Source organism: Chenopodium album, chromosome 6 (assembly GCF_948465745.1).
Source record: "Chenopodium album chromosome 6, dcCheAlbu1.1, whole genome shotgun sequence".
Lineage (NCBI taxonomy): Eukaryota > Viridiplantae > Streptophyta > Magnoliopsida > Caryophyllales > Amaranthaceae > Chenopodium > Chenopodium album.
The window spans coordinates 21815612-21887700 of record NC_137839.1 but is presented as its reverse complement, the minus strand read 5'-3'; the positions used below and the strand labels follow the sequence as shown (position 1 = coordinate 21887700).

At 34.0% G+C, this 72089-nt stretch overlaps 3 protein-coding genes and 2 long non-coding RNA genes across 6 annotated transcripts in view; 1 reads left to right on the top strand and 4 right to left on the bottom strand.

Annotated features, from left to right (window-relative positions):
* The window catches only part of LOC145635950 (putative folate-biopterin transporter 3), a 7403-nt gene extending 75 nt beyond the window's left edge, over positions 1 to 7328 (bottom strand). Inside the window, exons 1-5 of one of the 2 annotated variants that reach the window (XM_081687349.1) lie at positions 5865 to 7328; positions 3982 to 4241; positions 2618 to 2713; positions 2343 to 2513; positions 1 to 735 (exon numbers count right to left, since the gene is read on the bottom strand). The exon at positions 1 to 735 is cut by the window's left edge and continues 75 nt beyond it. In XM_081687349.1, coding sequence (XP_081543475.1) covers positions 259 to 735; positions 2343 to 2513; positions 2618 to 2713; positions 3982 to 4241; positions 5865 to 6240 — 1380 coding nt within the window. In that variant the 5' untranslated portion in view covers positions 6241 to 7328 and the 3' untranslated portion in view covers positions 1 to 258. Of the gene's footprint in view, positions 850 to 2342; positions 2514 to 2617; positions 2714 to 3981; positions 4242 to 5864 lie in introns of both variants that reach the window. The other variant, XM_081687348.1, reaches the window with a different exon arrangement.
* A 2544-nt stretch (positions 7329 to 9872) lies between these two features.
* On the top strand, positions 9873 to 13925 carry LOC145636783 (protein FAR1-RELATED SEQUENCE 6-like). The gene is made up of 5 exons (XM_081688332.1): positions 9873 to 9898; positions 10913 to 12295; positions 12386 to 13535; positions 13636 to 13713; positions 13806 to 13925. The coding sequence occupies exons 1-5, from the start codon at positions 9873 to 9875 to the stop codon at positions 13923 to 13925; spliced, it is 2757 nt and encodes a 918-aa protein (XP_081544458.1).
* Positions 13926 to 41656: 27731 nt separating this feature from the next.
* LOC145634735 (uncharacterized) lies at positions 41657 to 43147 on the bottom strand. The gene is made up of 4 exons (XM_081686125.1): positions 42464 to 43147; positions 42237 to 42374; positions 42031 to 42111; positions 41657 to 41934 (listed from the first exon to the last, which is right to left on the bottom strand). The coding sequence occupies exons 1-4, from the start codon at positions 43067 to 43069 to the stop codon at positions 41812 to 41814; spliced, it is 948 nt and encodes a 315-aa protein (XP_081542251.1). The 5' UTR covers positions 43070 to 43147; the 3' UTR covers positions 41657 to 41811.
* A 458-nt stretch (positions 43148 to 43605) lies between these two features.
* LOC145634734 (uncharacterized) lies at positions 43606 to 45606 on the bottom strand. The gene is made up of 3 exons (XR_014113518.1): positions 44485 to 45606; positions 43752 to 43812; positions 43606 to 43661 (listed from the first exon to the last, which is right to left on the bottom strand). It is a non-coding gene; the product is annotated as an uncharacterized LOC145634734 (long non-coding RNA).
* Positions 45607 to 51533: 5927 nt separating this feature from the next.
* On the bottom strand, positions 51534 to 53834 carry LOC145634733 (uncharacterized). Its single transcript, XR_014113517.1, has 3 exons — positions 53657 to 53834; positions 51909 to 52401; positions 51534 to 51794 (listed from the first exon to the last, which is right to left on the bottom strand). It is a non-coding gene; the product is annotated as an uncharacterized LOC145634733 (long non-coding RNA).
* Positions 53835 to 72089: the final 18255 nt, after the last annotated feature.

Genomic DNA, 72089 nt, shown 5'->3' with positions numbered 1-72089 from the left:
CAGGTCAGCAGAGAAGTTTCTAACCATTAATTGGTTCTTGAGTTATTCAGCCATCATGAAAACTGATAATGTCGACTTCATTTCACCATACTTGATCATCAAGATATGCTTACTCCACACGGTAGAAATTTAGGCTCCATCGCGATCATACTGGCCTGCTGCCAGTTCAGTTTACAGTAGTAAACAGCCAAAAAACACAGTGATCTACATTGATCATTACCTCTGGCATCTGAACAACAGTGAGATATAACATTTTGATCAGCTGGTATCAAGAAGAGAGGCCATTTCAAGATTATCAGTTGTCAGCGTCTCAGTATCCCTTTTAGTCTTTGATATTTCTGAAGGGAGCACTGGCAAGTTCGGATCAGTTCTCGGCACCAGAAACAACAAAAAAATTGGTGTCAACCTTAAAAGATTACGAAGTAGAACTGCAAGCCAGAGGTTCTCAAATTCTGACCGTGTTACATGTAAATAATGTAAAACAAAACCTCCTGCCCATGTCGAGGTTAGCATTCCCACTTGGTCGATGGACATCAATAGTGCAAAGAACGTTCCTTCTATCCCAGAAGGGCAAAGCTTGGAACTAAGTACAAGCAAAGGCATCCACTTAAGACGTCCTATCATATGCGAAACCCCTTCATCAATTACAATGAAGAGGTAATCTGGAATGTAAAGATTCAGATTTAGACGAAGCACCAATATTAGATCCAGCATTCCTGAAGCACAATGCAGCAACTGCGTCCAGAAAAGTAAGTCATGGTAAGGGCGATTTTTCAACATATTTTGATAGAGAAGAACCCCACAAAGAGAGCCTAGTGCCCCTATGGAATATATGGATCCCACAATCTCCTGCATAAAGTAAACATGATGTTAGATATTTGAAAAGTGAGAGCAATATTCCACAGTCCACAATAGCATAATATATAATTCTAGCACTATAATATATAATTCTAGCACTCTGTCATTACATTACAGTATACTATAGGAATTGATTAAGACAAGTAACGAAACCAAATAAATATTCTTCTCAAGACTTAAGCTATATTGACAACTATACACTATGCTATTGTACCCTCATGAGTCATGACCAAGCATATCTAGTGTTCTCAATGCCCAAATCTCTTGTCATAAAATGGGATTAGCAATAGAAAATTGCAACGTTGATAAAAACAATTAGATTAATTATACCAAGTGATACTAACATATTCTTGGCAGAGAATTATAAAATTCAGGGACAATTATTGGATTTGTGTTAAGAAGGCCAGCTAAAAGGAAGAGGATGATATTATCTAGATTATAAAGATCTTTGCTTTCTTCTCTAGCCTACTGTAATCTTTAGACACACCTCTGTTTCAAGAGTTTGCTCAGGTACAGCAAAATCTGTTATTCCGTCAAAGATTTAAAAATCTTATCTTTGGAAAAATAGTATTCTTCATTGGATGGATCGGTTTGCATATAATAATTATTGAATTGTCAGCAAACTTTTATCACAAGGACTCACAACTGAATAGAAAATTACTATCTTCATTGTGTCACATTTCCTATTAATCAACAGCCTAAGTTCTGTATCACCAGTAAGCATGTTAAAGGGGAACTTAAATTGCAAGCAAATCAATCATTCGTCATAATACCCATTGAAAAAGCTTACAAGTTTCAGTATTGCTAAAGCTTACTCGTAAAAGACAGCCATGACAGGCTCCAATAATTTTCAGAAAATAATAAATATATATCTCACACTTTTAATATTAAACTGATTTTTGACAAATTAACCCATTAGTTTTCAATACTTGAGATTCTATAACAGTTCAAAATGTTTCATGATTATAATCTAAGAGAGCTTTAGAATCCATAGCAACAAAATTCCAAAAGTAAAGCTGACATTTCCGTTCAAGCCTCAGAGAGAAAATATAGGCCTAATGGAAAAGTCTTAAGCAGTGTTTAAGGGGATACTTGGGCTATAAGGATATTGTAAGCAGCTACCATTCAATGAAAATAATCATCACTTGTGCCACGAATTATGCCACGGAATTCCAATTTCTTGAAACTGCCATGAGAAAAAGAGTTTCCACCACAAAACCAAACAGACCACAAAAATTTATGCAACAATTAAAATTTTTTTGGGGCAAACGATGCTGCGATGAATTATGTCTTGGGTAAACATTATTTTGACAAGCAAACAACTGTGGCACAGGTGTCACTTTGTAGTTGCTTATAATTATTTTATGCATTTAAAGGGAATATTAACTACTTATAGGTAAAATATAAGAACGCCACACTTCAACAACATAGACAAGCAGATATTGCTAAAATATAGCACACATATACACTGAGAAAGGCATTACCTTTGAGAATAAAGGACCTCCCTTCCCATCTGTATACCAATAAAACAGTCCTTCATGGATGTTTATGTTAAGAGCAAGTGACGAAAACATATAAAGACATGGCTTCCAGACATGCTGGGACTTTAATGTGGTCCACATAGCTCTTACAGCATCACCAAACTTCTCATTAACCTGTTTAAATCAGTAGTCATGTATCAATTTGATCAATACAACAAAACTCTTAGAAAGGAAGAGGTTATCTTCCAAGCTCAAGGAGAATGACCGTAGAGAATTACCCTACTGTAGGAGTGATTTCGCACAGGAGCGTCCTTAATTGTCAATCCAACCAAAACAACCAGTGCAGGTGGAAGTGTCAGCAGGCCAAACACACCCTATGAGTAAAAGAAAAATAGAAAATACCTGCTATTACAACCAAATTATGGAGAGCAATAATCTAATATTAGAAGTATGAAACTGTTAGGGATGAGAGAGATGGTATTGATTCATAGAATAAAAAGAGGAAAATGAATAAATAAGGTAATAAAAAGAAACATAGTAGTGCATACAGCAAACATGATATCAGGATATATAAAAACAAAAAAGTAAACAAACAAACACAAAGGAGCCAGCAAATGATATTTGTTTGGTGAAGGAAATTAGAATTAATTAACTTTCCTTTTTGACTTGAACAAGAATAGTATGAGAAAAATAGTAAACATTTGATGACTTCATAGCTCACACAATCAATGACCACTGACTTTCTTACACTTGAAAAGATTCACCTACCACACTCTTCTACTCCAGATCAATCCTGAGATTAAATTTTTCATAGAACTGCTAAATTCTCTAGGCCAATGACAGTTTCCAGCCATAAGTCCCAAACTACACGGTTATTTTCAGTGCATGTATAAGAATAAATTAAAAAGGCAATGTTATTAAATAGTTCACAGCTTTTTTTAATAAGAATGAAACAGAAACCTTTAACTTCTCTCATACATCTCAAATTAAGAAACTGCATTATGATCCATCAGACTTAACTTCCATTTAACTTATTTAACGCATTTTAAAAGAATTAAAAGAAGTTTAGTTACTGAAAAATGATTTGGACAATCTAAACTTCTTTGCAGTCCATGCAAATGACTGAACTTTTACAATAATTGTAAAATTGGCTTTGGCTGCCCATAAATGAGGGTAAAAAAGTGAAGGGTTTCAAGCCACTTACAAGCTCAGGTGAGGTTTGAATCCCAAAAAGTTACTATTGCCCTAATCTCTTTTCCTATGTGAGACAATTCACAAATGCATACACAAATAAATATACATAAAACATGGGGTTCAAATACCCCCCCCCCCCTCCCAAACAAAAATGTGTGAGAACAAATGTTTTATCATCTCAGGGATACATACACAAGAGATACGAAAAAACCTTAAACAGACCACCCTTGGCTTTGGCACCTATAACATTCTTATAATTAGAAATGGGGTCTGGTCTCTTACTAATATGGTGCATAGTTCCATCCAAAACCGAGAAACCTCCTAAGCTAACAAAGTAGTCAAACACTCTACAGACATGTGTATACTGTACACATATAATATGAGGTTTCAATAATGATCTTTCACCTATCTTAAGACACATCAGTAACAAATATAAGAAGAAACAAACCTTGGACCCAACTAGATGAACAAGAAATCCACTTATTATGAACCCTGCTAGAGCTCCGATTGAAGAGCTTAATCCAGACAAACTTTGCATGTCACTAGCAAGTGTAGGATGAGTGCTACTATTCTCAGTGATACAAGCATCTATTGTCACATCTGCTACAGCTACCCCAGCACTTCCAGCCATGAGAGACAGAACAGCAGGCACCAAATGCAGACCATCGACAATAGACAGGACAAGCATTGACGTAACTCCAAGAAACCCTGGAAGGTCAAAGATTAAATCAAGTATTAATTGATTTCACAGATGTTTGGCTACCAGGGGAATATGATAGCATGATTTGTCTGCTACCAGTGCAATATGATAACAAACTTAGTTGTCCTTTTGGTTGGAACTTGGAAGCATAAAATTGTAATTACTAAATAATTTGTATTGAGATTTGCTATTACATTTTAAACGCAATTTTAGATTTGCTACCTTGGTTATTCTTAATATGATCTTATAAAATTAGTTGATGCTTTCTACCAGCTGCAAATGATTTTGTTAGCTAGTTTCTTCATTGTGAAAAGATATATGTGTTATATTGTGATAGATTTTAGGAAGTTGAGATATCATGGAATATTAGGGTTAGATATTTTTATTGTCTATACATAATGTAATGTGGCCAATGATGAATTGGAAAATACAATGAGAAAACACAGAGAAATATTTTCCCCAATATTTAACAGGTACTTACCTCTGAGACCCCCAAGAATGCATATACTCCTTTACTTCTTTATGTATATTTTCACGGTTAAAGACAAAGAATATATTAGCTTTTTTAGCACTTCACCCACCCACCCCAAACCCCTCTCTTTCACCATCTCTCGATTACACTTTACACTATTCATCTGTTTTCGTCAGAATTGACCACTGTGGATAATTGCACATCCAAGAAATCATTAAACTTGTTCTCTTGAGATCTTCACTACAGGAAATTGAACTTCCTATCAAAATAATGTTATTACTAGGTTTATGTGGGGTTAAGAAAGATACTCCTACATTTTGTAGTAAGTTGTTAATAGAGCTTACAATATTCTACTTCGTATTTCACAAGAGTTTGAACTTTGTACTTGCATTGTTTACCAAAAAGACCATGCAAAATTTATCCATTTTTATGTTTATGGAGCATCTAATGGATCATCGACAATAATCCTTGATTGCTGACAGCTCATACAACTCAAAAATCCCATTTCAGTAATAAAATCATACATAATAGCGCTTACAATATTCCTACTTCATATGTCACAAGAATTTGTACTTTGTACTTGCAATGTTTTACCAAAAAGACCATGCAAAATTTTATCCATTTCTATGTTGATGGAGCAGCTAATGGATCATCGACAATAATCCTTGCTTGCTGACAACTCATACAACTCAAAAATCCCATTTCAGTAACCAAAATCATACATAAATTTTCTCAACAAATAACTTTAAACAAATTTATCATCTTGTTCATCAATAAAGTTGATTTGCTTCATTTAATTACTATACTGAGTTAACATATTCCAATTCAGCAATTGAATAAGCTAGTCTAATAATCTCCTCTTAATTTTTCACAACAGCAGTTGTCATAACTAGACATTCAACACAGTCAAACATGATTGAGTTGAGATTACATTACTATGAACTTACAAGAATTGCACACCCACTGACCCACCAAATAAACAAAAATGATACTCCATGTATGCAACTTTACGACAATTAACAAAACACCAATAACACTTATCAAGTATCAACACATGATTTTGTCATACATTCCTAAATTATAACACGAAGCAACATTTTGCGAAAATTAAAACCGAAAATGAAAAAATAAATAAATAAAATTAAAGAGGGGATCATACCAGCAAATATAAAGTATGGCCTTCTTCTATACCCAGAAAGAGGAACAACATCGGTAAGAAGACCCCACAAAGGCTTAACAACCCAAGGAAATCTAATAACCCCCATTGAAATCTGAGCTTCAGAGGGTTGGATCTTTTGTTCATCTTTCATATAATACTGCATAGTAACACGGCTTAAACCCATACTTAACCCTTGACTAATTCCATAAACTGCAATCACACCCATCACAAAACTCCAGTGTAATTCATCACATAACATGATCACCCAATTTATAGCTGACATGATTATGCCCCAAATTCCTCTTTTTTTGCTCTTATTTTTCTGGGTTTGTTCGTTTTCAAGTGGGTAACTCACCCCTTCTTCTCCTTCTTCCATAGGATTGAATTGAATTGATTGATCTTCGATTTTTTAGGGTGAAATTTGGGGAAGAAAGGTGATACTCAGTTGAGGAATTAGAGTTTTGTGCTTTGGGTATGTAGTAATTTTGTCATTAGATGTTAAATTGAAGTGTAATGTTGATTGTCGCAGGCAAAAGGGAAGATGAATAATCTGAGTATGTAACGGGTTTGGTATAAAACACTACCTAAAGTACCTAATCCCACTACTCTCCAAATTATTTCTTCCTTTATTTAGTTGACAGTCTTGACTCTTGAAACAATCACGTATATGAAATTTTAGAAAATAACACCACAAAAATCTCACAATTCTAATTATAACACCACAAATTTTAAAACTTTTATTATAACATAAAAAAAATAAAAAAACATACAAAAACATACAAAAAATTGGTTTCACCGTCACATAACTTTGTCATCCAAAAAAAACGTTAAGTGGGTCCCATATGATACACGTGTCAATCACATATTGGATAAAAAGGGTGAACCGGGTAGAATACCAAAAAAAACATATTGGATAAATAAAATTTTGAAAAAAAAAAAAAGAAAAATTAAAAAATAAATCCTAAGATGCTCAACCAGCCACCACCGCCGGTGGTTTTCCACTGCCGCCACCGACACCTTGCGTTGAACCACCGTCGTCACCCATACCCAGCCCCAGCACCTCCGAAACCGTCACCAAACCATCATAACCCCAACCTAAACCAGCCGAAACCCCAGCCGTCGCCTAACCACCGTAACATCGCCGACCACAATATTTGTCGAACTCCTCTGCCCTACCCTTAACTCTGTCGCTGAACTACTGAAACCCCAACAAACCCACACCCGTACCCAAACCCACAAACCGTCCTACTCACCCTCAACTAGACCCAACCCCGAAAACCAAAATTGGGGCTGGTTTGTGGGTGACGGCTGGTTTAGGTTGAGGTTAGAGTACGAGATTGGGTGGGTTGGTTTCGTCGGCCAACGGTGGTTTGCTGGGGTTGGGTAACGGAAGCTGGCACTGGTGGTGGGAACCGACGTCGATGGTGGCTAGGTTTAGATTTTTTTTTTTTTTTTTTTTTTTAACAATTTCTCTTTTTTTTTTTTTTTTAATTTTTCATATTTTTTATCCAATAAATAATTGATACTTGTACAAAGTGGGCCCACTAACGGTTTTTTTGCATGGCAAAGTTAAGTGGTGATGAAATCAAATTTTTTGGTTTTTGGTGGGAACGATTTCCCTTAATATTGTTAAAATAGAAATTAATTCCCATTATGCTTCGTTTTAAAAACAAATTCCCAAAGTAGTGTCCACGTAGGATTGGTTTTCGGTTCAACTTAAAACCGCTAACGGTATTAGCGGTTTTGCAATTTTGTAAAATAAAGTCAAAGAGACCTGTTTTTATTAAAAGGGGGACTCTTTGAAGTTATAAGTGTAATTGTCAGCGCTCTCTTTTATTGTTGTGGGTTAATAATTAACACGGACATAAAAAGACATGTCGTATTGAAAGGCGGTCTCTTTGAAATAATTTTCCTGTAGACTATGCCTTGTGAATTAACCAAGGATGCAAAGAGACCTGTTATTGTTAGAGGCGGTCTCTTTTTTAAAACCGCTATTACCATTAGCGGTTTTAAATTAAGTTGAACCAAAAGCCAAAAAAACAATCTTACGTGGACACTATGTAGGGAATTTATTTTTAAATCAATGTATTATGGGAATTGAATTTTATTTCAACAATATTATGAGAAATCGTTCTTTTTGGTGGTGTTATAATAAAAGTTTGGGTTTTTCTAAGCTATGCCCCCTAAATTATTGAATTTCTAAGCTGTACCCAAACTTTTTTAAAGTTATAAGTTGTGCCCTCCGCCTCACAATATTTTATCAACAATACCCTTTGACCGCCATTTTCGTTAACGAAAGTTAAGTTATTTTATCAACAATGGTGTCGTGGAATTATTACTTTGGCACGTTTCCCGTTCTTATTGGTTTAACGCTTTAAAAAAAAATTTAAAAATCAGAAAATAAAATTAAAAAAAAGTTATTGTTAACGTCACAGTTTATTGTTAATAAAAATTAGTTAGGTTGAGGGCACATCTTAGACGTTTGAAAAAGCATGGGCACAGCTTAGAAACCGAGGAAGTTTAGGGGCATAACTTAGAAAAACCCTAAAAGTTTTAAAATTTGTGATGTTATCAAAATTGTGAGATTTTTGTGGTGTTATTTTCTAAAATTTCCTTTCTTTTATCACTTCCATCAATGCACAATTTTAATAGGAAATTTTGTCAGAAAAAATCATTTATAACAACTATTTTGCTAAGAAAAACCTTATAAATTTTTTTTGGCAAGGAGAAACCAGATTGTAAATTTTTTTTTTTTTTACACAACCAAAGGTGAGAATCCAGCATTGACTGGGTGTTTTCCGATGTTGACACTACATGTGCCGGTCACATGTCTTAATTTTTACTAATTCCACCCAATTTCTTCTAATTCCCCCCCACTAATTTCCCTCTTAATATCTCTTTTAATTTCCCCCCCCCCCCCTTTTCTTTCTTATTTCCCTTCTTTTTCTTCTTCTTCTTCTTCTTTTCTCTTAATCAAAATTTCAGAATAAAAAAGTTAACCTTCCTTTTGGCTTCTTCGAACACAACCAAGTCTGACAGTTCCTTCCTTCCTTCCTTGCTTTGTTCTTCCCCATTGCAGAGCATATTACAAAAATAAAATTATTCAGAATAAACTTACCCATAAAAAGGAAACTCATGTGAATTAAATACAAAGCATTAAGTAAACTTACTGTTTAGGGTGGGTGGAAATTAATTTGTTTGATTGATTTCTAATTTGAGGGGTGACACCATGGCAGATTGTGTTACAAGGATTAATGATCAAGAGAGAGGATAGAGGAGAGAGAAGAAGGGAAATAAGATGAAAAAGGGAGAAAATCAAAAAGAGAGATTAAGAGTGAAATTAGTGGGGGCAATTAGAAGAAATTGGGTGATACTAGTAAAAAAAATAAGAAAAATAAGACATGTGACCGGCACATGTAAGGTCAACGCTGGAAAACACTCAGTCAATGCCGAATTCTCACCTTTGGTTGTCTTCAACAAAAAGTATTTTGCAATCTGGTTTCTCCTTGCCAAAAATTTTTTATAAAATTTTTCCTGACAAAATAGTTGTTATAAATGGTTTTTACTGACAAAATTTCCATTTTAATAATCGAATTTTTCACCATTTTTCAATGATATTTTAACTTAATTCATCATATACCACAAAAAACTTTCTAATTTAACATGTACCATTGAGTTTAACGAGAATGTCACAAGTTCACAACATGCCATTTTCTACGAGGGCGCCCCCATTCATCTTTATGATGAACGTGGCTCGTTCATCTTGTGGCAGAAGCGTAAATATGTGGAACAGTAATCTTGCCATGTAAGAGCTGATGTGTATTATGATGGTTTCGAAGTGGAATGTAGAGTTGGATTTCAGTACATGTGGTTTGACGCAAAATGTAACACCGTTATCTGATGCAAATTGGTTGGCAGCAGTCTTTGAGTAATAAATTTTTTACTTTTAGCACATGGGAAGTAGTTGGAGTTCTTGTTTGTTCGATTCAATTAGTCCAAAGCGAAACAATGGCGAAGAAGAATGGCGATTTTCAGTGAGGCGCCAAGTGTATCAGCTTGAATCTTGTTCGTGAACATATCTCAACCTGGTACGTTTGATTATGAGTTGTTGTATAATTTCGCATGTATTTGGGAGATGAAAAGCATGCTGCGTTAGTTTAGAAATGTATGTGGACGTTGCTACATGTATTTTGATTAGTGTGCTGGTTTAACATGTAGATCTGTAGTGAATTGATTTCTCATTCATAATAAGAATAAGTAAATCGAAATTTATTGAGTTTAGCTTAACTTATAAAGTAGTATAGTTTGGAATTGTTCAACAAATGAAGATGTGAATGATTTTGGGCTGAATCATATTTTAAGTATGAAGGGGTAAAATTAGTTTGGGGCATTAATTCAGAGTTGTCTATTTATTAATTTACTAGGATTAAAAAAAATTAGGCAAACTTACTGATACCATGTTTTAGATAATACGATGAGCGCTGATCATTGTATTGATTTGCCAAGAGTATAAATATACAAAGGGTGCGAGATCGGCAACTGTGAAGATACAAATTAGGCTATGATTAGGCTAGCTACAAATTAGGCTAATTAGGCTATGATTACGCTAGCTACAAATTAGGCTATGACTAAGCTAAGAGATATACTGTTGGGATTAATATTTATACTACATTCTAGGCCTAAGTAGTTAACTTAAGTGGTTTATTGTGTTGTTGTACTTGTAATTAGTCAAAGCCCATACTCCAATAATTTAGCTTGCTATAATATACAAAGTCGAAGAATACGCATATTTGGATATATGCTAACAATTTTAGGCTCAGATTCTCTTTGCTATGTAACTGTTGGATAAATGGGGAAAATGCCTACAATAATTAATTTCTATTAATGTATAACTAATAAGTTGATTAGAAAATGAAAATAATTACAGTAAATACTTAATGTAAATCCTAATCTATTTCGTTTTTTTGAGATATTGCATGTATGTATCAAGATCTCATGAGAAGTGTTTAATATGGATATGCGTGATGAGTGTGTGTGCCATTCTGTAGGTATAAGTTGGTTGTAATGGATAGTGGTGTTCAATCTCCGCTTATCGGGTATGTTAATGAAAATGGAGTGTGTGATATGGGCAGTGGGGTTAGAGGACGTCATATTGGAAATCATCAGGCACTTGTAAATAACGTTGATCGATATACATCTAGTGTTGGTGTGATTGTTCCATCTGCTGGTGAAGGTGGAGGCTTTACTCCTTCCCCTTGCATTAATGAAGAAAGTATTGATTTGAGCTCACCCATAGGGAGTTTTGAGACTTCAGAAACAGTGGTTGGAAGTAACCAGAATAGTATTGTCACAGTGGAAGAACCTAAAGTAGGGATGGTCTTTACATCATGGCAAGATGTTGAAGCATTTTACAAAGAATATGGGGAGCAAAAAGGTTTTGGTGTGAGTAGGGTTCAGGGTGTGTTATCTAAAGGCGAGAGGAGGCATAGAATATCTACAACATGGCGGTGTGAGTGTTATGGTAGGCCTGATATGAGGGCGCAAATGGAGGCCAAAAAGAGGGCAAAGGCTATGGGTGTATGTGGTTCAGGTGGAGTTGTTGGTGGGGTGGAGTTTGAGGATGAGCTTAGTCGCGGTAAAAGGAGGTCTAAGAAGTGTGAGTGTAAAGCAAAGGTTTATGCTAGCTTGAATCGGCAGGGGCAGTGGGAAATTAAGGGCGTTGAGTTGGAACATACAAACCACACACCTAAACCTAGTGATGCAAAGCTTGTGAAAGAATATCGAATGAAAAACTTTAATTCCAGGGCTAGAAAGAGGTTAGAAAATTATTTTAACTTGGGTGTACCTGTGTCTCAAATTCATGGGTGTTTTAGAACGGAGATGGGAGGGTCGGACCCTTTGTCTTACACTGTTAAAGACCTTCAACATGAGGTATACAGAATCAGGAGATTAAAGATGGAGGGGGGTGATTCTGTAGCAATGATGACATATTTTCAAGAGATGCAGTCTGCTAATCACGACTTTTTTCACTCTCAACGATTGGATGCGGAAGGAAGGTTGAAAGACGTGTTGTGGGTGGATGCTCGTAGCAAGGCTGCATATGAGGAGTTTGGAGATGTCGTATGTTTTGATGCAACCTATCTGACAAATCCATATGACCTTCCATTTGTTAATTTTGTGGGGGTAAATCACCATGGGCAGTCGATATTGCTAGGATGTGCTCTTGTATCCCATGAAGATTGTGACACGTACCGGTGGGTGTTTCAGCAATGGTTACAATGTATGAACAATACCCCGCCCAAAGCTATACTCACTGATCAAGCTGCTTCCATGAGGAAGCCACTGGAAGAGGTGATGCCAACTTCCAGACACCGGTGGTGCATATGGCACATAATGCGAAAGATTCCAGAAAAATTGGGCAAATGTGAAAGGTTAGAATTCAATAAAATATTTTTTTAATATTCAGCAAAGTTAACATGTTGCGTCTGATATAATGAATAACACTGATGTATGTCTTATAGGTACCAATACCTGAAAGTTGAGTTGAAGAAAATTGTATATGAGAGTTTTACGGTAATGGAGTTTGAGAACAGATGGAATGCATTCATTGTTGAGTACAAGTTGCAAAACAATGATTGGCTATGCGATTTGTATATGGAACGTCATATGTGGGTACCTGCTTTCATGATAAACTACTTTTGGGCGGGTATGAAGACAACACAGAGGGTGGAAAGTATAAACAGTTTCTTTGATGGTTTCCTTACGCGCAACACAAAGCTGTGTGAATTTCCACAAAAGTATGCAGCAGCCATGGATAAACGAGTTGGAGATGAGACGGATGCTGATGCAAAATGCTCGAAGTACATTAGACGACTCGTAAGTGGTTTCAGTGTGGAAGGTGTGTTTCAAAAGATATATACTGACACCAAGTTCCAAGAGGTGCAAAATGAATGTACACGTCTGATGTATAGCTACCCACGGGAAGAGATACAAGTGTCTGATTCACTTATTCAGTATTTGATAGAAGACCGTGTATGGATTGTGCCTGAGGGTAAAAGTGAGGACGTTATCACAGACAGGAAAAGGTTTTATTCCGCCACCTTCAACAAGAAAACAAAATTCGTATGTTGTGATTGCCGAAAATTTGAGACTAGTGGCATTATTTGCAGGCACATCATTAGGATTCTAGAACATAACCAAGTTGTTGACATCCCCCAACAATATATTCTGAATAGGTGGAGGAAAGATATACTAAGGAAGCACACATGCGTGAAGGTTTCTTACTATGATCCGGATAAGACTTTGGTGGGAAAAAGATATAATACACTAATGAATGCGTTTGAGCCAATATGTGAGAAGGCTGCCATGGTGAACGACGAGGCAGTTGCAATGGTGCTTGAGTCTCTTGAGAAACTTAAATCAGAAGTTGGTCAATGCAGCAAGCGAAAGTTAGAGCAAACAGTCCCGATAATGTACCCGGAAGAGAATGTTCCACCTTGTCAACCAAGTTCGGATGACTTTTGTACAACAACTACGTTGCCGCAACCAATTGATATGGGTGTTAAAGATCCCTTGCCCAAGAAAAGGGGAAGGGGGAGGCCCAAAGGTTCTCGCAACAAGGGACTAGCAGAGATTGGATATAAGAAGCCACGGCAGAAGAAGGTTGTCGAGGTAATAAAATTGTCGTGTACATTTATTAAACAAAAATTTACGTTAAAAAAAAAAAAAAAGAAGTTAACGTTACTAATTAAGTTCTTCTAATCACTCACAGGCTAACCCTTATTCGGACAGCGCCGACATCCATAGGGGAGATGAAGCTGTGTCCTCTAACAAGCCCAAGATGATGAGAGTATGTTCATTACACATTCCATTACAAGTAAAATCCCCATTGTCAATCATCTCCATGACGCAAGTATCTTCTTTAACTGGTGTTTTTTACAGGTTAGGCGAAATTGCCCTCCTCAACAAACAATCGCAGAGTCTAATGAAATGGTATTTGTTGCCGAAGATGATATACTTGTAACCGGCACATCAACCAGCTTGTCAGAACTCAATGGATAGGGGACATTAAATGGGAATGCCTTTAATAAACTATTAATTACATTAAAACAAATCTCTGCTCGAGTTGTGTGTATGGTATTATAATTTGGATACGAACACCTAACAATTAGTATTCCGGTATGTTTTGTTGTATGTTTTTAGTAACTTGAGAAGAAGAATTGCAGTTGATTGTCCCAATGCTTGGAATGAAAGACCAATTGAAATGTAAAGACTAATTGGGGGGGGGGGGGGTTATAATTTGTTTTATCAATGACGGTGATAATGTGTGTGTTTGTGGGATCGACTTATAATTTATTTAATAATTTAATGTTAAGTTTAAAAATATATAATTTAATAATTTAATGTTAAGTTTAAAAATATATAATTAATTTGTTACAATTGTTAAATTGATACAGGGATAGATGTGTTTTAGTATTGTCTAAAAAAACCCAATCATCATGTCCATTTTGGCCAAATATGGGGATAGTGTTGCCCAATTCATTTAACATGGTTTGTATCTTACCATGAATTTCAAATGGCCTATATTATATATGTGTAAAAGCCCATGTAAACATAGTATGTAAGTATTATGAATTTTAATTGGGCCAAAAGACTAAAAGTTAGTAGATAGTAAATGTTGGGCCATGTTAACATATTATGTAATTGGGCCAAAAGGTACAAAGAAAGTAGGTAGTAAAAGTTGGATTAATAACTGGGCCTTATATGTCGGCCTATACACATTTCAAAACCATTTGCTTTGGTGCAATACAACACATTTTTGTTTCTACTTAAAACACTCCATGGAGTGAGGACATAATAGCAATAACATGCATAAAATCATGTCAATTAATACATGGTAATAACATGGTAGAGACATGATTGACATATTATATAAAATCTAAGAACATCATAAATTCGGGCTTTCACAGTTAAAATTTACAAAAATAGGTCGTTCGTAGTCTAGTAATTCCGATCTGTTAAGTAAACATGAACAATAAGAAATAGTTCCTAATACATAGCCGACCTAATACATTACCAACAAAGATTTAGCATAACCTAAGCAAAACAGCCACAACGAACAGTGTTGCCTCTGCTTTCATTGTCCTCTTCCATGGGGTAATTTTTGGTTGGTGCAACAAACCGCTCTACTCCCACACTCACGGCATAAGGGCTATTCTTGGTAATAAAATATCGACCCATTTTCTTGATCTTACCCTTTGTCCATGCAAACATCTTCTTAACCTTGGTTGAAACCTGAAACCCAACTACATTTTCATCCATCACTGACCTAGCCTCAGGACTTTCAACTCTAGGCTCAATTAGCCAAGGCCCTAAGTGGTTAGGTGACATCATCAGGCGTAGCAACAACAGGCTGGGAAGCGAAATATGAACGGGAGAAGGAAACTCTTCATCCTCTTCGTTTCCATAATAAGGCAGTTCCCCTTGAAACAACTCCTCAAAGTCCATTGATGTTGGGAGTGAGCCCAACATTGGGCTTAATGGGCTGTTTGTGACACCCTCATCTATCTCTTCCATGATAGGTGTTAGCAACCTATCCCTTGGCCCGACTAAGAGGCTTGACCTCACATATGAATCTCTAGTGATTTTATTTTCCCTAACACCCTCCATACTCTCTTGCTTATTTGTTGATTAACTGGTTTTATGAAGCTGTGTATGAGTGAGTGAATGAGGATTTATTTATGCTTGTTGAGTTCTCACAATATATATAGGAGTCATGTAGAGTTGAAGGTGGTTGAGGAGCAATTAACATTGTCTTAAATTACCGTCATTCCTTCTTATGGATGGCAAATCAAATTATGGTTTAAGCCGTCATTCCTATAAACCATCAGCTCTAAGAATTGACCACTGGATAGTTCAGTGTCTAGAAGACTGCTTTTGTTTATCTCTTACATGTTGCATGTATCCAAGTCCACATATACCTGTTGTGCATTTTGATGAGGAGTCTAAACTAATTTTTTTTTTACTTAGCACTACTACTACAATGTTGCTCATTTGTATACTAGCATTTCAAGTTGGGAGGGCTAACATTCGAGGTTAGCTAAATTAAATAGAAAATAACTGTTTTATCTCTTGTTTATGTTTGAAAAATCTTTACATTAGTTACCAATCAAGTGTTTGGGTTGGAGAAAGGCACAAATTTTGCGAGTTACTTTTGTTGCTAAGATTACGGAAAAAACTTTCCCCTTGTTTCACTAAGAATATTTCGGACTGATTTGCATATGAATGGAAAATGACGGGCGTTATTTTTATTTATAATAGATTTTTATTTATAATAGCTTGACTATATACTAACCATGTTTACGTGAATTGGTAATAATAAAATTACGGAGTAATAAAGACATAAATAAAATATTATTGAACAATAACAATGATATTGCTATGGTAATGAAAACAATAAATATAAAAATTATAACAATTCTACTAATAATAAAAATATTTCTTGATACTACTTATAATAATACTAAAGCCTATACAAGTTGCTCTAAACAACACCACGTACTTGTCGTTTATGAAAACGTGAAAACCATTTTTTTCAAAAACATCAGTCTTGTTAAAGTGGGCCCAACATGGTGTTCGAATAACCTGTGACCCCAACATTAGGCCCACAACTCTAACCATGTACGCCGGTGCAATGTTACTAATTTAAATACGATTGATATGTAAAAGTTTATGATTAATTGATATTATTAGCATATATTTTTTTAGATTATTAATTAGTCTAGAAAGAGTCCAACAAAAGCCCTTCAAACCCTCACTAATAGCCGACTTTAACAAAACTTTACTTCAGCTGGATGGTCACCTTCAAGTAAAAGTTAAGGACAGAAGTGGGGGTCGCATACCTTCCAACTCCACATACACCGTTTCACCTTGTTGGACCCCCTCACCCCGCATCATCTCGGCCACTCCTTTCTTAATGCTGCAGGACACTATTGATTTTTTTTTGTCGAACCTCATGCGCATTGTTGCATTCCACTTGTGTTTCACCCAAAGTACTATGGGGGTTTCTTTCCCGAGTCCTTTGAAATGTGCTTTAGCAAACGGTAAAGGAACATTCTACAAAAACAATCACCAACAATACCATGGTGTGAATATGGAAACTATGCAATGGCTTAACGAACAATGGTAATTTTGAAAATTGTATACAATAATGATGCTATGTTCCAAATTGACATAAAAAAGTATGCTTTACTAACATGTCCACTGGTTGTTTCACAAATATAAAAATGTAGTATAAATCAATAAAACAATCTGTGAGGTAGGCAACTTACAATTCCAGGTTTCCCCATGTACCCTTTGCTGAATGTAAACCTGAAGGAGGGTATTCCAAGTACTTCTGTTGGGACGAACTCCGATGTGTCAGCGTCACTGACTGAGCCGTCATGCTCTATGAATATGTGAGGGTCAGAAACCGTAATCTCTTCACCGTCACGCCAAATCCTAACCTCATACATCATTTCGTTGCTAAACTCTAACATAAACTTAATACGGTCTTGAAGTTGCAATTTGTTTGAAGTAACAAACTCACTCCATCCTTCACCTAAAAAAGGCTCAACCACACCCCTATTATCAACACCCTCTCCTACTTTTACTTCGTAAACCTTTGTTTCAGTGCCTCTGTGTAGGCGAATCACACCCTCTTCACTCTTGTTAGCTTCCCATATTTCTTTCAACTCCTTACCCATACGCTTTGGAAGAGCCTATGAACATTCAAACCCATTTGTTATAAAAGCTAGCCATCAGTGATGCTTAAAAATCGAGTGGACTCATAATTTAGTAGCAAATTGTAAAAGATTAATATACTTGTGTAGTTTTGATGGCTTTAATAATTTTAATGCGCTATGATTAATCCATAGTCCCTTAATTCTAACAATTATTTTTGATAATTATCATATATTTGACTTTCCTTCCATGGACGAATTATGACTATTTATAATAGATTAATGAAGAGACAAACAACAGATTTAACTCGACGATATTCTAATATACTCAGATATGTGTCAAATGATAATTGCTTATAAACAATTACGTATAGAAAAAAAAATTTAAATGAAAAAAAATGGAGATGTGGTGGACCAAATGGCTTCCTACAATGGCTTCCTACTATGGGCCTTAGTAAAAATTAACACGATAACAAATGTGGCCCACTGAAACAACAGAAGTCCACTACCAAGATACACAATTCATTCAATGTTCCTATGATTCAATGTAGAGATAGCTACCTAGCAACCCTGACTTACATAAGTCTTTTTAAGATGTTTGTTAGTATTCCCATGTACATACCATTATAAAATTAGTGATGTGAGTAATGCATCATCTCAAACATGATAAAGTTGAATCAAATTAAGTTTAATGTAGGCACTTATTTACATAACCGAGTAGTCGACAATATACAATGAACACAATTACAGTAATTGAGTCTATCAATTTCTTATTGTAATAATATTTGAAATTAGTTACGTAAAAAAACGCAAACCCACTCATCCACTTATAATTTCCGTACTTTCACATAAATAGAAATAATCATAGGATATGTACACAGAGATGAACTCACCACTTTTTCTAACCATTGATTTGATCGTAGTGTGAAGTCGTATCTAGAAGCAGACATTTTGTCCCTACATCACATAGCAATCTATTTAGATTTAGCCAAATAATTCTACCAAATATACCAACACCAAGGTGTATTCCCTGATTAATATGGTGTTGTGCACAAATAGCACAATTCCAATACATAACAAATTGCATCTTCCTCAACAGATAACATGAACAAGCTCCACATTACCACATATAGAAAACCAACATTCATATTGATTTCAATGTGATGCATTCAACTTAAAATTATTCAAATCCCATGACAATTAACGCAATTAGATAGTCATTATTTCTTTAACTGACCAACCATTTCCAATCTTCAACAAATAAGGGCCTATAATTCTTTTCAAAGAGGGGTCATTTCAAGAACTTTGCAAGATTTTAAACAACATTCTTTGGGCTAATTACCCCTCACATTCCAAACTTAAACTTTAGATAGTTATTAACAATTGATTTTATTAAATCGGTTAAATATGAACAAAACTACACAATAAAGGGTGATAATATCATCTTCTTTACTTTCATAAAAACGAAAATTCAACAACACAATGACAATATACATGTAAAACTAATTAATTAACATTATTTTCATTTGAGTATTTTGTACATAGATATAGCTAAATCAATGCATTCAACAACATAGCTAGAAGTATGTATTGTACCTTTTACATGTGAGATGAAGGTCGTGGCTGCCTTGCGCTGGTGGGTGTGGGTGGTGGCTTGGTGAAGGTCGTTAATAACAATGAAGGTCGAGAATGGAGTTAATTTTGGGGAATTCGAGGTGTGAGTTGTAGAGAGGTAAAATGGGATGTTACTAGTTAGAACTAATGTTAAAAGAGTACTATAGAGAAGTAGTTACTAGTTAGTCCGTATTTATGCCAAAAAAAAAAAAAAAAAAAGAAATATAAACATACACAAAAGTCAAAAGAAACTGAATCACATTACATACATGTAGAAGTATCTAGGGCCCACATAACACATTTGTAAATTCTTGTACACAACCGATTTTATTCTAAGAATAGGTTAAGTCTCGTGCCATGCACGATTATAATTAACATGACAAAAAATATTATACCTACTGGTTTTTTTAATTTTTTTTTTTTGGGCATTACATTTTGTTGTTACTTTAACAATAACTTATTGAAAAAACATAAAAAAAAATTGTGTATACAAAATAACATTTGCTTTTAATTTATAACATTTGCGTAAAGATTATTAATTTGAAATAAGTTATACTAAAAAAAAATATATATAAATTTACAAGCGGTAAGGTTGATTATAAGAAAATGAAATTAAAATGTAGGTGAATACCATAAAATCCCTATATATGATACGAAGAACATAGTATTCGCAAATCACTGGCTCTTTTTATAATTTTATTCCATAACTAGCTACATTATTGATACGAAGAACATAGGGGTTGTTTGGTAAGTAGCTTTTTGATGGCTTTTTATATAGCTTTTGGCTTTTATATAATAATAATAATGATGATAATAATAACAAACAAAATAAAAAAAAAATTATTATGGAAAAAAAAAATACGAATTAACAGTGATAGGTGTTATTAGAGTTCTTATTTTGGTAATGGATATTATAACGACAGATTTGTATGATAGACAATATGAATTGGTGATAATAATGTCTAATTTCCTTGTATATGATCGGGTTTAGTATATCGAACGGTTGTTCACCTCGGACCTCTTAATCTTCCTTATCAAAATAGTTCAAAATAAAAGTTGCGGTGTTTATGGATCTGTTCATCTAATTTAACTGCTGTTTGGAGTTAAATTTATAGTTGAAAACTATTGGAATGAATGACAAACAATTGTATAGATGAAAAACCTCTTGCATTGATAATTGTTCTAATGTAAAGATCGACACAATAGCTTCATTAGTAAAAAGTATCATCATCACTCAAAAACATAATACTAAAGGCGAAGCCAACATGACACTTGTCATGTTTTTATTAAAAATAATCACGCCATTTTTACTTTCTTTTTTTTTTTTTTCCTTACATATCTTTATGATTAATATATTCTATAATATTTAACTTTCAACTTGACAACTATATACGAAGTATATTCCATATGCATTTTATGAAATATTTTAACATATCTTTTTTTAATTTTTTAGTAGTTATTTTTTATGATAAACAAATATATACTAGGTATAGGGTAATATACGAAATTTATTAACTATTACTAAAATAAAAGATGCTGACGTCACCACGCCCCACGTGTTGCTCTTTTAATAAAAAAATTCAAGCCTAAATGCAATGACGATGTCAATTTTTTTTTTTTTAAATTTATTAAATTTTTTTTGTAGAGCTATCAACTAAAACCTATCAATGTATCAATGTATCGTAGGAAATTAAAACAATTTAAAAAAGATCACTAATAAATTACCTCCTATATTGATATCAAGTCTAACATATATGAAATTTAAATATTAGAAGTTTTCACCTTACAACTAAAACCTATCAATGTATCGTAGAAAATTAAAACAATTTTAAATATCACACTTATAAATGACCTCCTATATTGAACTATGACTTAAGCGGCGTTAAACAGATGTTATATCTAAACTTTGGGGCAAAAAAAAATAATTTTTATTACAAAATGTACATAATTCTTTATATTCATCCTGTATGTATATTGTATGATAGCGATTTAATTTTAAAGAGGGAAAATTAAAAATAGGTTTTATATAAACCGTGCATCGCACGGGTTCTAACCTAGTGATTTAATAAAACATCTATGCTTATGGAAAATTAAACTACGTACCTACCCAATGAGGTATGATGTTACTATATATCATTTCTTCATATCAACATATCAATTAACCTATACTTAAAGCGACCCAAAAGTGACACGTTTCATTTAGTCATTTAAAAATTTCCCACAATGTTTTTTTTATCCTTAATTTTTTTATTTTAAATTTCTCACAATTGACTAGCAATTTTTATCCTTAATTTAATTTATTTTAAATTATTGTCTAATTATTTGTTACAATAATTTTTTTAAATTAACATCGTTCTTTATAATTGTTGTTTTTATAATTTAATTATTTCCGTTCATGGCAAGGGACTGAAACTAGTAACAAACTAAGAAATAATTTTTTATACATGTAATTGCTCTCTAACTACTTAATTTTATATTGTATTTTTTTGCATGGTCTTTTACTACTTAATTTAGACATGATAGATGAACAAAATTGGTCCACTTTTACCAACAGACACGATTTCTTGACCCTTGTCCTAGGCAAATCAATAAACACAAGTACTCTTCTACCATACAATACATTCATGCTTGGTGTTGAAAAATTGGAATCATCCTTTGCAATTGGCGAATCTCTGAACAAAAAATGTTGTATGTGGGCCAGCTTTGGTACAACATAAATTAAATTCAATATTGTTGGTCTAAGTAAAATACTTTATCAAGCTTGGAATTGATCAAATTCAGTTTAACAATTACAAATGCATGCACAAAAACATCAATCAATCCTTCAGTAATATAAAATACATTGTGAACTTTACTACTTTGTTTGCTTGTTCCTTGCATTTTACTTATTCATATAAGGCATAGGTTTATTCATAAATACTCATAATATATATAATATATATAATAATGGGTTACAATTAGCCCCCTAGTTTAAACATATCCACTTCTAATACAAATAAACACCTCGACCGTTACATATTTTTTTACTAAAAATTCGGATGAGGGCATAACAAACACTATCCGTCACTAAAAATACATAGACCTAGATCCCTTAAGTTCCATAGTAGCGGGAATAATACATAAACTATTCATTCATAATTTAACGGACATAAGTTCATAATTATAGATATCGGTTACATATCAAGCTTTGATCATGAAACGATTAGCACCACACTTCTCATGGGTTCCTCCAATTGTTTGGCAACACATACAGGATCCAATTGTTCTTGATTCCAATCTCTCGGATTGTGTCGAGTTCGGTGACAACAACATTCTCATACACCCCGAACAAGTTACGAGGATGAACGTTGTTACGTTGTCCCCAATTCTTGTACACAGTGTACAAAGTGTCCTCCGGCATAGTAGTGACTCTAAGCATACGAGGAAAAGACACCAAATCCTGCATCCGAAAAACCTTGACACGGGTGTCCATGTTGTGATCCGAATCCTGAAATATTTGTATACATATAAACAATTATTTATCACTTACATTGTTAAAAAAGGACATTAATTTTTTTTAATAAAACATATACTAGCGTGTATTCAACATTAATTTATACTATGCTATACCTTTTTTGACACAGAAAAATCATTACACCTTCTCGCATAAAAGAGTAAAACTAATAGCATGGAATAAAGTAGGTAAACTTGAATTTTCCGTTGAATTGCATGCATGCAACTATACTTGGAAAAAATTTATCTTACACAATTTACCAATGAATAACATATATATAGGGGACCACTTCATGCCTTATATTAGGAAGTCCACATTGGCACATACTTACATAATGTAATTCTAATTCCTTTGCTATTGTCAGACATATTATATTCGATATTATCTTTTTGTTTAATTTTTTTTTTCCTTCCTTTTTCTAATATTGAAATTTAGACTAGTCTAGGAGATAAAGGATATAAAACATATTAATTTGGAATGTACAGCTCGACTATGGTATTATAAGGAATACATTTATTATATATACATAACTTAACATCAAATAATTAATTATGGAAATAAATACACATTTCCTCCTCCTTAAACATATTTATCCTCATTTGTTCTTTATTGTAATATTAAACCCATATGGAGCAAATCAAATTATAACATTTGCTTAAAATTAACTACTTTCACTTCTAATGTCATACGAATAAAAGATTTATGTATAATTTTTTTTATATTTATTACCATTTTACTATATGTATTTATTAGCATTAATTATTATCGGTTATTTTCTTGTGTACTAGAAACGTAAAAATAGACATTTCGTTCTAATTAGGAAATAATAATCGAATTACTTAGAAGTTAATATAACGAAAATTAAAATATGAATATAATTTTGCAAATAATAAAGTAATTAGAAATAGTTACCAAAGCCTCAACAGTAAGTACATCTCCTTGCTGAATCCCCGCATCAAAAGCGGTTTGAGATTTCGAGAGCACACCTCCATTCCTCCGAATCACGATTTCATCAACATCACGATCAACCCTATTAGCATAATTCAGGTACAAACGGTGGAGTGTCTCAATGCCAGCTACGGTGTAAGGTACGCCTAGATCAGTGGGGTTGGTGCTACGGATCCTAACATTGTAGAGAGGTATCCCCCCACCATAGTTATAAGGCAAGCAATAACCTGGATGTTTGACATGGTGAAACATAAGAGGCACGCCATGAGGGGGTGTAGGCGTGTTTTGGACATGAAAGGGAGCTCGGGTTGAAGGAGATCCTAACGATAATGGTGGAGGTTCGTCCACCACTTCTTCTGGGAGCCGGTTCAGGTCTGGATGGAGTGGTTGGACACGACCACCGTTGGTGGTATCATTAGGGCTAGGGTGAGAGGGAAGGCCATCAATATTTATGGAGGCTGCTTGGGCAAGCATAGCAAGAGCCCGCATATTATGACGGGGATTAGGGCCGCCCTGACCCCTAAGACTCCGACGCCTCCTCCCACAAGGCCGTGGGAAAACAATAGGTTGAAGAAGGGTGTTCATCTGATTTTTTCTTGGCATTTTCCTATTTAGAGTTTTCAAGCTGGTTAAGGGGAGGAGTGAGGAAAAGGTGAAGGAGGCATCTTTATTTATAGCACTTTCCTTCCTAATAATGTTGTTGACTTAACATATCTTGTGTGTGCATGAGTTTTTTTTTAAAAACAAACACATAACTTAATAAAAAACAATGAGAGGTTAAGATAGTACATACATTATGAGCTTTTTATTACTATTCTCCTACTTAGTTTGGTGGACTCAATTAAACGCAATTGATTTTTATATAAATTCATGGTTTGATATTTTCGAAAACTTTAATTTTTTTTATTTTATCTTAAAAAATATTATTATTTATTTAGTTGAAGTATAATTATTCCATCTTTCATACATTATAATTAGATCTGAACCTTAATTACATGTAATTATTGAACCATTTCAATGTGTATGTGAATTGGTCGTGCAATTTTATAATTATCTTGATTCATATTCGACCGTGCTACTTATCCCAATTATTTAATTAGCCAAAAATTAATAAGGACATAATTAAAAGCCCCAAAGCCCACAATCAACCTTTCTTATCATGAACTTCAATACAGGGGTAATTGGTGTGGATTATACCATAAGTGGAAGATTTCGTATGTTACCAAATGATTAGGAGTTCCCACAATATTCGTACTGACTTAGGAAATATTAACAAAATATATGCCACAATTTTAGAAAAATTATTAACTCCGGGAACAAATAGACCGCCCTTTCAAATATTAACTTGTATTTCATGTTTAGAATTATTATTTCCCTTTTAATATTTAGAATTAGGCCCTGTTTGGTTTGACGTAAAATAAAAGGTTTTCATGGAAAATGAATTTTCCATTTTTTCCCATTTTCCTTTGTTTGGTTTGTTAAGGAGTGGAAAACAATTTTTCAAGGGTGGAAAATTCCATCTTTAATGATGGAAAACATGTTCCTTCCAAAAACAAGGGAAGCCACATTTTCCTCTCTCTTCCTTACCTCTTTTTTTACTTCCCTCTCATTCATCCCTACATTTCCACTCTTATTTTTTTATTTTTCTTGGACTTTTCTTGTATGCAACCAAACAATGAAAAACTAATTTGCAATTGTGTTTTTCCTTGAAAATATGTTTTCCATGAAAACTAATTTTCCATTGAAAATGTTTTACGTTAAACCAAACGGGGCCTTAGTAAGACTTCGCCCTTTCAATTACATAAAACCCGCTTACCAATGTGGTTTTACCCCCTTTGTAAAAGAATTTTGTTTAGAAGGATACTTCCACAGTTGCATAGGTATAGTGATATGTGTTTTTTAATTTTCTTTAAGCATTGATTTGATAAAATAATGGATTTCAATCCATAATAATAAATGTTTAGTCACGATTAAAATTGGATAGTCGACTATATTCGTAATCCTCATCAGTTAACCTATACTAAAATCGAATCTAAGATGACATTGTCACAATGTAATTTATAATTTTCCCTCCTTTTTGCACTTTTTTTTTTTTGTTTTTACCAAATTTAAATGACTTCTATTTTATAAGCTATAATAATACTTATTTCTATTTTGACAACATATCTAATCTAATCATGCCAATTAATATTTCTTTATTAACATATATTCTATATATATTTTAATCTTTTAGTTACAAGTATACAAACATAGATTAAAAATAAGGTATTAAATATATCATTGTCCAAGATTATTATAATATTAAGGAGTATCAAATTTTTTCCCTCCAAGCTCCAACATTAAACATTTGACATTAATCGTTATGCAGTGTGATTATATTAAATTTAAAATAATAACCGCTACTACTCAGTATACATGCATTTTTAAAAAGTTAATTATGGAATACTAAGTATCATAAAGTAATATAAATCAACTACATTTTCATTTAATGCCGATCAAAGTGTGTCAACAAAAATATAAGGACAAATGTATATGAGTTCGTATACGGGTAATAACCTTTTATTTTATTTTAATTACCCCCTTTTTTTTTTTTTTTTTTTTTACGACATATGCGGGTACTAACCTAATCTTATATTTTCGTTATATATTTTATAAAAAAAAGCATATATTTTCGTTTTCTTATATAAAACCTAATAGCTTCTAAATTTCTATGGATAAGGTATTTTTTATAAAATTCAAATCAAAAAAATTTACGCATTTGGTTAAATTAAAATTCAACTTATTTTGTGAAATTAACAACCATTCTTTATTCCCCTATAAAACAAACATAAAAAAAATAAAAATCATTCTTTATACAAATACATATAAATTTAAAAATTTGGATGATATTTATTTCCTTATTACACAGTTATACAGAAAAAATTAATTAAATTTATAGGTATTAAAACACAATTGACACCTCATGAGATGACATTTATCATTGGTTGTCTTTTATTATGTAGTTATTTACGCTAAGTACCGAACATCTTTATTTACTAGTCTTTTATACCTTTTGTGATTATATATATCATTGGAGCCAACTATTTAGCCGTTAATTTGTAATTCCTCCAAATGGAAAGCTACATCATAAATTGTATCCTTTTGTGGGTACAAAATTCGGGTCAGTAGGACCACATGAAAGGATCCAAATTATCCAAGTAATTTGTCGTAAATTATACGTAGTAGTGTTTTTATAGATCTTATTACTGACATTGAAAGCTGTTGACCTTTCCATTTCGGGTTTGGGGGAACCATTTTCCACGCCGGGTTTTCCATATTCGTGGCCTACACAAATGATGTACAAGGAATTTTGAACCACTTAAAAATCAATTGAGTAAGATATGAAAAGATTTCATTTAAGGGGCAAATATGGATAGTTAGACACAATTTATATATAGGATAGTACTCTGACAATAGAGTAGAACATTAAATAAACAACTTGATGGAAGTCACTTGTCATTCGCCGCCTATATTTGAAGTGTGACATGAATAGGAGTACTACTCCTTTTAATAATGCAACTACAGTTATCAAAGTTGTTGAAGCTAAAATGTCCTTGCTAATATGAATGTTAAACAATTTCAGTAAGAATAGCTTGTAAAAGTTAATTTCAACCACTTCACATTTTTTTTTTTTACTTAAGGTAAATGCTTTTTTATATAATCGTAATTAGTGGACCACATTTCAGTTACTTATCAATATTTATATTGAGGATGGACAAGAGGGACACATGTGTAATGAATGATTTATATTAGCATGACGCAAGATTAATCTTATAAAAATTAATATTTACGGTTTTAATGTGGTGAAATCAAGAAAATAAAATATACCCCACTTGTCACACATGTTGTCGGAAATGTGGTTAATAATCGATACTTTATAACTTGATCCGGGTTAGCCTTATTTCGACCTGCACTTAAGATGTTTACTAACTCGACTTGGTAACTGCGTAAGTAGTTCCTAGAATTTATGTTTCGCATCGATTATCCAAACAAAGGCACTTACTTGGAACAAAAATTATATATTTGAAATCAGTATGTAAAATGAGGTTTTGTAAATTACGGTTATTTTGCTAAATATGAAAATTTAAATTTGAAACCAATATATAAACGATTATTATTTAAATTAAGGTTAATTTAAACATGCAGTTATTTAAATTAAGGTTAATTTAAACACAATAAATTTAAACAACTCTTTTAATTAAAAAATATCCTTGAAATTGTAGTTGTCACCTAACTTCTACAAGGTTCATTGCAAAACATTTAAATGTGTCTGAACTAAATAGAACAATAGATTTGAAAAGATTTTGTAATTGTAAATGTAATTCGTTTTCTTTTAAAAAAAATAATAACAATTAACCAAAAAACAATTTAGTGCATTTACTCAATATTGTACTCTTTGTATAAAGCAACTATGCATGGATTAAATATGATATGATGTATAACAAGTGCATTGATGATGAACTCAACCAACTTGAAAATACCATCAATTGCTATGCTCTTCTTAGTGCAAGTGCATTGATGATGAACTCAACCAACTTGAAAATACCATCAATTGCTATGCTCTTCTTAGTTACTCCTTAATTTTGCTCGAAAGGATGTCAAGTATAACTTAAGATAATTGTAATTAGTTTATTTTTTAACAAAGAACTTAAATGTCCCTTTGGATGTCAATAACTCTTTAATTAATTTAAGTTTATATTTAAATAAAACTAATTGCTTTGATAATTTAAATATGGTAATTAATAATTATCGTCTATGGCCCGGGAACCAACTTACTAGATTAATATTTTTGGTACACTCCATTTGATTATTCGAAAAGATAATTTTTAATTCTTTGAAATGTGATGCGTGGGTTTAACAGATACGAGTGTGAAATATACAAACGAGGGAATAATTATCATTTATATCCTAAATTTTTTACCCTAAACTAATTCAAGGCATCCAAAACTTGTGATGAAAGAATGGATGTAATGGGTTTTTTGTAGAAGAGTTGTTTTTAATTTTTTAAGGGTAAATAAACCTTTTAATATAGAGGTATAGGGTGAGTACAATTTTGGTCAACTAAAGCTGAAATTGGTTGAAGGTATTCATTGCACATTATACATCTTTTACAGCTTATAGTGTTACGTGTGGTATATGTAATGCTCTTAGTTATTGGAACCTAAAAATTAATTTGTATTAGATAATTTAAAAAATAAATAAAGTAGAATTAGTTACCATGAATTTGATGGATGGGTAAGATAAATTTATTTTTCGTGACATATAATATCATTATGAATTTAAAGTAAGCAATTATGTCGAATAAATCCTCAATTTTAACAATATAATCTTTTTAATACTATTTCCAAATATAATATAAATTTCGTTTATATATGTGAAGCTGTAAGAACTTTTATAAAGTCATAGAAAATTTTAAAACATTAACCGATAATTTACACATTCTTTTTATATGCCATCAAGACGACTTGAAAATTTTACTTCATCTATATTCATATGGATATGATAGATGGATAGTAGGGTGTGTTTATTGGGAGTTTTGTGGAGAGTCTTGAGGAGAGTCTAGAGTAGAGCCTTGAGTAAGTATTACCAATAATATTGCTTTAAATTTGTAGGATTTTTGATTTGAGTCTTTAGTGAGTATTGGGAAAATGTGTGAAAATAGAGACAGTATTGTGTAAGTTTGATTAATTAAAAAGTAATTGAAAACTAGTAGAAAGCTAATGTGGCAGAGTTTGGAGTTTGAATGAGAGTCTGGAGATAAAAGTACCATTAATAAGATGGGATTAGTTTATTATATCATTTCGTAGTTATTGGGAGATAACTAAATTATAACATTGTGGATTTAATATGATATATTTTAAACTTTGCTTCTTCTCCAAGTTTTGTAGTGTAAAGTGTATTTTCTTTTATGACTTGTGACAAAAATATTGTTTCCAAAATCTCTACTATTTTCTTAGACTTTAAGGTCAATACTCAGATAATCTTTACTCACATTCATTATATTGTTTTATCAAGTTTGTGATTCTAATGTTGTTGGAAAAATGTACACCCATATGGAAATTATATGCCTGTAGTAAATCCTTTACTGATAACAACTTTATATAAAAATTTGGATCCCCTTATACAATTTTTAAAATAAACCTTAACATTATCCACCAATTCCCCCTTAATTTATAAAAATAACAATAGACTACATGTTATATAATTACTGTTAATCGTAAAACCATCAACATTGGATTTTAAAATGACCGCGTGCTAGTTCTTATTTGCTAAATTCCTCGATATAGGACTCTTCTACATTGTTGATCACTTCATCCTTATACAAACAAATATATTTCAGGAAATGAAATAGATTTTTTACAAATAAAAAGGTAAGCCGTCCCATTAATATTACTATGTGTAACGCTGATTGGTTGGTTGCAATATTTTAGAAAAAAAAATTTATTTATTTTAATATTTTGTTTTAAATTGCGTATACCCTTCTTAGTTGTTATGTAGTGTAGTGTAAATGAACTATATAACTCTCACATTACTGTTGGGTGAGTACCAGATGTACTTTGTATAAAGGTAAAGATCATTGAAAACTATAAATAATTAAAAACATTATTTTTGAACTAAATAGCTACTCATATTGTAAGTGGGAGAACATGTACTTGATACATATACATCAATGAGCATTTTTATTTAAATCAACATTATATTTATAAAAGCACATTACCATATAATTCAAACTCATACATCGTTTCTAAACAAAGATCTGTCACATAATACATTAACCGTTTCTTGAGTAAACCTGGGAAAATAAGACGTACATAGCCTTAATTATAACTAGTAACACACACATCGTTGCAACATATCACATGAACTAAGCGAGATACATTTCGAATTATTTTATTTCTAGATGAGCACCATTTGCCACCACCTTCAGAAAAGAATTCGCCTTGCCTTTGGATGTCCCTAAAAACAATCGCAAAACAATACATGAATGGAAATGATCTTAGAAAGTTTCATATAAAGTGCATGAAGTAGCCCTTACCTTAACAAAGATATCTATTTTCGTTTTGCTTGTATACACTCCCATGGCCTTAATCCCAACAACGTCGCCTTTCCACAAATAAGCTACTCCACCACACAGTCCTTCATTGGGGGATGATAGTCCGAAGCCATAATCTCCTGGTAGTTGCTTAACTAATTTTTTGATAGTTTGATGTCCATGCCTAGTCTCAAGGAGTATAACAACTAGAGGCATATGTATCTTGTACATGGTTGTGAAGTTTTCGATAAATGAAGGCCTCCCAATCCCCCTTACATTCCAAATGCACACAAGTGATTTTAAAGGAAGTGCACCAAAAAGGCCACTTATAGCGTCCTCGGCCTTTCTACTATCATATGGTGTTAAATCCACCATATGATATCCCGGAACATTGTTAGGAAGTTTGGAATAAAGTACCCTAATATGTAGCACATGGGGAAAAGGAGGAACCCTACAAATTTGGAAGGTGTCAGTGAAAGCCCCAATACACATTGTTATACATGTATCATCTAATTCATAAATTGGACATGAAAAGTTGATATTAGGTTTAGGATCCAGCAAGTGCATTGCGGGTTTCATTAGCTCGGGGTTGAACGTGGATGGAGGTAAGGAGCCTAGGCACCATAGCAAAAAAACTTCAAATTCTTTTTTAATAGGATGGGTGTCATGAATATTAGGAAAATGGGCTGGTTTTGGGGATGCATCAGACCCAATCGGACGCATGAACAATGAGTTAAATAGGTCGTTATCAGTGTGGGTAGGGTGGAGTATAAGAGCTGCTATTGTTTCAAGATTGAGCTCGGCCAAAATGTCGCCATCTTCATCTACAAACAAATAGTCGTATTAGGTGAAGTCTAACTCAGGAATAGAATTTTTTGGTGGTTCAAAGAACAAGAGTGAAGGAGTTTGGCATTTGGTAATTGCACGACGAGGCATCATGGTGTAACAAAAGTTTTTAAATAAAGAACTAAGCGTATGGAATTTAATAAAGATGTTGGATATCATTATCTAGCAGCTGGTCTTATATAGTAACACAAGCTTGAAAAAACTCTGAGTGCCATTTAATAGGTTGTTGAAATGAAATGCAGGTGGCCGATTGGTAACATGTTTGGTAGTGACCACAATAATACAGGTTGTTACAATATGAAGGCCAAAATTAGGGTGAAAATGCCTCCACTGTGAGACAAAAAAAGTAAAATAATTTTCTTTAGTCGATATGGATAATAAATATCTTGTTAAACATTTACAATGTGTATACTTAGAATTTTACCATACTATTAAAATTCATCAAGTTGGATTAAATTTAATCTTATTGACATAATCAAAAAACAATATTTCTTTGGATTTAATCCTCAAAAATTTTGTAATAAAGAATAAGCACTATAATTGAAAAAAAAAAATTAAAATTACTTTGGAAAAAGAATCGATCCTGGTATTTTCAAGTGAAACTAGGAAACACTTGACCATCTTAGCTAGATTTAAAATTTGTTTAATCTAATATATATAAATAAAGTAGGCATTTTTGGAGAGTATTTGGAGCGCCATATAAGCAAAGGTATTATTTTAACCAATAAGAAATTAGATTTCTATTTTATTTTAGAATTAAAAAATTCAATCGCTACCTAGATAAAAGTGACGAATTAGATATGATATATCTCCGATTTTAATGCCACGTAGATTAAAATCAACAAATTAAATTATTTTAATGGAAAAAAAGGTAAAAATTTAATTATATAGACAAATTACATGTACACCAAAAAGATAAATAAATAAAATAAAAACACACAATTCAATCCCCAAAACCCAACCATGACCACGCAAATTACATATGAATATTTAACTTATTAATGATAATAAACACCCACAAGATATAAATATTAATGATAATGTTCAATATTAAGATTTGGTGAACGTAACTATGGGTTTTTTTTTTTATTGATATTTTAAATTTATTTTAATAATATCCCAATAAAATTAGATTTGTGTTTTATTTTAGAATTAATAAATTTACTTGCCAAAAAAAAAAAAACAATCATTTTCAAATTTATCTTATCTAGCAACCCATATCATGATTAGATAATAAAAAAAATTATTAGAGATTTATTTGCTACTCCACATATACACGTAGTATAAGATATGATGATATTAAAGATTTGTATACATCCTCTAAAAAATACAATTTTTTTTTTCTATTATAAATAGACACTATATATATACTACACACGCACAAGACACAACCAATCCACCACGAGCTTTAATTCATTAAAACTATATAATACAAAAACGCAAACATGTGAATATTATTTATGTACTCTATTTCACGGTGTGATTTTTTTTTTCAGGTCTAATTCGTTTATTAACAAATAATATTGGAAAAAAATGTAAGTATATCAATGCTTTCTAATGGTAAACAAAATAAGTTGATCGTTAATAATTATTCATTATTTTCTATGATGTATGTTTTATTTATTCTACCTAATCTAATTGTATTACTTATCATATTAAATTTTGTTAAACAACTTAATTATAATTTAATATTATTTATTCTGTATTTGAAGGGATTATGTCCATGCGTCAGTTGCAGGAAATTTTGTCAAGTTCTTATAAATTCAAAAGAGGAATGTGTAGATTGGAAAAGTAAGTTTGCAACTATAGTCTTATAATAGAGGAATGTGTAGATTGGAAAAGTAAGTTTACTCTCACCATCTTTATTCGATCTTACCTTATAGTTTTGAGTTTACTTTATTAATTTTGCATTGTATAAAGTTGATATGGAGTAAAAGAATAATGGTGGTCTAAGTTACTGTTTGTGAAAGAATATAGTGATTTTATAACTGTACATGTATAGAACAACAATGTACTTTCGTTATACAAACGAATCATAGTTGAAAAAAAAAAGAGGATTTATGATTTAAATCTTTTTAAAAAGCAAAATAACATCTTGACAAATTAAAATTTTAAATTCGTATTTTATTTTATAATTAAATGAATAGTAATTAATTAGGATTTAAATTATTAAAAAAAACTAAAAGTTTTCTTTTTATTTAATTATCTTTAGATAATTACGAACAGTGATTTATAATTTAAATTATTTTTATCTAACATTAGTATCTTATTCTAATATCCGATAGATTAAATAACATATAAAAAGTTATGACAAATGATAAAAAAAAATATTACAATTTATTTTAATTTAGAATTAAAAAATCAATCACCACTTAAGAAAAATTAATGAATGAGATTTGAGAGTCAACCAATGAAAAAAAAAAATTCACAATTTAATTTTGAAAAACAATTATTACCCCATAAGAAATCGTCACGAATGAGATATATATGAGTGTTTAATTTGGTGTGTCATGTAAGAAAAATGCCAATATTGATTTAGGATTATAATTATTTTTAAAAAATATATCTTTTAACGTTAAAAGTTTTATCCGGCAAATTTGGTAAATGCTTAATTAGTGATAATGAATTTTGCAAGGGTTAGGGGAGGGTCCATCTTAATTAGTGATTTAGTATTTTTTTTTTTTTAAAAAACAAAACTTATATTTTAACTTTTTTTTCTTCTATTATCCGACAAATTAGATATTATATTTATAATTTTTTTATTAACTATAAATTTAATTTTCACGTAACTAGCACCAACAAATAAGATCTCTTTTAAAATTATGTTAAATAATAAAAATTAACCTAACAATTTAATCAACATATTGTATGGTGTAATTACAAAAAAAAAAAAAAAATAAAAAAAAAAAAAAAAAAAAAATTATATCCTTACATGAGATTTACAGATAAAAACCGTGCATCGCACGGGCTTTCATCTAGTAATACATTACTTTAGTGGTACATTGTGGTACATGTCATCTACTATAGAATTTTCTCCTTCGAAATTATGTAGAATGCCAATAGATCATTACTCATTTTATGCATGTGAATTTAGGGCAAACTATATTAATTTATATACTATCTTTAATGGTAGAATGAATCAACTAAGAAGGATATGTGGTTGATTCGATGACATAATAGAGGGGCAGTTTATGAAAATTAGATATAGGTGATTAATGTTACCCAAAAAATCTACTAATGAGCAGTATAACTTATACTAATTATAGTACTGTTCAAAGATTTTACTCAAGAGTTGACTCAAGGGTTTGTGCAAATAAAAGATCTCCTATAACAAGTTTGTGACCACATGCCACATGACTCACAAAGACACATCTGATCCACCCTCTAGTAATAAGATAATTCGTTTTGTTAAGCTATTTCCAATAAAATTAACCAATACAATAATTAATCCAAAAATACCTCCTTTGTTTTTATTTATTTTTCACAAGTAATAATTTTTGACAATTTCTATTTTCTTACTTTGTTAAAGTCTTATTTTTGAAGGGTAATTTAGTTATGTCTAAAAAAATGGTTTTCTCACTGGGTACATTTGTTGAATCAAAGATTCTTTAAATTTTTTTAAGAGAAGATTGCATATTTATATATATCATTGTAATATATATGTTTGGAATCATTATGACAAGCATGGTATAATTATGTAGTTAGGTGCTTGGTGATTAATGTTGTTTCCTTATTCTTAGGAGATAATTAATTGATGGTTGGAATATTTATATGTACGTATCTTTCACATTATTTTGGGTTTGTCCATAGACCGTAAGATTGAATTTTTTTATTGAAAAACATTTATATCATTTAGAATATTTGTATCTTTACACATATATGGAGTTGACACGTGTCATGCTTAAATTCAAGACCAACCCTTTTAAAATTGATAAATTAAACTATAAATGTTATACTTAAACCTGTCAATCATACACATTATTCATTGGAAACTAAACACTACAATCGGATATGATCAAAGCCACACATATAGTCCTAATACATCACAAGATACCATAAAGATCACACATCAAAGTTGATCATTAATTTTACACGTCATAGTCAAATCTACTACTAAAATTCTAAAATACCTCTACTACACTACTACTACTACAAGAAGTCAGAAACTCTAATACTAATAACACATACTAAGTTCAGGATGATACACCAAAACACTACTACTTAATAGCCGAAATATTATTTGATAACCCACAAAATGTGGTAACATACACCAATGAGATGCATAAGGATGGTCAGTCAAGTAAATCGTAAACTTAAAACAGGTGGATCCATTTGAACCAACTCAACCAAAACCTTCTCACCGAGTTTAACACCTTCGGCTTCCATGAATTCCTTGACTCCTCTCTTGATGCTGCAAGCTACAATTCTGCCTTTGCGATCATAATAAATATGCATTGTTGCATCATAGGTCGAAGACAAGACCAACTTCACTTCACATGTGTCTTCGAGGTCTCGAAAATGTGCTCGAGCAAAGGGAGTCGGAACGTTCTAAGTCATAAAATTTACAATGTTATTAAAATAATATAACCATAAGTAAAACATTAAACTGAAATGCAGCAACAAGTACATGAAAGTAGAATGACTTATAATTGTCGGTTTGTCAATGTAGCCTTTAGTGAAATGGAACATGAAGGAGGGGGTTTGGTTCACTTCAACCCCGGCTTGAATGTTCGGTTCTTCAGCATTAGCTCCATTTCATCACGCCGGATCCTCACTTTATACACCAATTCATCCAAATCCTCTACAGAGAGCAGAATAGTGTCTCCCAATTTCAAGTTTTTGGAGCTTACAAAGTCCCCCCATCCGTCACTTAAATAAGTTTCCACCAGACCATCACCCCAGGCAATATCTTTCAAATGCACAGTGTGTGTGTTTGGCTCACTTCCAACTCGAAGGTGGAATTTTGCTTCCCGTTGATCATTCGAACTGGAACAAATTTCTTTTACCCGACGACTCATACGCATTGGAAGAGGCTGGATAGGAAAAAAAATACCTTTAATATCAATGTTGAGCATGGTTGTTTATTATAAACTACACGTATTCAAGATTATTTCATTATAGACTCACCACATTTCGTAAGCGTCGACGAGTGTCAAGTGTGAACTCAAATCTCCTAATTGACATACTTCTTCAACCTACTCAACGTAGATCCCAAAAACTACAAATTAGTTTATTATCAAATGTACGTAGGGCATACTTAGTAGACTGACAAAGAATCTAAATGAATAGATTATATAACAAATAAAGACAATTGTGTATGTCCAATTAAAGATATGCATTTGGTAGATATGATTAAACAACTCATCCACATTTCAAGGACCACCTAGAAATACTCAAATAAAGTTTCACAACACAATATGTGTGTTTGACTTCACAATAATAGCATACCAACCATATATCCTCTCAGTGGACTTAACTTTTAATCATAATCTACGAGAATGCTATAAATCAACCAAAAATTGAATTATCCAACACATTTTTTTCATAAAGTTAAAGCACAAAAGGGAAAATTGGGAACAATAACTCGACTAGAACAAAAAAAATGTAATAATTTTGCATACGATTAATAAACGAATACTAATAAACACAAAATCCAACAAAACTCACTAAAATTACCCCAAATTGTAAAAAAGTCGAAGAATCTTTGGAGTATAGTATCATGTTATCAAATTCAAGCCCAATTTCAAACATCTCCAAACCGTATTCCATATTTTGCGCAGTATACATGTCAAATTTGTCAATAATAAATGTATACTTACATAATTAAACCAATTTACCTCATTCATACATGGTTTTATGAAATTACTTGAGCAAATTCACTACAACTCAGATCGTATAATTCGAATTTTGCATGTACTATAAAAAGCAAATACAAGATAGCTATGGAAATGAGGAAATCAATGACATGAAACAAAGAATCAAGAGGGAGATAGTGTACCTGAACAACGGATGAAGGAGCGAGGGAGCAGGTGTTTGCTAGGAGGTTCTTACCTCTTGCCGCCGAATAAGGAAGGAGAGAGAGTGAGAATGAGATAAAGAATGGAAATGGGTTAGGGTTTCAAGGGATATGGAGCTTATGGGGAAAACAAAAAAAAAAAAAAAAAAAAAAAATTATTTTTAAAAAAAAAATAACAAATTTGTAGTGAATGTAAGGGCTAGGATTCGAACCCTACACCTTGCTACAAATGTTGAATAGGGAAGTGGCGAATGTTACCAAATTATTAGCTTACATCATGGGGATTATCTTTCACTAGAAAATATATATTTATATTTGTAAAAAATTAAAGAACATAAACTATAATCAAAATCGTGTCAGCAAAAATTGTTATAGATCCACTTTATAGGTTGACTAGATACAACAAATGATACCCTTAAGGTAAATAAACGTTACCTTAATGTGCATTAAACTAACTCAATGAACATATATATTATTATTATTAATGAGTGACAATGAAATTGACTAATAATCAAGTATTAGTGATTCAATCTATTAAAATGTCATTAAAAAACTTTTCTTACTATCTAATTTTATAAAAAATATATAATTTTAAGGTGGTAAAAGGTTATGAGTACTTCTTTCAACTCCAACGATTGTAAGTTTGTAACTAGGTTGATGACTTGAGGGAAATGTGGGAAAACAAGGTCAATTGCGAGGTTTTAAGTGATTATTACATATCTTTATATTAAACAACTCGACAAGTTTTGCACTATGTTTGTAGATACTTAATTAATCAATATTCTGATTCCATAACTATAAACTAACAGACACAACATCAATGATACTACTCATATGCTAGTGTGTTCCGAACAATTGCATCTGGATTTGTTATTAGTGATTTATTTAGACATAAAATGTAGAATTTAGATGTTATAATAAGAAATGATTATTATTCTTTTTCATTGATAACCAATACTTAATAAACAATGTGTTTTGGACACATTTCCAAACAATAAATACAGATGCAATGACATTTGATTATTAGTTGTTTATATTAAAAAGATATAATAAAAAAAAAATTGTATTGGACTTTTTATTACAGTAGTACTATTTGTGGTTGATTCGTTTGAACGAAATAATAGGGTCGGTTCATCTTCAAATCAATAGTACAAAGGTTATACATATTCACTTTTAACGGACTAAAGGGTCTATTCTTCTGAGGTTATGTGAATTGACTTTTATGATTATTATTATTATTATTATTATTAATGTTATTCCCTGCATGTTCGGGCAGAGTTGAGCAAGGCATAGCAAATAGAATCGGACCAGAACATTTAGAAACTCACGATAGCAGATCACCTTTAAATAAACGGTCTAATAGATGTTTTTAAAATTAATAAAATTTTTAAAACTGATTTTTAAGTACAACCCTTTTTAAAAAACAATAATTATTAAGTTCACACTTATGGCAAGGAACCAAATCTAATTTTATAAATAGTAGTCTAAAAGTGTACTTTTCCAATCTTTGGATAAATCTATGTGAACTGACAAATACTAATGACATAAAGATGAAAGTCTTGGAGCATTTATGATAATAAGACAAGTGTCCCCTTTGTCCTTTAACCAGGGTACCAAACTTTTGTCTTTATTTTTTTTTTTAATTAAAAAACCATTTTTTTTCCCTTTAAAACAAACGACTTGTATTGTTATTGTCTTTTTAATAAAGATGAATATTAATCTAATTATTATTATTATTTTTAATATTATTATTATAAATTTTATTATAATTATAATTATTAATTTTTTTATTGCATATTTAAATTATTATTACAACAAGTATTTTTTTTCCTCAATATCATACAAAGTTATACAACTTATAGATAAATAGTGGGGATCCGGAAGATACAAACTGGGCCCCCACTCCTCTAGTCAAGATATGGGCTACATCACGCGCTTCCGTATCATTAGTCTTAGAGAACTTCTGGATTCGGTTAAACAATGCAACGACCCCCTTTGCTAACTCCCCAACAAAAGACAAAGAAAAAGGAAGGAACCCTCATGCGATTGCTAAACAACTGGATACGTACTTGATCTGATTCCATTATCATGAGTCTTCGAGAACTTGTGGATTCGCTTAAACAATGCAACAACCTCTTTTTTTAACTCCCCAACAGAAGAGAAACAGAAATAAAGGAAGGAAGTAACTCCCTGTCTAGGAACAAATCCAGAAAGCCGCATATTGTGTCGCGTTCCCAAAGAGTTACTCGTTTTTCCCATAAATGGTCAATGTTTTACAGAATTCAAATTAAGGATATTTATTACCGGAGTACTTTGTGTTATGGATAATAACGCACTATGTATTTCATATTTTGTGTCCTTCCATGTTTGGTCATTATGGGAATCAAAGTGTGGAAAAGTATTGAATATCTTTAAAACAAGCCTTGCTAAATTCTAATCTATCTCCCTTAACCATTAAATTTTCATTCTTTTTAATTTGATTTCTTGAAAACCATTTCTTTTATTCCTTCCTCTTGTACCACCCACCATTCTATTCTTATATTTTATCCTTATCCCACCCCCTTACATACCACTATACTAACAACTAAAGAATTTTTAGTAATTGACATGCCCTAATTTTTCAGTTAATGATTCTACTCTAAAAGATCTTGAATCCGAAACTCATCAAACACATTATTTATTATTTAAAAATCATATATTGCTATGACATCTCCGGAAAAGGATTGAATAATTCAAAGTTATATTTCCAAGACATATATGTACTCGTTCCGTGCCCTTTTGATAGTCCCTTATGTATAAATTTTATTCCCAAATTGTACAACCCATTTTGTTTGAGTCCAAAAAAATTTTATTTAGAATATCTAATTTTCAACACATGAACTCCATAAATATACTTGAATGACCCTTCAATCATACAAGGGGATTTGTCAAGTGTAAATGGACATGTTTATTTTATACATTTTTTTTATTTACCAATCCTATACATCTAGTAGTGTCAACATCCTTGCAAAACTTACACCCATAAGGTATGGGTCATCCCTACTATATGTGGATCCAAAAATTGCTGGGCCAACTACACCAAGTACACTATTAGGCCCATCCTTTTTTGGTTTAATGATACATTTCTTGGGAGGTATAAACATCCAACTTATTGTTTATTTATGGCCCATTTATGATATTGGGTCCACCCATTTTCACATTTTGACCTAAGCCAAAATTAAAATTAGTTTACCACAATCTACTATCCAAAACAACTTTGTAAAGTATATTCCTATCAATAATAATCATTGGAGATTTATCAACACGTGAATTACAACTTTTTATTAATTATACATATACATTACAACAAATATACCAAAGTATTATCACCTTAACATTTATTAATTAATAAACAAATACCATAAAAAAAAATGACAATCACCGATAAATAGCTATTTCAATTATAAATTATACTGTGACACTACTTTCATCGCTCACAACTTCATAGGGTGGATAGATAATAGTATTATTTGTTATGAGACTTATGAGTAATAAATTAAAAATAAATTATTGGTTAGTTCATTATCTAAGACTAAAAGTCTGACACAACAAAATAATTGAAGAGTTCTAACAATTCAATGCATTGGAATTTTGGACAAATATAATGCTTAAATAGAATAACAAAACGAGATTAATAAAAAGGGAAATATTGTATTTTTGTGTAGTGCAAAAGGATACAGCAGGAGTAATGTTTGATTATTTTGCTGTTGAATTTGTGCTAGAAAGATAAAGTAGAAAAGTCATATACTTAAGTATGACATATAATCCTAGTAAGAGCTTGAACGTTTGGTATCAACTTCTTTCGGTGACTTTTGGGCTTTTAATGGACATTGAATATAGAAACAAATTTGGGCCAAATATTGAGGGGGGACCAAGACCTTGCCCGCCCCTTCAAAGGTCCGCCCCTGAAATGCTTATTAGAACTATGTACAGTTTACCAAGTCCAAAACTTAGTTGATTACTTGGGCCCAAGATACGTGTTGTATTTGAATACACGCTCTTGTATAAATACCTGTTTAGTTATTTGGTTAGGAACAATTGTAATGGATATTTCCATTATCTGATTACAAAATCTATCGGAAAACAAAAATTTTCAATAACTCAAAATCATTGTCGTGCGTTTGTATGGCGTACAAATACCGTCACCTTTTGTAAAATACAATTAATTATTCTTACAGTTACACCACACACAGGTTCACTCAAGCATAGCGATACCCAATATGTTTCTTTGTTACATTACTAGTATGTTCAACCTTGGCTCCTCCTTGACGACCAGACCGCCTTTGCCTTTCAGTTTTACACCCCATCACCTCGGAGACATCCTACCACACAACGATACAACCCAATGATGTATTAGTGAAACATATGTGGCCAAATACAATTTCGCTATCAGTACAAAGTGTAAATAAATAACTCACTCTTAGCACAACATTCTCAACTGGTGCTTCAAAGTCCCTAGCAATCCTGTAATGACTCTCTCCATAGGCAACATCAACCAACTGCACAAAAATCAAGTAACTCTAAGCAATACTATTAACATTTCCGTTTCCCTTGCAAATATCCAACTACCCTCAAACATGTTTAGATGAATAATACGAAGTACAGTTGTTGATTAGAAACTAACCCCTAACCTCCCGTAGTCCCCATATCTTGTCCGGTCCGCCTTCGCTGCCATTGAGATTGCATTCTTGGTCCACACCTTTATCCTAGGGAACACATCCCATTGTAAAGGAGGCCTATTTAGCCTGTCGAGGTAAAAAATCTGTAATAAAAACATCATCAATTCATAATCACATAATCCTTCACTAATGTCAATTAACAAAAATTGATATTTGTTTGCATCGTACTCACAACAGCAAATATCGCACATCCTCCACATCCACCAGCATATCCAGTTGCATAGAAACGCCGAGCAAAACTGGACACACTATCCATCAATTTCTTCAACACCAAATCACTCCAATCATACTCCTTACAGTCCTTGACACAGCTAACAGCAGGTATTAAATCTGTGGCTAGCCGAGGTGATTGAGTTGGACACAATACCATATGCAGCAAAAGGATAAGAAATAGTGTCTTGAATTCCTCTTCCTCATCTTCCCCAAAGTTTCCCTCCAATCTATCCATCATTTTACTAGTGATCGGAATACCGACAGATGTATAAACACTTCCACATCCTCTATTAGATTTTGTTTTCCATGAACTCCCATATTGGAGTATCACCTTATGAACCTTCTCACGAACTTCATTGTTCATCATTTTAGAACTTGGCACGGACTTGTTACCACTTGGTGTACCTAATATCCATCTAATTTGATTCTTTGACAGCGGAAACTCATGTCCATCTGGAGCAATCAAGATCCTATTTAGTGGATCAATTCTAGTCATAATCCAATACGATAATTGTCTTGGTAGATGCATGTCTGACACAAGATGAAGAATGCCTCCAAACCCCATCTCATTCACCCACCTAGTCCTTCTTTCATCAAATTTCTTACAAATACGCCCAAATGACTGAATACGACAATTGATACTCGGTGGCTGAAAACATAAATCAAAACCCCCAACTCATCATTATGACCAACACACACAAACAATTGTTTAAGAAATTAAAACACCAGTTTGTTCCAAAATAGAACAAGTAACCAACTCCTTATTAAAAACTTGGGACTTGCATATAGTGTTGGACAAAGTGGATCAGAATAGTTGGACAAGAAACCTGAATTTCAACTACAATACATAGTTTTAGACATTGATTTTACTGAAATTTATGTACCATCATATACCACAAGTTAAAGTAAAATCAAATGCAAATTCAATACTAGCGCACATACTCTACAAATTGATCTGGAATGCTCCCACAATACTTGTCCCTTTTCCTTAACGACACCTCCCTTGCTCATGCTATTGTCCTACTTAATGCATTGCAAGATATTAAATTAGCAATTTTAAATTGCCTATGTTAATATTATTTAATACGGGTGAAACCAACCTTAAAGAGTGCAGGGTGTAGTTCTATTGTCTTTCCACAACAACGCTCATTCCTAATCTGCACAAAAAGGAAATTCTTTGTGGATAAAATACTAAACTCTTATAACATTTGAGGGCATATAATAGATTCAGAGTCATTATACCATACATCATTGTTTTCCATTTCAACGACTTCCCTCAATCGCTTCCCCATAAATTCAGTCTTGGAACTGCATATAGTGCACATAGAGTTATAGAAGCCTCAAAATGTTATATTGAAGATCAGATTTGTGAAGGTTCATGTCGTAGTCAAATCAAATTACTATATGTTATTAGCTTTAATTTCACAAATTCATACAACTATCGAATCAACCATTTCTTAGGAAACCCTAATCAACACACTTCATATCGGATTTGTGAAGGTTCATGTCTTAGTCAAATCAAATTACTATTTGTCAAAATATGATAATTTCACAAATTCATACAACTAGCGAATCAACCATTTCTTAGGAAACCCTAACCAACACACTTCATATCCCAGATAGCCCCCCTCCCCACCCACCACCACACACACGATTCTATGCGATTACCAATTCATTACAACCGTTGAATAAGAGACCACTACACCTTCTCTTTTATTTCAACCCATAATCACAACCTTTTAATTAAAATTTTAAACTCTAATTGTACCAAACTACACTAACGCTTGTTTTGTATAATTAAACAACACAATTCATAGTTTTTTCCATATTTCCGATTGAACCCAGTAAGCAAGCAACAACCTTTAATCAATTTTCCAGTTTTTGAATTCCATTTCAACACCAACACAATCAATTTTTTTTTTCTGCAACAATTTAACAAGGTAACACCAAAAATAATTAAACCCAAACATTGCGACTTACATCGGATAATTGATACTGTCAGGCCGGTGCTTCGAACTCCGGTGTCGGTGGTGAGCGCTATATCGGTGTAGCAGATCCAACTATATCGCCCTCGCACAAATCGCTCCTTGATTTGACTATTCTATTTTTTCGATTTTGTATAGTGAGGATACAGACGGCGTTATTTTATCACAGTTGATTGTGCGCGATGACGTGTTCATTTGCTACACGTAAGCTCACACATAGCTGCACCCGTGTATTCCACGTGTTAAATAAATTACCTGTATATCCTTATGATGAACAAGATTCGTTCATCATAAAGATGAATATGAATTTTGCGATTTTCTACTAGTTCTGTTATTATCGTTAATTGTGCCATGTGGTAGCATTTGAGTGATTCATATTTAAATTAATAAATTAATTAAAAATATTTATAAAAAACCATAAAAAAAAAATCCCACCACCCCAATCCAACCACTCAGCCATCCTCCCAACCGCCCCAGCTTGCCTTCCACCCTGTCGTCGGCGCCCAAACTCCCCTTCCCTTGCGCCGGCGCCGCCCCTAACCCTAGCCACGACCCTTGAAAACCACCACTACTCCCGAAAATCCATGCACAACCCCGTACCACAACAATTGAAAACCACCCACAAACCTCTTAAACTAACCACCACTCCCGAAAATCTACTGCCAACCCCCGAAACCATTCAGCCACACCGAAACACACCCATGAGAAGAATCGGCCAGGTTGGAGGAGTGAAAAGTTAAAAAAATCGAGTTTTTTTTGTGGAGCTAGGGAGTGAGATTTCATGGGTTAGGGTTTGGCTGGTGGCACGACGGGGGAAGGGAGAGGGTCAAAGTAAGGATTAATGGTAGAGGGTGGGTCGACCAGCGATGGAGGGCCAGTATGGCCGGTTGTCGGGGTGGGGAAGGGGCTAGTGGTAAGTGAGAGGGTGGCTAGTAGGATAATTAGTGGTGGGTTGTGGAAATTGGGGAAAGGATAGGGGGAAAAGAGAGGGTTGGGAGCGGGAGTTGTCGCCGGTGGGGGAAGGGTGATGGTCGCTGACTGGGTGGGCGCCGATCAGGGCAAAGTTGGGGGGCAGTGGTGGTTTTTTTTATTTATTTTTAAAGTTTTTTTTTTTTAATTCTTTATTTTAGGCTTTAATTAAATAATATTAATAAGAGCCAATAAGTGACAGCCACATAGCACAATTAACCTAAATGACTAACGGAGTTAACGGGCGTTAGTCATTAAGGAAATCTTGTGACATTTATGTTAAACTTAGTGGTACATGGTAGTTAGAGAGTTTTTGGTGGTATATGGGGAATTAAGTTAAAACTGAATGGTATATGGTGAAAAATCCATTTAATAATTTAGTGTGTGTCACAGGTTTTGATTTGAGTGATACTTTTTTAATGATTAGTACGAGTATGTGACTCCAGATTTGTTCTACGAAATACTGTGAATAAAGGTTAATATTTCGATTACAACTAGATGAATTAGGCGGAAATTTTTATCAAGGATACAATAAATCAATAGACCCGGCCCCGCGTCGAAGAGGGGTGTATATCACAGCGTTGTGAAGAATGGGATAAAGAATGTACGATTTGCGACAATTATCGTAGTTTTGCTGAAAGGGTTTTTTATTTGATTTAATTATCATGTATTTTCTTGATATAAATCTTTTTATAGATGTCGTATGACTTTTTATTTAAGTATCAATCTTTGTTAACCAAAAAAAAAATTACTTTTCCATATTTTTATAATTTTTTTCCAAAAAAAAACATAAAACACAAACCAGATAGAGGTCATAAACATTGGCCCGGCCTGAAAATAGGGCAGGTTTGGGCAAGCTTAAAAACGCATTTTTAGTTAAAAAGCCCGAACCTACCCCGAAAAAGCCCGAAAAGCCCGCTACTTTTTTACGAGTTTGAGCACTAGGAATTGTGTTTAGGCCCGACCCGACCCGAATTTTGATAACCTCTAAAATAAGAGAAAAGCGAGATAAATCATCTCTAAAATATTGTATGCATGATGAATGTTCGTAGGCCAGGAGGCTAAGGACAATTACATCATGTGACAAGATCAATGAATGCATTTAGGCTGTGAAGGTAAGCATGGTAGTTTATTGACAAAGTATGTTGCTTAGGTCTGGAAGCTAAGCATCATATATAGTGTGTGAAAAAAAAAAACAACTTGAAAGTTACTTAGGTCTTAAAGCTAAGTACGTATACAATGGTGATTGCTGAGTATTGCTTAGTTCAGGGAGATAAGCAAGTGTAACAACAAATCTTGATGAATGTACCTAGGTTAGGAAGCTAAGTACATTCGTGTTAATTTTATCGAATGATGATGATGATTTTGATTGATGCTGTCTTGAATTAAGCGTGGTGTGGGAACAAGATTTCATGATATGGGGCTCGTTCCTAAGGGAATAAGGTATGGCTATGTGCGAATAAAGTGTGTAAACGTGATACTAAGGCTTGCTGCAAAGGCTATGTTGTTGGATATAGATGTGAGAAGAATCAAAGATGATGACTCTTTCGGATAGGTAAGCTAAGTGATGTGAGTTCAAGCCCCCAAGTCTAGCTCTTAATGAATAGGGATGAGTATTGAAGATGCTTTGACACGATCATGTATGAATGAATGTGAATGTAGCCGCACCTCGATGTATGGTTGCGTACATATACGTTAGGAATCAGGTCGAACATAGCTCTAACTAAACTTTGCACAAGTGTATGTACACCTCAAAGTAGTCTTTTAAGGGTTGTAATGTGGTTAAGCTGATGGTTTATAGAAGAAAAAAAGTAAAAGTCTCAAGACCAGAGAGAAGCCCCTCAAGTGAGTAAAATCAACTAAAAGCACCAAATAATATTTATGACAATCACTGCTACTAATAGGGGAAGTCCAAAATTCGGCGTGAGCAATGTCAAAAACACTAAAAAGGAAGTCTGACATGTTTCCCTAATTAACAAAAATAGCATAAATTAGAGTCAAGCTCCTTATTATAATGAATTAAATTGTTTTTCCTAGGAAACTTTAAAGAGAGGACGATAGGGTGACCCAACCGGTCGTGTCATTGAGATGGAGCAACTCTTGTGAGAGATGTGGCAAGGCATGTGCTTGGTGAAGGTGTGGTAGCTGGATAAAGGTCCCCGATACTATTAAATTTCGTTATTACATCCCCGTGCGAAGGTCCTTCAGAGAAAAACCATTAGGGTCAAATTCAATAGAAACTATTGATATGTCTATTTTATATAGTAGTTTACCCCCGTCCCTTGGTCATAATTGGTATTATTTTTGGCTCTTTAGAGCCACTTTATTACTAATTTGTGTTTTCTAGTGTTTTTGTAGTTTTGGTTGAGTTTTGTAGAGAATTGCACTTTTGGAGCATTTTTCCGGGATTTTATGGAGCAACTACGAGTATTAGAGAAGCACGACCAGTTTTCGTAGCTCAGAGCCGGTTAGAGTCATAAAACCGGTGATTAAGGGCTCGACATATGAGATACCGAGGCATTTGGACCGAGTATTCAAGAACTGAAGAGGAAATCCAGATTGGGCCAAGTTACGAGCCCAATCGAAGTCCAAGATAGCCCAAGTGGCCTTGCCCGGCCAAGTATGGTCCTGCCCAAAGGCGCGCCCGACCAGGCGGGCAGAAAAAGAAAAGAGTCCTTTGCCCGATCTCGTGCACGGCCGGGCGCGAGAGAAGACTATTGACGCAAAAAGGCGGGCCCGATCGGGTGGTGTGGCGCCCGACTGAGTGCGTGTCTCTGATAAGGATTTAGGACGTTGTTTAGTTTGTCTAAGTTTAGGATTAACTTGCTTAATATAAATACGATTTCATTAAGCAAGTTTAGGATCTCTTTTTATCTCCTTTTGCCTCTTCTCTTATACTTTCTCTCTCTACTTAGTTTTATTTTCTCTCTCTACAACTCTATACTTTGTTCTTGATTCAACTCATTGTTTACGTTAATTTTGGTAACGATTTCTTCTCTATTAATTTCAGTAATTTTATTTCTTTTATTCATCATGTCTTCTTTAATTGCTTTGATTGGTTTAGATTTAATTATGTGTTAGTAATTTTCTTTCTAGGGTTTATGGGGATCCATAAATAATATGAAGGGGTAATTTATTGTTGTTGATTGTCAATGCTTGATTAATTTCTTATTGATTGATTTAATGCTATGCAACTAGATTTGCGCAGATCTTTCATGCATGAGTTTAGCAATATTAATTCGAGATTCGATAGATGAGAATTGATATTTAGGCTTAGTTTCGATAGGTAAGTTAATTTATAAATGGTTAAGTCGAGATTCGAGAGATGAGATTTAATACCGCACTACTACAAAAGAGGCCTTAGAGAACTGTTATAATAGGCTTTATAGATCGCCTTAGGGGCGTTCTTCTGCTAAGCTATGTATAAAGTATAGAGAACGGGTTGTTTAGGCGTTTTCTATAATCACATATAGAGAACGGTTGTTACTCACAACCGTTCTCTTTTCCCTTCTTAAATTCGTACCCTAAGGAAGGAATAAAGAACGGTTTAGGCCACTTAACCGTTCTATATTGCATTACAATAGAAAGCGGTTAAGTTAGATATTAGTTCTCAAATGGTTTTTTTTTGTAAAAAAAAAAAAAATATCCAGCCATATGTATTTCGAATTACCCCTGTACATATTTTATATTATATGTACTATTCCTGTATTTTAATAATCTGTATTATTTTTGTATTTCATTTTAGACCTGTATTTGTTGTATTCCTGTATTTTATCTTGTACATTTGTCCTGTAAGAAAATTTTCACATTTCCTATGTAAAAATAAATCCATGATCCTGTATACGTGCAATATAAATTTCTTTATAATAAAAATAACAAAAATATTTCCAGATACGATGAAAGCAATCAAAATATACTTCATATATATAATTTAAAACATCCAACCACAATTAAATTGAATCATCCATACAAAATTTGTTCTATACAAATAAATACTTGAGTTTAATATCAAAACACCTTTCTCGTTAATGTTGATTTTAAAAAAATAATGCTTAGATATTGTAGGGAATAATTTCAAGCCTTTAAATCCCACTATCTTGAACCCCACTGTGATCATACACTAAAGTACGGTGGCGTCCAAAAGGGAAGAAGATAGAGCAAAAGAGTCGCCAACAAGTTTTTTAGGAACTTGTAAACCGTTCACAGGGTGAAGGTTACACCCCTTAACGATCCAAGAGATCGTCAACTCCATAAGGTCTAGAACCAAACAAGGGTTCGGGGATGAAGGTACAAATCCAACCTAAAAGAGATTGAACCTGCCCTAATAATAGGCCTCTACTTTATTCTGATCGTATTCATGTGCGCTTTCTGATTAACATGCAATCAATAGGATTAACCCTAAACCTGTTTAATCTATGTTGGTTAAATTTAATGCACAAACAAATTATTATTGGCGATCACTTGAATTATAATCACAATAACCCTAACAAGATTATTAATTATCTTATTAAGCGTGATTACAAGTACAAATTTCCTTTAAACATGCATAAAAAGGTGTGATCAAGCAATAAAATAAATATCAAGCAACATAATAAATAATCAATATCATGAATAATAATTATAATCATCATAATAAAATAATCATCATCAAAATAATAATAACCATAAATTATAACAATTATAATAATTATCATGTTCATGTTAATATTAAGGCATAATAAACATAGCAAGATTCTAGGCATGATACTAACAAGATTAATAACAAACCCTAGCATGTCACTAAACAATAAAAATCAAATCTTTAGCCCTAACATGATACTAACAATCATAAATATTAGGAAGAGAATAAAAGGCATCATAGCAATCATATTTAATATATTTGTTACCCTAGACATGATACTAGGAATATCATAATAACAATATAAACATGATTTCTACATCATAATATCAATTAATCAATTAAATTACTTACTTTGATGCTTCGTACCTCTTTCTAATAACAAAATACACACGTTAGTAACTTCAAGGATAAATAATAATCAAAACAATTAAATTAAATAATTGAAAGAGAATTTGGGACCAAACCCTCAGAAATTAAACCTTTCACGCCTAGGGCGAAGACAACTTCGAATATGGCTAGGTGTATCTAGATCTTGCGAATGCGGAATTTTGTATTTGAGAAAAGGCTAGTTTAGAAAAAGAGAGAGAGAGAGAATAATCAAGAAAATCTTGATGAGAGTTGGTGATTGAAAAAGGGGAGATATGACCTCTATTTATAGGAAAAAAGAGGGTCGAAGAATTAAGAAAAGAATCCAAATTCGAATCGAAATAAAACTCGTAGACAACAGTTTTTGCGGATTTTGTTTTTATCATATCTTTTGATCCAGGAATCGGAATAAGATGAATAAGATGTCGTTGGAAAGATCTTGAAGTCTAATTTCTAACCCAATTAAAATTAGATTAAAATATGTTGTAGAATAAAAGATATGAACGAAATAGTGAGACGGTGTCAGTTTTGGATAGAGTTTGATATCTTATTCATATCTTTTCCGTTATAGCTCGGAATTATTATTATAATATATCATTGGAAAGATAATTTCAAGATCTATCCAACCATATAAAATTTGGATAAAAAAATATAAGACACGAAAATAATATCTAACTGTCTTTGAATATGTTTAAATCCGAATAGAATTAGGACTTTAAAAAAGGAAAGTTTTATAAAAAAGGAAAGTTTATATTTAAATCAAATTCCTTAATCTTGTCTTTTCAAAAAAGGATAATTAAGATATTTTAGAAACTTATAGAAGATTCTAATCAATCCTAATTAGTTTAGGAATAGGATTAAACCTTTGGACCCTCCTCATGATCATTGGGTCGTAGGTAAAATCCGGTTTGGGCCCAGTTTAGTATTTTGGCCATAACTTTCTCATTATCCATCGGAATTGGGCTTATAATGTATCGTTGGAAAGGTCTTTTCAAGCTCCATCCAACTACACCATTATTGGACCCTTATCATGGACCAAACTAAACTGGAATGGACGTTTTCATAAAATAGAGTGGGTTTTCGAAAACAGAAAGAAAGAATTTTAACAAAAACTAACCGCAACACTAGACTTTTCACACTTTCACCTCATTCGATTATGGTTCGACGTGAAAGGTATTCATCACTGGGTTTGGTTTTGGGGAGACACAAATGGGTGTCTACAGATATACCAATACCATATTGATCTATAATTCACATAGGGATGACAACTTAGACAACAAATCTCTCTTTGGCTCGAATTTTGCTAACAATCTTCAAGGCCAACTCCATTGATATCAAATGATCAGCACCTGCCAGTACAAAATCATTAAGCAAACTAGCTATCGAATCCAACGGGAACATTCACATTTTCTTAACAACCTCAACAACAAGATTATAAGAAAGGGAAACAAAAATTTTCATACCGGCTTTTTTGTAATTTGGCCAAGCATTTTTCAAGTGTCCTGCTGCTGCCATCATTTGGGCTTGTTCCCCTCTGCGTTAGGATGTCAAAAAATGCAATGTATCGTAATGACAATGTGGGAGTGGATGGGTTACCTAGCAAACAATTTCAAGGAAAAGAGATGGTGGGATATTTTTTGGAGTCTCCTATGGGAGGTTTGGCTCAAGCGCAACCCAGCCACCTTTGAGCGATGTGAGATATTGATTGAAGATGTTGTCTGCAGAGCTGTTGGGATCGTGGGTGAGTATGAGAAGGCAAATGAGGTCCGGCCTTCAGAAATTACTCCTTGCGCTCTTTCTTCTGTAACTCATGACACTGTCATGCTTTGAGTTTTCTAAATATTTTGCTACTGTTTCCTGTAAAAAAAAAAAGAAATTTTGAGCAGATATGATTGCTTCAATGTATGTTGTTTGGATGCTCTTGTCTATCACCAAATTCTTCGCACAAACCAGGTTCTGCAATGAATACAGGTACATTGAGTCCAAATTGGCTTCATTATCGAAAATACATAGCTAACAGTACAGTTAAATTAGTGCAAAAGCAAAACATTGTGTCAACGAACATGAGACTCAGTCTCCTAAACATCCTTTGGAAATCGTTGTACAGAACCTGAATCTATAGACCGAACTGCATCAACACAGTTTTAGATAAGAAGTTAAAATTAGTAGCACTTCTAAGTACTACATCCATTCTTCTAAATATTCCTGCTTGAATTTTTCTTGAAAAAGATTAGCAAAATATCGAATAATCATGCCTAACAATACACATATTTGACTTATTAGCACAACAAGAAATAAGCTCGGATAGAGTTATAGCAATCCCTACACTAAGAATATAATCTAACATGTTATATTTGCTATCTGAACTTGCCAACCCTCTGGATCATTCTCATCACAAGCCCAAAGTAACGGGTTGTTAGGGGATGTACAATTAACATGGCTAAGTATACAAGATATACGCTTTATTTTCAGTAAGGCATCATCATGCCAGTGAGAGATGCTCTTGATTTTACGTCAAAGAGACGATTTTGTGGCTTTTCTCCATCACTGCTCAAAGTTTTTAAGCACATCATATGCTGCTGGCCCTTCGATTACACTTTATCAACTCTATATCTAATGTTGTCTGACCTTAAATGTAGATGAATATTCAGCCAAAGAAGAGGCAAAATAACAAGTCTATGTAGGCTCTAAATCGTATTCAAAAGCAGATGTAAACACAAAAACCCAAACATTTTGTTTTTAATCGAACCCGGCTCAGCCATATCCTCATCAATTCTACCAACAACATATATTACCACCACTAAACCAAACCAAAAAATCGTTTGTTTATCTCACTGTTTTAAGTCCTCTCTCTTTGTTCCTTTTTTTTAAAAAAAAATTTGATTAGGGTTCTAAATTGAACTTAGATAAGATTAATTTGGTTAAAATAATTTTGATTACAATTAAAATTAAAGTAAATTCGACAAAATTAAGGGTAATTTGATTGAACTTATTGCAATAATTCGAAATTTATCCCTAAAACTAGAACTGTGAAGTTTTTTCAATCACCTAAAATTCGAATTGCAAATTACTTTAATATATGAAGACTACGAATTCACTTCTGTTTCCTTCATAATTTGAATGATTCATGCAATTACATTGACAATTATCAGAATCCAATTACTCTTTTGAGAAGAAAATTTCAAACAAAAAAAAATAAAATCGAGCCTACCTTAATTTACTGGTGCAGTGCTGAAAACGTGGAGCGACGGTGGAGCGGCACGGTAAGCGGCTGATGAAGGTATTGCTATGGAGGTTTAATGGAGGTTTCATTTTTTTTTTTGGGCTCATGAATGAGTAAATGAGAAAGAGGTTTCACTTTAATTTGATGTAGTATTCTACTGAAAGTGAAAGTGAAACTGTCCCCTCTGAGTTGCCTTTGATGATTTGGGTAAATTATTACTCCGTATGTATATAATTTCCTCCTAAATTAAAAAAAATTAATTAATATAATACAAAAGGTTGTCATGAACACCGTTCTATATCATCTATAATAAATAATTATTATTTTTTAATTATTTGAGCAAAAAGAAATAGAGAACGGATATCTATCCTAACCGTTTCATATGTATTAACATACAGAACGTCTCTTATATAAAGACGATCTATATTCTTCCGGAGAACGCCTACCTTTGATAACCGTTCTATATTTTGCGATCTCTAATCTAGTTTTTGGTGTAGTGCGGTAGATTACTTCTGTGATTGTAATTCGTAGCGAAAGCCCTGCATTGGTGATTGATTATTATGTTTTATCCTGGAATGTTATTTATTGGTAAACCTATGCCCTAGGTATTTTATTCATTGATTTCTCTTTACCCCTAAATCTTCGTAATTTAGTTTCCCTTCGATAATAATAATTTGTTACTTAATAATTTAGATTGCCTTAATAAATGAGGAATAGAAAGACCAGTTTTCCTGTGGATTCGACCCTACTTCCCTATTTATTTTAGTTAGTGGTTTTAGGAATTACTTTTTATTAGGTGATACGACTTTAGCCTGTCAAAATTTGGCGCCGTTGCCGAGGAAACAATTTTATTTTTATTTCTAATTGTTTCCTATAGTCTAGACTATTTCCTCTTGTCTCAGAGAACATCAGTTCTTTGAGGCAAGTCTCATATTTTCTTTTTAGTTCTTTGTTTATGCCAAGTGTTCCAGATCAGGTTATATCCCATTTGATCCCGAGATTGATTGCTCTTTTCATAGACAAAAGAATCTTTACAAGAAAATCTTGGCGGGTTCTAGGGATAACGATAATTACAGAGACCCTCAAACTAATTCTAGTGATTCAGAAGTTCCTTTAGATTTAGAATCAAAGATGACAGCACCTAAGAAGCTCAGCGATTATTCGCAGCCGTCGCTGACCGATTTTCCACATCTCACTCCCATTCCGGCTTTTGATGGAGTGCAATTCGAGATTAAACCCCAATTTATCACGATGATAGAAAGGAAGCAATTCAGTGGAGCTAAGGGTGAAGACCCAAAATCTTCATATTGCAGACTGCTGTCAATATTGTAATACCATCAGGCAAGCTGGGGTCACGCAGGACCAAATCAGGGAGATTCTTTTTCCTTTTTCTTTATGTGGAAAAGCTAAATTATGGTATAATGGATTGAATAGAAATTCACTTGGTATAACTAACCGAGAGACTCTTGTTTTGAATTTCTATAATAAATATTACCCTGTAGAGAGGACAACTTTGCTAAGAAGCGCAATTCAGAACTTTGCCCAAGAGCCAAATGAAACTTTATATGAGGCTTGGGAAAGATTCAAGGATCTGTAGAGAGAGTGTCCCTACCATAATTTAGCACAGTGGCAGTTGATCCAAGCCTTCTATAATGGGATTGGAAATTCATCTAGAACAATATTAGATTCTGCAGCTAGTGGGAGGTTTATGAACCTTAATGTTGATGACGCAGGTCAAGTTATCGAAGATATGGCAATCCACAATTCCCAATATGGGAATCCTAGAGGCTTTGCTAACAAAGGGAAACATCGTGTTAACTTTGTATCCTTTTTGCAAGCTCAATTAACCTCTATTTGTTAGAAATTAGATAATCTTAGCACTGCAAATAAAGCTAATGTTTCTGCAATTAATAATAATTCTAATGAGGCTTTCTGTGAAAATAGTGGAATTGTAGGTGATTAGGAACTAGATTGCAGGAGTTCCATGGAGCAAGTTAATGCCTTTCAAGCTTATAGGCAGAATGACCCATACTCCAACACCTACAATCCTGGGTTTTGGAACCATCCATATCTTTCCTACCGGAGCACCAATGTTCAAAACCCGTCACCTCCACAATAATCACTGACGCCACAACAACCACAACAGAAATATTACCATCCCAATGCTGGCCAGAAAAACCAACCACAACAACCTTCCTCATCTTCAGACCCTACTTTGATAGAAATTAGAGCGATGCTAGCTAGTATGAAAAAGCACATGGAGAGTAGAGATGCTCAAATTGATTCGATCATAGCTCATAATAAATTTGTAGACAATCAAATTGCGTAGATTTCCTCTACTCTACAATCCCGTCAATAGGAGCCCTACCATCGCAGCCAACCAGGCCTACAGATCAATCCTTTGCAATTATTCTGAGGAGTGGTTCACACTATAATTATCCCCCTATGCCCAGAGAGGATGAACCTGTTTTAATGAAAAATGCTAATCTTGATTCTATTAAACAAAACAATGTTGCTAATAGCCCTACAGGGCTCAAGAGTAGTACTAATATTTCTGATAATACATTGCAGGGTACAACTCTAGGGAAGGTAGCAGCTCCAAACAAGAGCAGTAATACTCCGAAGCCAATTATCAAACTTCCATTCCCCAATAGACATTTAAAAACAAATTTGGATAACCAGTTTGATAAGTTTCCGGAGATGGTGAAAGATTTGCATGTAACGGTCCCTTTTACCGAACTAATTACACAAATTCTTGCATATGCTAAATTCATGAAGTAAATATTGGCTAGAAAAAGGTCTATTAGTAAGGTAGAGACAGTCACTTTTACTACAGAATATAGTGTCGTACTACAAAATGAATCTCCAGCTAAACTGAAAGATCTGGGTAGTTTTTCTATCCCTTGTCATATTGGCAATATGATGATTGATAATTCATTGTGTGATCTGGGTACTAGCGTTAGTGTCATGCCATTGTCTGTGTGTTCCAAGCTAAATATGGGTAAATTAAAAACTACTAATATTACTCTGCAAATGGCCGACCGTTCTTTTAAATACCCCCTAGGTGTTTTAGAGGATATTCTTGTTAGAGTAGGTAAATTTATATACCAGTTGATTTTGTTGTTCTTGATATGGCTGAGGATTTGCAAACTCCAATTATTTTGAGTAGACAATTCCTTAAAACTGCAGGAGCAATTATAGATGTGAAATGTGGTAAACTGACACTATCAGTAGGGGATGATAAAATTGTTTTTCATTTGAATAATACACCTAAAAGCCCCATGAAAGAGGAGAAGTGCTTTAGTATTGATGTGGTTGATAATTGTTCTAATAAGCCCCAAGCTCTTGTAAAAGATCTATTGGAAGCGGTATCTTATGTTGCATCTTCTATAGGAGAAATAGACAAATGGCAAAAGGAAGTTGATGCAATAAAAAACCCTTTATTGTGTCGTTCTTGGATTTGAAGACGAGAAGGTGGAGACAGGTATGCAAGCTGCGGAAACTAAGCCTATAGTGAGAGTTCCACCGGATCGAGTTGCAATCGCTCAATCTAATGACAACTTGAGGCAACCAAAGGTCAAAAGGGGTCTCTTATGAGTAGTAGCGAAGAACCACCAGTTCACGCCAAGGAGGATTCACCCGATAAGCTCAATTGGCGTCCCACAGGGCATGTCAAGAAGCCACGCTGTGGTCTAAAAACTGCTCGACTGAGTGAGGAACCACCCGACCAGGTGGTAGGCCAAGTATCCTAACTTCTCATCTTGTGGTAAGAGGGTCGTGTGGAACCTATATAAACCAGCACATTACGGAGACAACCCGTACTATTTTTCATGATTTTTAGTCTAGATTTCTTTCTTTCTTTTGTAAAAGGAGAGAGGAGGGAGTTTAATGAGTTTATTGAGTTTTTGTATAGGTTTGAAGAAAAAGAGTTAGTCAATTTTGGAGAAAAGAGAAGTAGTGTAGACACCCAAATGTGCCTCCCTAAAACCAAACCCAGTGATGAATACCTTTCACGTCATTTGATTATCGAACAAAGTGAAAGTGTGGAAAGTCTAGTGATGAGGATGTTTTCATTAAACTATTTCTCTTTCTGTTTTTAAAAATATTTCTTTTCTTACCTTATTTATTAAAAATAGCCGGTCCAATTTGGTTTGGTCCATGATAAGGGTCCAACAATAGTGTAGTTGGATTGGGCTTGAAAAGAGCTTTTCAATGATATATTATAAGCCCAATTTCGATGAATTATGAGGAAGTTATGGATTAAATTAAATTAGACCCAATGATTTTAAATGTGGCCCAATGATCTAGAGGAGGGCCTATTAATTATTATTCCTAAAGTGATTAGGATTGATTTTAATCTTCTAAGAATATCTAGAAGGTTCTTTTCAATTCTAATAAGATTAAGATTGATAATTATATTTTAAAAGATGTTTTATTTTGAATAAAATATATTAAATCTGATTATAAATATGCTTGGACGTATAACCACCTATAACCGGTTTAAAAGGTGATTCCGTGTGTAAAAGCGTGCTATACTTTTGAACCAGTGCGAGATGATAGAGTCGTCGCCAGGCGTTGCAGCCGTCGTTTGGCGATGAGCTTGTCTTATGGCGCTGACTCCAGTCGTTGGCGACAAGAGGTATTTTATTCCGAATATGATTTTCTTTGATCCCGTGCTAATTTTCCTATAAATAGGGGCCGTACTTCCTTGTTTTCAAATCATCTACAATCTACATTCTCCATCATCTCTCTCTCTTTCTCAATCTAGAATCTTTCTCTCTCTTTTCTTTTTTAAACCTTCCCCCTCTCAAAATTCCTCACTCATTAGTCCTAGACACACCAGCCAAGTTTGAAGTTTTTCTTCGCCTTAGACATGAAAGGTTTGATATTTCTGAGGGTTTGGTCCCAAATCTCTATTTTAATTCTTTAATTTGACTAATTGTTTATTATTTTCCTTGAAGTTACTAACGTGTGTATTTTGTTATTAGAGTACTTACTTTGATGCCTCGTACCTCTTTCTAACAACAAAATACACACGTTAGTAACTTCAAGGAAAATAATAAACAAAAACAATTAAATAAAATAATTGAAAGAGAGATTTGGGACCAAACCCTCAAAAATTAAACCTTTCACGTCTAAGGCGAAGGCAACTTCGAATATGGCTAGGTGTTTCTAGATCTTGTGAATGCGGAATTTTGTATGAAAACAAAGTAAGCTTTGGAAAAGATGAATGAATGCTAATTAAAACTTGTGAATGAGGAGAATTTGTGAATGATAGATGTAGATGATTAAGAGAGAATTAGAGAATTCATGATTGCGAATGAAAACTGATTCTAGGTGAACCCAAACGGAATTTCTAGTACGATATTTATAGAGAAAATCAGCCAAAAAAGATAATTTAACAAAATAGAGTCTGACGCACGCAAAACGAGGTTGGCGCCAACCCTGGCTAGCTGGCGCCAGGCACCAGTGGCTAGCGCCAGGCGCCAAGACCTGGGGTTGGACGCCGGTCTTGATTTTAACGCGTTTTTGAAAATCCGATAATTTTACCGTACTGGAGGATAAAATAATATAATTTCTTCGAAAATGCTATTTGATCTTGATTAAAACTCTGAAAAGTCAACAAAGTCAACTTATCAATGCTAATTGAATTAGGAATAAAAAGAACCTTCTAAAAGATTCTAGAAGACTAAAACCATTCCTAATTGCATTAGGAATGATAAATCATATTAGGCCCTCCCCTAGATCATTGGGCCGTACATAAAGCTCAAACCGGGCCCAGTTTAGTAAATTGGCCATAACTTCCTCAATATTCATCGGAATTGGGCTTATAATATATCGTTGGAAAGGTCTTTTCAAACCCCATCCAACTACACTACTATTGGACCCATATCACGGACCAACCAAACTGGATTGGCTGTTTTCTTTAAAACAAAGTTTTCAAAAACAGAGAGAAGAGAAAAGAATTAAAAACTATCCGCAACACTAGACTTTCCACACTTTCGTTTCATTCGATTATGATTCGACGTGAAAGGTACTCATCACTGGGTTTGGTTTTGGGGAGACACAAATGGGTGTCTACACCCTCAGAAATATCAAACCTTTCAAGTCTAGGGAGAAGACAACTTCGAATTTGGCTAGGTGTTTCTAGATCTACTGTATGTGAAATTTTGTTTGTAAAAGGGCTAGGCTAGAAAGAGGGAGAGAGAATAAGCTTTAGCTTAGAGAGAGAGAAGAATTAGTGAATTCTGGTTATTGAAAGCGGAGGTCCAAGGACCCTATTTATAAGAAAATAGTCCGGAATTGAGAGAAAAGAGTTAGAGTTCGAAAAGGAATAAAACTACATCCTGTCGCCAACGACAGGGCTCGTAGCCAGGCGACGAACTTAACGCTAGGAAGCGCCAGGCGACGAACCTATTGTCAGGAAATATAGTGATTTTCAACGCATTATCAATGCGGAATCCACTTTTCAATAAAATTGAGTCGTAAAATCCGTGTTAGGGGTAAAATTGTATTTTCATATACAACACTTATTTTATTCCAAGTAAAACTCTTTTCAAGATGATTCTAGAAGACTATAATCAATCCTAATAGTTTTAGGAATGATAATTAATAATAGGTCCTCCTCTAGATCATTGGGCCGCAAATAAGAACCAAATCGGGTCCATTTTAGTATTTTGGCCATAACTTCCTCATTTTACGTCGAAATTGGGCTTATAATATATCGTTGGAAAGCTCTTTTCAAACCCCATCCAAATACACACTTATTGGACCCTTGTAATGGAAAAAACTGAACTGGACTGGCTATTTTCATAAAATAGAGCAGGTTTTTGAAAACAGAAAGAAAGATTTTTTATAAAAATTAACCGCAACACTAGACTTTTCACACTTTCACTTCATCCGATTATGATTCGACGCGAAAGGTATTCATCCATGGGTTTGGTTTTGGGGAGACACAAATGGGTGTATATAGAAGCCCCCACTTTGACTGAGTTTGGAGAAGCTTATGTTTCGATAACAAAAGTCAAAGTAGCGATAGGGCGGAGAATGATTCAGAACGTTCTGCAATCCTAAATCATTCTTGTAACGCCGATACCTACAAACTAGCGTTATTTAAACAGATAAAAGAGTTATGAAATGTGTATCTTGCACCGTCGAGTACACGTCTCTGTAGGTAACCGATTTACTGCATTTATTGTGACAATCGCTTGAAGACCGCTCTTCTTATAGCTGCCCCCAATTTCTATCGAAGATAACTCTGCTTGTAGTCATCCTCTGCTACTTGTGACCATCTTCCACATATTAGGGAACACTACCGAAGATAACTCTGCTTGTAGCCATCTTCAGTTGTTTGACAATCCTCCACATCCTAGGGAACATCGTCGAAGACCATTTTACTTGTAACGATCCTCAGTTTTTTGACAATCCTCCACATCCTAGGGAACATCGTCGATCATTGCTGCTACATCTCGAGATTTTTTCTTGAATCATTGTGACAACATTCCCAATCATAGCAAAAGCTGCCGAAGACCGCCTCATCACGAACCGCTCTTCTCAAATCTTGGTGACAACCTCCATAATCTTAGCGAATGCCGTCGAATACCGCCCATCTCGTGCTATCTTCTCAAATCTTGGTGACAACCTCCACAATCTTAGCCAATGCTGTCGAAGACCGCCCATCTCATGCTGTTTTCTCAAATCTAAGCGAGAGACTCTTTAATCTTAAAGTCCCCGTGTTGAAGACTTCTTCATCTTGTATCTTCAAATCGACCCTTCTATCTTTGGAAAATCCTACTTAAGAACCATATATAAGATTCTTTAAGGTTTCAAATTGATTTGTGGAAATCTCCCCATCCTAGGAATTCTTTGTGAACCAATACTTCGGTGCTTGCGATGAGCCAATGCTTAGGCGCTTTAAGCTAAGTGAGAAGATCTTTTGTCAGGTCGATCACTTATTGCGATTGTAATCAAGCCGACTACTTAATCATGTCAAATTGCTTATAGGGGCTAACTGGCGTACCAAGGAACCCGGAAATTGTTGTACTAGGTCCGCATAATTTAATATGGGGCCACGCATTGTGTCGCCGCACTAGCGCCCGCTGGAAAATGTGTGGCCGCACTTTGCTTCTGTCGCTAGGCAACAGCCTTGTCATCTGGCGCTAGAGTCAAGTCTTCCCTATTTTTCCCTTGCTACTGCTGTTCGTTGCTCGGTTTTGCTCCGAACTTTGAACTTGGTCGTTTCCTTTCAACCAAATCCGCTCAAATCTTTTGAAAATTAAAGCTCTTCATCTCTAATTTACTGATCCATGTAATTTTTCTCAAACTCCTCTCATCCATGTAAATATTTACAATTTTTTGAAAAAATTCGTGAATGTTCTTTCTTGTTGGGATGTACTTGCATTTATATTTTGGACTATAGGACTTTTGTCATCTTTTTAGTTATCTTAGGGTTGACCTAAGACTCAATTATTACTTAATGTGTCTATATGACTTGTCATGACTCGACTCAAAGTGCTTGACACATGTGTTAGACTCAATTCAAGATGATATGACATGACATGGCTCAATGCTCATGACTAGTGTGTGCATTATAGTGTGATCGTGCGACTCAAAAATGCAAAAAAGTAAAAAATTTAGCGTACCGACTTTCTCCTGAAAAAGAATGACACAAAAAGGAAGAAGTTTTTGATAATTCATGTTGAATGAGCTTAGTCAAATGTTTTTTGATACTATCTCTCAAGGTGCAAGGATTAATTCATCCTAGGCTATCTCAATTGTTGACTCAATGATGAAAGTATTTGGGTAACTTAGGCATGGAGGCTAAGCACTTCATACTTTGTTATGAAATAATGAGTTATGAGTGATTTTAATATGACAAAGTATGCTTCAACGTTGTGTTAAGATTTTATGACAAATGGTTCCTAAGGGAAGGACTATTTGGTCATGTATCTGTGCAATGTGTGAAAATTACACTAAGGTTAGGCCACAAGGGCTTAGTGTGTGGAAAAATATATTGAAAAGAGTCAAATGGTGGTGACTCTTAGGCTGGGTTGGCTAATAATGTAAGGATCAAGCCACCAAGTCTAGCTTTAAATGAATAGGGATGAGCATAGGGGATCCCTTGACATGATCATGGTGTGAGTTTGTGAATGTGATACAGCCGCACCCCTTTGTGAGGTTGCCTACGTATCCATTAGGAATCAAGCCGAACGTAGCTTTAGCCGAACCTTGCACAAGTGTGTATACTTCAAAAAGGTCTTTTGAAGGGTTGTAACGTGGTTAGGCTAAAGGTTGGAGAAGAAAGGGATAAAGGCTCAAGACTCTAGATAAGCCCCCAAGGTGTGCAACCTTGATTTTTGAATATTTGTATTATTATGCTTTAGGTTTCTCACTTTTGAGCTCTTTCTTTTTTTTTTTTTAGTTAGCTCTCTTTTTTTTTTTTTTTTTTTTTTTTGCTTTTGCATTTTTTTTTATTTTGATAAGTGTGGGCAATCTCGATCATGCGCTCTATCACTCACTTGGCATTCATGTTTCTCAGGCACGGTGCCGAGCACTCAATAAGAGACGCAATCCGAGGCGTGTTCATATCAAAGACATGTTCATGTCAAAGACATTGGAACACTTGCCCTTTTGTTACACTTTTATTTTTTGATATTTTAATCTTTTGATTCACTCAAGCTTTTGTTTCTTTGAAAATTGCATAAATTAAACACCATCCCATCCCAAGGTTAGATAGATGTGGGTTAAAGAAAGAGAGGTTTATCGTGAGACGAGACTCAAAGTGGTTTTTCAAGAAAGGATGTATATGTGAAAGGTTAAAGGAGATATGATATGGCTACAAGAGGTGCCTCAAATCATTGATATACCTTGTACTCAGTTCGACGATTATTTTTTTTATTTTTTATTTTTTTTTCCAATGCTATGATCATATGCAGGGAAAGAAATGCTCATTTTATATAAAGGAAAAAAGAAATGTCCTACAATGTAAATCTAAGGAAAATAAAAGGTGCCTATGCTAGACTTATTAGGGAAAGGAAGAATGAAAAAGAAATAGAAAAAGAGGTCATGAAATCTTGTCATTGAAGCTCGCCTTGTATCGTTTGCTTTATCATCACTCGCTCTTCTTGCTAGCTGGAGGTATGGGAAGCTTGTTATTATCGATCAAATGTTGGATAGCTTCTTTCAGCTTTCAACAACTCTCAGTGGTATGCCCCTACCTTGATGGTACATGCAATGTGCATCTGGGTTCCAACTAGGCAATCTCTTCTCAGATGCGGGATCTTGAATAGGTCCAATAGGAGTAATGAGTCCCTTGGAATGGAGTCGATCGATGGCTGTATCATAGCTCATCCCAATAGGAGTGAAATCTTTCCTTAGTTTCTTTTTAGACCCTTGATTATCCATGGCTAAGACTTCGGTGAGATCAAAGGTACTAACATTGTTACAAGAGTGGGCGTTTTCGGAAGAAGAAGGATTGTCGTTTTTCTTTCCTTTCCAGCCAATGTGGTTAGCTTTTTGCTTTGTGATGTCATCTTCGATCTCGATGCCTATGTCATAGACGGCCTTGAAAGTATTCAAGTTATGTTGACATTTTAAGTGCTTTGAATACTTTTCTTGTAAATTTTTTATGAACATCCTCACGGATTCTTTTTCAATAGGGACTTCTATCATATTGGCGGAAGTTTCCTTCCACTTGTTAAAGAAAGAAGTAAAGCCTTCATTCTCTTTTTGTCTTAAGATCTCAAGTTGTCTATATTCGGTTTTGACTTGAATATTACACTTATATCTATCAATGAAAGCGTTTTCAATGGCATCCCAAGTAGAGGTTTTCTCTTTGTCAAGGGAAAAGAACCATTGTTGACAAACGGTTTCAAGAGATAAAGAAAACAAGGAATGAAAGACTTTCCTATCAATCCCCTTAATGTTCATTATGGTCTCGAATGTCCTTAAGTGGAAGTAAGGATTATCTATTGCCTTGAACTTAGGGAGGTCAGTGGCATTGAACTTCTGCGGAAGAAGTTCCTTGTCCACTAAGACCCCTTGTGGGATACTGCCCTGGAATCTATAATCATTAGATATTTTGCTGAAGCTTTCTTGCATGAGGTCCATTTGTTGTTGCATCACAGGGTCATTGATTTGAAGGGTTATAGCCTTCAACACCTCAGTCATGTTAGTCATTTCCTTATCGAGCTCATTGACTTCTTCTTGACTTGCCATTATCTTCTTATCTTTTCTTTTTCGACCGACTAGTTTATCAAAAAATTGAACTTAAATAAAAATGTTGTCCTTGATTAATCACCTTTCTCTCCTTGACCAAGTACTGTGAAAAGGGAAATTAGGGATAAGTTTTTTTTTTAATTTTTTTGACTCAAGCTCTGTTCAACATGGAAGAGAATGGGAATAGATTGGACCCCCCACTCGAATGACGGAAAACGACTCATGCATGAACCTAGAGAAGGTCATGGTGTACATACATATTAGTGTGTGCTTTATTAGTGAGTGTAAGTGACATGCTTTGACTCTTATATATGACCATGGAACTAAGTGCTTAGACTCAATTAAGGAATAAATATGGATACTACCATTAATAAACCAATAAAACTTATTAGAAAACTGTTTAATTAGACTCGTCGTGATGACTCAAGCAATAAACTGAACTGTCACCAAAACAACATAACTCTCGCCGCACACTAGAGTGCAGTGCCAGACGATTGGAGTATTTTTGGGATACTACCAACACTTTTCACTTTGCTTGGGGGGAGATGACAGTGACCCCCCTGGATTTTAGCATGATTAGCGGCATACGCTTCACCGAGCGGGTCATGCGGCAGATTCCCGACCTCAATTGGGGGGCGACTGAGGTAGCAAATTTATTAGGTCCGGTCAATCATCATATCAGGACTCAGCCGGTGCCTTGAGGTGGTCCTAAGAGCGGGCGTTCAAAGTTCTCTTCTGTTATGGCCTGTGGCTTTGACATGGATGAGACGTCACGTGAGCAGCGAGTGCGGATCTTTATTTTGATTCTCATTTCCGTGACTCTTTAACCTGATAGGAGTTGACGTGCGCTCATTTTCTACCTTCCTTCTTTGGTCAGGATCAGCAAGATAGGATCCTATAGTTGGGCCAGCCTTGGATATGTTGATCTACTCTCGTCGCTGCGTCATGGTTGTAGGCAGCTGAATGACCAGGCCCCTGTCACTGTCTACGATTTATGGAGAGTCGTAGAGGTGACAATCTTTCTTCTTCTTGTTTTGTTTTTACCAGTTTAACTCATGCGCTTAGAGATTAACTTTCATCACAGTTGTGGTTCTATGAGTACTTTCTGGGATTGGCCCCTCGACGGTGTCGTGGAGCGGTCCATGACTTCCCTGTTGGAGCCAGCTGGCGTGACCGAGGCAATTCACGAGTGGAGTTCATCTCTACGCCGCGCAGGCTGCTGCGCCGAGGCACCACTTCTGTTGGTGTAAGAATTGATCTCGAAGTAGTTAATTCTCTACCTTGATGTTATTTTTCGGCATTCATTGCAACTTTTTATGGTTTTCAAGTTGATGTTGAGATCTAGTATCGGCCTTGGGCTGGGATGACTGATCTTCCCGAGGCCTTGCAGCTTTCGGCGTACCGTACTGTTTTTGTTGGTACTACACGCTTCACTTGGTATCTTGGGGAGCGCATTGTTTGTCAGCACAACGCTGATCGCTTTGTGGTGCCTTTGCCTCCGCCGGAGTCGATGCTGGACTCACTTTTGCTTAGGGAGTTGATAAACAGGGGAGAGCGCTACACTTTTCCTTGGAAAGAGTTTGTGCGTATGGAGGGAGATTATTCGCAGGACTTGCTTCCTTCTTTGGCTCCTCCACCCCGTCTTCCCAAGGTATGATTTCTTTTGAGAATTTTGTTGCTAGCTCCGTTCAAACCGTCAAATATCCTGATTATTCGATCGTATTTTCAGACGACTGCTCGCCGTATGGGGAAGATTGAGGTCTCGCCTTAATCTGTCCATCACCCGGGGTCGATCGGTATTACTGAGGATCATATTGCTGACGCACCAGAGGGTTTCAGACAGGCACAAGAGTCTCTTCCTGATGTGTTTGAGCTGGTAAGCTCTTTGTCACGTTATTCATCCTTTTTAATACCGCTTGTTACTGATTCTTCTTTTCTTTGTTCTCAAGCTACACACTCGGACATGATGGGATTAATGAAGCTGGTTGACGCTTTGAAGTATTGCATCATCAAGCTTCGATGTGGTGCGAGTTGTTGGGGCGGTTCTGGCGATGTTCTCGAGGTATATTCACCGTTTTCCCCATATTTACCATTTGTTCTATCTTGCACTATTGATATCTTTTCGTTTTGTGTTTTTCAGAAGTGACGGAGGTCTCGCTCGTGCTCGAGGCACAAAGGCTAGGGCGAGGGGGACCCTAGTTGCGGCTGACAATCTATTGAGTTTGTCGACATTCTTAGTCTCAGCGTGTTGAGTAATTAGGTTTTGATGATTGTAAACTAATGATGATTATCTATCTAATGTGTTTGTTAAGTTGTGCATAGAAAGAACAAGTTATACTTGGAACAGGATACAAGGAACCTGAGCAGTCACATATATATATATATATATATATATATATATATATATATATATATATATATATATATAATATATATATATATATAAGGAACCTGAGCAATATATGATAAGCAATAGAGAAACAAGAACAATGATGAGTGTTATGGTTGATAAACATGATGATGGCTAAAGAACCATGAAGGTAACTATGTAAATAGGTGTTTGCATATGTTAGCTTCATAAGGTAAGTACACTATGCATACATGAGTTGTATATGTGTAGGAGTATTTACATAAGCTTTAAGTTTAATTAGTTCTCTCACTTGAAGTTTGTTTATGACAAACAAACTTCAATCTAATGTTTCTCTTAAGTGTTTATGTGAAGACAGGAACTGACTTAGGTGAAGTCAATGGGTTGGAAAATAGAAGACTTCAAGAGGAACAAGAGAGAATGAATGAACCTAAAGCAGGTTCTCCCATGAGAACCAAACCACGAAGGAACCTGAAGGTATTCTCTAACAAGATCCAGAAGGAACTTTCGGCAGGCTTTCCCACGAAAGCCGGAGCATGTTCCCTAACAGGTACATGAAGAGTTCCATGTTCCCTAACAGGTACATGAAGAGTTCCCTAACAGGAACTTAGTTCTCTAACAAGAACTATCTAAGTTCCCTAACAGGAACTTGCCCCGAGATATAGAATACATCAATACTACAAGATTCCAGAACAAGTGTTTCAAAGAAACAACATGAAGACGGAGAAATCGAAGTATGTCGCTCTAGGATTCATGTAAGTATGTTGGACATAAAAGTCAGTCTGGAACAAGTCTAAAGAACTAAGGTGAACTCATGATAGTCAATGAAATTAGAGTTACTGACTTGTCCGGAACTCAGAGACTGTCAGAGTTCCAGAACCTAATCGGAACTTAGGTCTGCACGTCGTTAAAGGTCGCAGGTTGAATTTAATGATATAAATATTTACCTAATACGTGCATATCTTTTAGGGATTTGGTTTTACAGAATAAAAATATTTATTTTCTAATAAATCCCTTTTAGAAAAAGATAAGTTATTTTTGGAAAATATTTTCAGTAAAATAAGTTTTAAATAAAATCTAATTTTATGGCAAGTATATCTTTTGTTGAAAGATATGGTAAGTATATCTTTTGTTAAAAGATATATTAGTATATTTGGAAAATATAAGGTTTAGATAAAATCTGATTTTATGGTAAATATATTTTATTATTATTGATAGAATATATTCTTAACAAAAGATATATTTTTGGAAAACTTATTTTTGGAAAATATCTTTTATTTCTATCTTTTAATAAAACTTATCTTTTACGAAAAGAATAATTTGTGTGTACTATAAATATGATCATATGTATTCATTCAAAGTCGAGGATGATGAAGCTTAGTGGTCGTGCTTAATGGTTTCATCCTTCACCACGAAGCTAAGTCAAACCTCCAGGTCGAAGTTCCAGTCAGGTTCCGGTTACAGTTCGTCCAGTAAGTTCCAGTAAGTTAAACCTCCAGTAAGTCAAACTAGTTGGAACTTGATAAACTTGAATTGATAAAATAGATTTAGGATATAGGAATAACAAAGCTTCTATATCAAGGTGCTATAGGAGTTAGTGTACAAGTTCCTGTTCAGCTTCTTATGCAAGTTCCAGTCAAGTTCCTATTGTTCAAAGTTCTTTGGAACCAAGCATAAATTCCTGTAACAGACTCTTATGAAGGATGATGAGTTAAGATGATTATCTTTGTCTACGTGTTGAAGATCCATAATTTCGTTTATGGAATGACATCCAAAAGGGAGTATTTTTACCGGAACTTTATGTTTTAATACTTTTATGCTTTAGGTTTTATCTATCTCTCTTGACTAACCTACTAACCTTTTGAAAGCACAAAAGAATTCTCTTGGGTTTTGATTTTTCAGGTTATATCTTCAGAATGAATATTTGAGGAACTTTGACAAGGTGTTGAAGAACTTGAGATTAAACCAACACGTTCCTCTACCCAAGATACAATGGTCAATAGGACCATAAGGGCTTGTTCCAACCTAATATCGATCAATAGGAATATGAACAGTTGAAGGTACATAGTAGGAAGGAACTCGTAGTATCTCGACAGCGAGGTTCCAAAGGGATGATGATCGTCAAATCAAGATATTTCCTGCTATAAACCTACAATGGAAGAGCTTTGACTTATGAGACTAACACATAAGGTAAAATTGTTGCATAACAGGTGGTTAGTAAGTCAAGTTCCTATACCATTGTGAACATTTTTCTTGTCGAGTTTTTGATGCACATTTTGGTGTTTTAAAAGCTTGGAACTCTAGATGTTTTACGAAATAATTCTATTCTTCAAACTGTAAACATGTTAATCTTTTTATGCTTGATAAACCTAGTAGGAACTTGATAATAGGTATATGTATACGTAAGTTCCAAACAGGTAAAAACTGAGAAGCATGAGGATTAAAACATGTTATATTCTCTTCCAACATCAAGTAGATGGTAAGCAACACTAATCCGTTGGATCTTAGTGATATGGATTTGTTTATCATGTGATATTTAGAGACTAATTGAAAGATATGTCTTGTTTATAAGTAATGAACGCAAATGGACACTTGGTTACTTTTCTTAATAGAAGAGATGATGAATTGTTTGTTGAAAGTCTTTTCTATCACAGGGTTTGTTGCTAAATGTTCATTATTTATGAAGTTATGGATCTAAAAATAAAACCTAGTTCCAGTCATGTTTGATGTTTGTAGTAGGAACACAAGATTGACAACAAGTTTCCAACTTTGAATCATGAAAGACATGAATAGAACAAAGTTATATGCTAATGGTCTTTGCAGGTTCTTTGGAATACTTTTCAATGTCTCTTACTACATCATCAACACTGAAGCAATAGATCTTTGATTAACAAGACACCCTATGTTCCACTTAGGGATGTTTAATGATAGAAGTGCCAAGGCGATTACCCATAAACGCCTAAATCAGTAAAACAAAAAGAGTTTACACTATCATGTTTGATGTGCAAAAAGTGAACATATTTTGAGACTAACAGGTTTGTTCTCATCAAGCAGGTTATAAAAGTTGAACTCACAAATTCTTTTAGAACTAACTGAGTTCCTAATAAAGAAATATGTCACTAAGGATAACAGCAAGGTCTAGCTACACATGTTGAGGAACTTTTAGATAATAAGTTCCAACTCATGCAGCAAAGTTCAATGAACTCAATACAAGAAAGCAAGTTCCGACGAAGTTCCAGAACTGAGATAATATTTGTTCCGACCAGCAAAATCTCAACAAACTATGGAGCTACAGTGTCTTATATGCATATGTAACTAAGACCGAGCCTCAAGATATTGAAGCATTTGAGGATGGAGCTTGAAGGTTAGATGTGTAACAAGAACTCAATGAGCTTAAAAGGAAGAAGGTGTTTGATACATCCTGAACCTATTCTAGAACACCTAAAAAGGGTCGGAGATTAAAAAGGGTGTTCTGGAAAAAGCTTGTTGAGTAAGGCACGTGATTGGAACAAGGCCATGTTGGTTCTTATAGGAAACAACCAATACAAAGGTATGTATTGTTTTTCAGGAACTTGTTGCTCATATAGCTAGACTTGAAGGTAATTGAATATTATTTTATCTTGCTGATTATATGGGATTAGAGTTGTACCACATGGATGTCATGGATGTCTTTTGTATAACTTTCTGTTATAGATGTCTATGTGGAACATACTCTAGGATAGATTGTTATCCAAGTTCCTTCTTGAAAATTGAGCTTTAAAATTGTCAATTTTTGTTTTCAAGATGGACTAAGGTATTAGTTGTACTTATTTACATTGATTATATTTTTGGTACAACTAACGAGCCATTGTGCATTGGTTTTTGATGATTCTATGATGAGAAAATATATTTGTAAGCATTAACCATTGACAATGGAACTTGAGTTAGAAGTGGAAGTTCATATTAGATTTGAGATCATCAAGGAACAAAACAACCACTTCAAGAACTCCAAGGTAAGCCATCATATCAACCAAAGTTTTAAAAGTTATATTTTTACTGGTTTAAGACTACATAAGATATAAGTTCCTGTTCACATGACGACATTAGATGAATTGAATTGATATATTTTTGGTATGAATGCAATATGTGAATTTATGAATTGATTAACTTATGGTTCTGTCTTAACTTGTCATATTCTTGCTTATTGCTTAATGGAACAAGACTTGATGAAACATAACATGAGTATAAAGTATTTTTCCCTTAAGTTATGTCAAGATTGGGTTCCTATGCATGTTAAACTTAAAGTAAAGAATGTACGCTTATTGTTTATGTGTCACACTTAATTCTTATGTTGTAAAAGACATACTCACTTGCCTAAGAGTATTAGAGGTCTCATAATAGAACTATGGGTGCTGTCAAACACGAAGTTCCTAAGTTGCCAAAGGAAAAATGGAAGAAACTTTGATGGAACAAGACAGGTAAGTTCCTAGACCGTTTGTACCTCACTTGTTTAAATTTCAGAGGGAACTAACCTATCTTTTAGCCAACTTTCAAGCATCCACACCATATATCTTCAAATGCAACATTATTCTACAACTTTTAGTTGAGTGTCCGTGTTGCGCTATACTTATTTCATATTTTCATATATTCGAAGATTCTATTGACCCTATTTCCTTATCTTTTCATATAGCCATACTTCTTATTCTTAATTCCCATGTGCTCTAAGTTTGTTCATAATCTTTTTATGGATCAATGAAACGTGAAGAATGGTGATTACATGTTGAGGGGGAAGTTGAAGAAAAAGAAAAGAAGTAAGCACTTGAAAAGGAAAAAGAATGATAAGGAACTCAGGGGGAA

Coding starts and splice junctions, on each gene's coding strand:
- LOC145636783 (XM_081688332.1), top strand. CDS start 9,873: ATGGCGAAGAAGAATGGCGATTTTCA. Junction 9,899..10,912: donor AAGAAGAATGGCGATTTTCA/GTGAGGCGCCAA, acceptor GCCATTCTGTAG/GTATAAGTTGGTTGTAATGG. Junction 13,536..13,635: donor GGCAGAAGAAGGTTGTCGAG/GTAATAAAATTG, acceptor AATCACTCACAG/GCTAACCCTTATTCGGACAG.
- LOC145634735 (XM_081686125.1), bottom strand. CDS start 43,069: ATGGGGTTTGGAGGCATTCTTCATCTTGTGTCAGACATGCATCTACCA. Junction 42,375..42,463: donor GATGTGCGATATTTGCTGTT/GTGAGTACGATG, acceptor TTTTTATTACAG/ATTTTTTACCTCGACAGGCT. Junction 42,112..42,236: donor GGGACTACGGGAGGTTAGGG/GTTAGTTTCTAA, acceptor ATTTTTGTGCAG/TTGGTTGATGTTGCCTATGG.